At 33.7% G+C, this 65,097-nt stretch overlaps 3 pseudogenes; 1 reads left to right on the forward strand and 2 right to left on the reverse strand.

Annotated features, from left to right (window-relative positions):
• Positions 1-10,540: 10,540 nt before the first annotated feature.
• LOC145640531 (heat shock 70 kDa protein 18-like) lies at positions 10,541-18,840 on the reverse strand (annotated as a pseudogene).
• Positions 18,841-20,331: 1,491 nt separating this feature from the next.
• LOC145640532 (uncharacterized) lies at positions 20,332-28,102 on the forward strand (annotated as a pseudogene).
• A 9,268-nt stretch (positions 28,103-37,370) lies between these two features.
• On the reverse strand, positions 37,371-43,353 carry LOC145639223 (heat shock cognate 70 kDa protein pseudogene; annotated as a pseudogene).
• Between the last annotated feature and the right edge of the window lie 21,744 nt (positions 43,354-65,097).

Consider the following 65,097-nt stretch of genomic DNA (forward strand, 5'->3'; position numbering starts at 1 on the left):
AAATTGACTTGAGATCTGAACTTGGCCCGACCATAAGTGACCCGAAATCCTAACTAACCCGAGCCGATTGAAACCCGAATCGACCTGACCTGAAATTACCCGACTCAAAGTGACCCAAATTTTAAAGTGAATAGGGTTAAATACTGAATTACTTATTTTTGGCTTTCTTTCTTTCCTAAGTAATAGGTATTAGGTAGTCATGACCGTTTCATTTTCTTAACGAATTTACTTTATTTTTTCAACTATTTTTTAAAGTGAATTTTTTTGGGTGACCCGACCTAAACTTGACCTGACCCGAACAAACCCAACCTGAATTTACCCGACCCAAATTGACTCGACCCGAAATTGATCCGCCTCGAAAGTGACTGGAAAATTAGTCTTAAAAATTGATTTGACCTGAATTGACTCAAATTGAACTGACCCGACCTAAACTTAACCCGAAATGATGACCCGAAACCTAAATTGACCCGACCCGACCCAGACCCGACCCGAATATTTGCTGACCCAAACCCGACCCAAAAGACTCGTTTTCCAGGGAGTAAAGCATTCAACTACTCCCTAAACTTAGCCAAATGTTGCACTTTACTCACTAAACTCTTAAAAGTTGCAATTTACTCATTACTCAGGTGGCTGGAGGTCATTTTTCAGGTAGTAACCTGATATAGCAGGTTAACTCCCTAAACTTTGCCTAAACTACTATACTAATAGGTAAACTCCCTAAACTTTGATATTTTTTAAAAATATTTTTTTAATTTAACAATCTAATCATACATTTGTAAGCTAATGGGAACTAACTAAATTTTTGACTTGGAAAAAACGAAAATTCTACTATGGTCCCTTTTATTTGGATCACCACTATTCTTAATTATCATTGGTTGATTTTTTATTTATTTTTTTACCTTGGTCAAACCTTAAATTTGGTATTTTCCTTTTTTAATTCATTTTTTTATTTTACAAAATATTTTACAAAATTTAGAAAAATCATTTTATTATATTTTCGAAATTTATTTATTAAAATCAGATTTTAATTAAATCAAAAAATAAGATCAAATAAAAAAATGATTAAATTAAAAAAAATTCAAAATCAAAAAATTGTTCATCATGTTCTTCATAGTTCATCAATGTTCTTCAACTTTTTTCATCCATGGAGAGATTAAACATGAACACATGATCTATGTCCATTATCATTCACTCGCGCATCGAAAGCGATTTACAATATGGCTCGATCTAAAAAGAAAATCCGAAATTTTAATTTACAAAAAAATTGGGATCGTTGCGATTTTGGGCAGCGATTGAAATCCCTAAATAATAGGTTTGGATTGTACAGTATCAGTCAAAGTTTGCCAAAACGATGACTTTATGTAATCGAAATCATAATTTTTAAGTTTTACGGTAATCGGGGTTTATCATGATTATCTGAAAAAAAAAAACCGCATCATTCTTTGGTCGAAACCTTGTTTGATCCAAAAAAAACGCGGAAAACGAATCTAAAATCTTGTTTGTGTAAATGTTTAACCCAAAAAAGGATAGGACATTACATGTTTTTAAAATTGTAATTATTAACAACATATGACATTAGGTTGTTTTGGACATTACCAATTACTGATTTATAATTCACTAACATTTTGTTATGTTCTTTATTGGTACAGAGTAGTAAATATGAATGTGGTCTTCACTGGACAACCACGATATTATGTTAACCAGGTTTGGTACAAATGATAATTAATATATATTTACTATTGTAGTTTACTTTTTTTTTTTTTTTTTTTTTTTGAGAAGCTTGTAGTTTACTTTATGTATGCATATACTTCAATATTAGATTAAACACTACAAAAATAAAAGCTTTTTAGCAACTAAGTTTGGCAACAGATTTTTAAAATGTTGCTAAATAACAACGAATCTAAATTTTTTCATTGCCTATTTAAAAGCGACATTTTATGCTTTAGTTTTTAATAAACAATGGCTACATATTTTTGATTTGTTGCTTTTTAAAACAAATTGTCTTACTAGTTGTTACTAGACGGCATCATATTTTTCTCTTGTTGCCAAATAGTAACAAACTATGACTACAAATATTTTATTTGTATTGATTTAGAAACAAACAAATACAATGAATTTTTGAATTGTTCTAAATTATTGTTGCTAATTGATAACGCATTATTTTGTTTGTTGCCATTGGAAACGAGTTGTGTTACATATTCTTGTTAATTTATATGTAAGCCACTTTTTGCTGTAATGTTTAAAATTATTTGTTGCTAAAATGACATCAAATAGAGACGGATTTCAATTTCGTCTCTAATTTAGAGACGGATTTTTGATTTTGTCCCAAATTTGGAGACAAAATTTTCAATTTCGTCTCTAATATTTTGTTCACTTATTATAAATTATATGCATAAAAGTAAACAAATAGTACTTGGTATAGTTGGTAAGAGATTCACCATCTGACTTTGAGGTCACAAGTTCGACTCCTACCAAATGCGATTCTTGAGACTGAGGATTCAAAGAGTCTTACATGCAAAGTCGAGCCGAGTTGACCTAACCTGAGTGAGATTTCAAATTGGTAAGGGCCGAGATCGGGTTGAACCGAATTGCTAATAGGGATTGAGTTTTTGTCTCGTACGTAGTGATAGCAACCAATATTAATGATTTGTAGCTATTTTTATGAACCAACTTTAATAATTTGTTGCTATTTTTAGGAACCAACATTAATAATTTGTTGCTATTTTAGGAACTGACATTAATAATTCGTTGCTAATTTTAGCAACAACCAATGGTAATCTGTTGCCAAAGTTGGCAACGAATGCACCAAAAACAGCAACAATCATGGAAACTATATTTAAATTGATGCAATATTGCAACAAAATTGCTTTGCAACTGGTTTCCAAAATCCCATGGCAACAAGCCTTTTAGCAACAACAAATTTTAGTTGATGCTAGATTGATTTTTTTTTGTAGTGAAATACTTTTAGAGAGACTAACTAACAATTTTTTATTTTATTTTTTTTATTGTACTCCCTTGTTTGATCCCAAAAAATGTAGATTGAAATTTAAACCTTATTTAACTTACCGTGCATGGCACGAGCCTTAAGCTATTATCTTATTATACTCGTGTATTATTTGGTATATATATTTATAGCTTAACAAATATGATATATACACTCTAATAAAATATATATTCAAAATATATTCTAATCAATAATCTTATGATCATAACATATGAGTAAAAGTGAAAGAATTTACTTTTCGAGTCTTTTCACGGAACTTTGCTGCTGTCTATTATCATAACAAAATACAAGCTATTAGTCAACCAAAGATTTTGCTAATCATACATGAGTGTAACAACTGAATGCTAGGAATTAGTAGATCAGTTACACAAATATTGAAACTTAAAGCTTACAAAAAGGAGCCTAAATATATACTAGCTATAAATACAAAGATACAATATAAAATAGAATATATATTCAAAATATATTATTTAAGGCAAAATATAACATATTCTAACATTAAGTGTATTCATATCAAATCAAAGCAATACAAAGACGAAGATGTGCACGCATAAATTTTTTTTAACATTTGAATATAATCTTTTCAAATTTAAAAATATACTGATTTAAAAATCTTTTATACAATAATAATAAGATAAGAAATTAGGAAACTATCCTTATTATAATTGGTGATTTAAAATGTTTCTTAAATAATATTTAATTTCTAAAGTTAAAAGATATCCTAAAAGATATTGATTATTATATATATATATATATATATATATATATATATATATATATATATATATATATATATATATATATATATATATATATATTTATATATGTATGTATTAGATTCATTTATATCTTTGTACATATTTAGCATAAAATATTTTGCAATGGTTGTACAATGCATTAAAGTAAATGTTCAACATAACGTATGTTCATAAGCATTTAATAATTAAGATGTTTCCAATAGGTAATGTCTTATCCGTATTTTGGTAAATTCCTTAAACACAAACAAGATCTGTATTCAGATTTCTATTCTTTTGGGTCAAACAAGGTTTTGAAGAAACAATGACACAATTTCTTATCAAATCTAATGTTAAAAGATATCTTAAAAGATATTGATTCCATTTTTTTTATACTTAATAATTAAATTAGATTGAATTTAATTTTTGTACATGTTTAACTAAAATTATTTTGTATTGGTTGCACATTAATTTTAATTAATTAGTAATGTCCAGCATTACGTTGGGGGATAACCGTTTAATATTTAAGCCCTATATAATAGGTAATGTCTTATACGTAAGTAGGTAAATTCCTTACTCATAAACACGATTTTTAATTCGGTCTCCAAATTTTTTGGATCAAACAACGTTTCAAAGAAAAACGATATGGTTTCTTAACTGGTTTTCTTGAATAACCTAGATCACCGAAATAAATCAAATTTTTTTTATGTGATTGGGTACATAAATTCGATGTTTTTGCATTCGCTGATTGATACTATACAAGTGAAATATAATTTTCTACAATTAACGCCGATATGAATTGTAGATCTTATTTCGTTTTCTCCATCCACGCACGAATATAGATCTTCCCTATCGGTTTCTTCATCAATGCACGACTGTAGATCTTAATTTATAGAGAAATTCATCGATTGTTGAACAAATTTGAAGGACGTTGAAGATTGTCGATGAACAATGATGAACTTCGAAGAACGTTTATGAACATTTTTTTGATTTTGTTTTTTTAATTTAATCTTATTTTTTGATTTAATTAAAAGCTGATTATAATAAATAAATTTCGAAAATTATAAAATATTTTTTGGAAATACAATAATTAAATTTTGGAAAATATAAAAAAGAATTAAAAAAGGAAAAATACTAAAATTAAGGTTTGACCAAGCTTTAAAAAAAAAATCATCCAATGATAATTAAGTATAGTAGTAGTCCAAATAAAAGGGACCATTGTAATTATTTTTTCATTTTTTCCTTTGCACTAGTTTGGTTCTTTTTTTCGTTTTTTTTTTAAAAAAAAATATATATATTAAATGATCCAATTAACATCAGAGTAGAAAGAATGATTTACCAAATCAAACAATTAGGAATCATTGTTCTTCGAACAAGATAAGCATATTCATTGTGTGCCATTATATATCACATATTAATTAGTTTGGTTGTTTTTTCTTCAAAAAAAAAATTTGTTTGAATGTTTCATTTATTATACACATTAAAATCAACAAAATTTATAATTAGTAGACTCTAGTAGAGACCTAGTACTAAAAATCCCTTATCGTCTCCTTATAAAAAAAAACTCTCATTGTCGTATGAATTTGCAGTTGCGTGCGTTTATTAAAAAAAAAATACTTAAAGTTCCAAATTTTTTGAAACGAACATGATCTAGAAAAAAAAGTTTAGAATTTTTTTGTGATGTTGAAATTAAGATTGCTTAATAGCGCGCGGTTGTTTACTTATATTAGTACATGGCTATAAAATATTCTAACTAAAACAACAAAAAAAAAATAATTAAAAAACCAAAAATATATATATAAAAAAAAACCAAAAATATTGAACTATAGTTGTTGGATTATATATATAGCTGTTGTTAGAATTTTATTACATAATAATCGTTTTTTAATAATAATAATAATAATAATAATAATAATAATAATAATAATAATAATAATAATAATAATAATAATAATAATAATATATTATTATTATTATTATTATTATTATTATTATTATTATTATTATTATTATTATTATTATTATTATTATAATTATTATTACTATTATTACTATTATTATTGTTTTTGTAATGACTAGCTAATTAAAAATCATGTGAGGAAGTTTAGGGAGTTGTCAGAAAGTTTAGGGAGTTCTTGCATTTTACCTGTTATTGAAGGTCAAAACTCAAGTGAGTGAGTGATTTGCAACTTTTGAAAGTTAAGTGAGTGATCTGCAACTTTGTGCAAAGTTTAGGGAGTAGTTGTGTAGTTTACTCGTTTTCCAGGTAGATGTGACATGAAATACCTACGTGTGTGATGGAGAATTTAAATGTGGACTACGTGCTGAGGATTATGAAATTAAAGGAAGGTGGAGACTGAGGAAGATGAAATTTAAGAAAGAAGTTGGCCATGATGGTAAATCAGTAGATGTGTGGAGGTGTTTGGGAAAATTTGGTATTGATTGGTTAACAAACCTCTTTAATAAGATATGGAGGGATATAAGGATCGAGCAATATTGGAGGAAGAGCAAGATTGTTCTAAATATCGAGGAATCAAGCTTAAGAGACACACTATGAAGTTATATGGGAAAGAGTGATTGAACATAGGTTAAGGGTATGCACAATCATTTCAAATAACTAATTTGATTTATGCCCGTCTAAAGAGTTATGGAAGCAATCCATTTGATAAGACAAATGATGGAGTCTTATAGGGTAAGAAGAAAGATCTCCATATGGTTTCTATTGATTTATAGAAAGTATATGACAAGGTGCCAAGAGAGGTACCTTGGTGGACAATGTTGAATAAAGGTATTCTACAAAGGTGCATGGACCTAATTAAGGATATATATTGGGATGTGTTTACAAATGTGAGGATACGTGGAGGGTCGACAAAATATTTTTCGATTACAATTGGATTGCATCAAGGGTTTTCTTTAAGACTTTTTCTTTTTGTAATGGTTCCAGATGAAGTAACCAGACCAATTCAAGATGAGGTCCCATGGTGTATATTGTTTGCAAATGATATCGTTTTGGTGGATACAACTAAATATGGGGTTAATGTCAAATTTGAACAATATAATAGAGGCAAAGGTTGGTATAATCTAGAGGGTTAAAGCTAAGTCGGAGTAATATTGAATATTTGGTATGCCACTTTGGTACACATAGGGGACAAGTGATGATAATATAATGAGTTTGGACAGAAAGGATATGACCATGAGTGAGTGTTTTATATAATTTGGGTAGATCATCCAGAAGAATGGTGACCTTAATGAAGACGTGCCCACAAGATTAAGTAGAGTGGCTTTAATGGAGAGTGGCTATGAGAGTTTTATGTGACCGAAACATTCCTTCACGGTATTAATTGAAGGGGAAATTCTATAGGACTTCCATAAGACCAGTGTAATTACTCTATGGTATAGAATTTTGTGCTTCTAAGAAGAAGTAAATTAAAAAGATGGAAGTCAATGTTACTGAAATGTGCATGTTAAGATGGATGTGCAAGAACCCTTTAAGAGATGGAATCAACAATACTCCCTCTATCCCTTGTCTACAAGCCTATTTCCCATTTTCACGGGAATTTAGAGATTCCTGTAAAATCCATGATTGGAAAGTATAAGTATGCATGTGGGGTTAGAGAGAGATAGACAGAAAGAAAAGGTAGTTGGTAATTATTAAAGAGATGGAGAAAGTGTTGAAAAATGATGTCCAAAGTACAAAAAATAAATAAATAAAGAAATATGATGACAATTCATCAAAATGAAGGAATATTGTCAAAAAGTACATTATTTAAATAGAAACAGACAAGTAATTTTGGTTTCCCTAAAATGAAATACAGTTTGTTGCAAGAAAGTGTGTAGGTGTCATAGGGCATTATAGACAAACTAAAGGAAAATCGTCAAGATGGAGACCCTAAAGGGACTAGTACTGAGAGTGAAAGAGAGGGATCATGGGGAGATTAAACGAGGTAGAAGGAGACCGAAAGTGATTTGATTGGAAGGAGTGAAGAAGGATACGAAGCATATGAATTTGAATGAGAATGAAGTATTTGATCGTAAGGGAATGACGAAGAAGATTTTTATGGATGATTATATGGAATAATTACTTTTAATTAATGAAGTTAGTTGACCCCACTTATGGAATCAAGACTTTGATTGATTGAATATAGTCACGTGGAATATTGTTTGATTCACCTCAACAAGTTTTTTAATTATTCAATCTTTATAATTTTTATATGTATGCAATGAAATTATTGGGGTATCTAGCTCAGGGAAAGCTGATGCTCAGCATAACAAAATTAGTTATGAGTTTGTTACAGCATTATTACAACTGGCTTTTCTATTAAAAAGTTTGTTATACCTTAATTCTGCTTTCATATAAATATGTTAGAAGCTTCTTTGTAATTCTCTAATTCAATTCTTACAAAAATAAAATCCTCCCAATTTCTCTCTATTCTCTTCTTTTTTCTCTCTCTAAAATTCATCAGTTCATAATTTCTATGATTTTCTACAGAAATATATTATTGGTCAAACAAGTATATTGGTAAATTTACAAATCAACACGTAAATAATATAAAGAAATAGAAGAAATAATAAAAAAGAAAAAACCTTACCACAATGGGTGAATAACTTTGTCAACTATCCACAAGGCCACAATGTGCATTTACCTAACATAAAAATTTAAATTTAAAGTAAATTCTAGGCATGGGGTGGGCCAAGGCCCAATCGTGCCCCTTGGGTCAACCCATGGAGGTATGACCCATGACTCACATGAGTATACATGAAAAAAAAACCTATAATTGAAAATATAAATACGCGTACAATAACATGAGAGTTATAACACCACATGTATATTTTAACTTTATATGAGTATAGGAAGTAAAACTATAAAAGTCATACTTTGTTTTTTTTAGTCATAAAGTTTTTTTTTTTTATTTTTATTTTTTAAAAGAGAACCTATTTCATTGTACAATAAATTAGAGAAGAAATCTCATCCAAAACTTAAAATAAAATGAATTTTCATCTTGCAATGTATGAATTTCCATATTGAATTGCAATATATGAATTACTCATTAATTTCGCGTTAAAAGTGGGTTTAACTTGATAAGTAAGCATACTGCTTAATTGCTTATAACCTTGTGCTGAAATGATCAATTGCGTATTTGACAACTAGTATCATGGCCTCATGGGTGCTTAATGACTTTCTTACCCTGTTTTTCAACTGTTAGGAAATAAGGATGTAACTGTGTTTGATTAATGCGGAAGTGCGGAACAAATCAATGAAAAATAAAAACGAGAAAAGCAATAAAGAAGATAAACAAAGAACACAAGAATTTACGTGGTTCAGTCAAATTAGACCTACATCCACGGGTGGGTGATTCGAGAGCTTCTTCACTATAATGGAGAAAGAACGAGAGAATAATAAAAGGAGTCCTAAATCTAATGGCTCAAAAGGTATGATCTAATTGATTAACTAAAGAGTCCTTTTAGAACACAAGGAAACCTAATAAAAACCCTAAATTGTTGCCCAAATATACTCAAATAGCCGTCATAGAAAAGATATAATTTTAGGAAATATTCCATAAATTATCCTAGAAAAACCGAACTATTGAGCTATAGCTCGACAGCTAGCTCATGCCTGCCGCAAGTCCTCAATCCTCATAGGGTCGAGCTATAGCTCACTCGAACCAAGCTATCACCTCAAAATCACTTGTAGTTTGAGAGATATCTGCATTTAAATTCAGCCCTACTAGATTTCGAGTCACAATTTAAGATCAACTTTCAAATACTAAACACACTCGAAATAAAAATTGTAGAAAAAGTAAGATGGTTGATCCAAGCAAAATTGACACACTAAATTTAACTTTTTATCATTGTTACAAGTCTTTTAATCTTATACTAGGGCAGCTAACGCGCGCATAATAGCTAGCCATATCCAAAATCTCTTTCGATTTAACCTTACATTACAAATTTAGTTCTTGACAACTTTTTAATGAGAAAAATACATAAAAATATATATTAGGGGGTATAAATTCCATGCATTATTCTTAATATTTTTTTTTTTTTAACAAGTAATCATTATTAATGACAGTGAATAAATAGTTTAGATGGTATAATTGTCCAAACACTATTCATTACAAAAACTTATACATATTAATTATTACTGAGGGTATATATGTGAATAATACATATTAATTGTTAATGAGGGTATATATGTAAATACATATTTTGAAGGATATAATTGGCATAACACTATTTATAAGAGTAATTTTGTACTTAAGGTAGGGATAGGGATACATTAATGCATCAATATAGCACAAAACACTGTAGAAGCACAAAAAGTATGCGCCAGTTAGTGGAAACATTTTTGTCAAAAATTGAGTAAAGCAAAGTGTTAATAACTTTCAAAACCTATCTAAGACGAAATATAAAAAATGTTAGGAAAGGGAGGTAGTACTAGGCTACAAGGCCTACAACAATACAAGTCTTAAAACTGGTATTGTAAACCATATCGATTTGTCTGAGAACTATAACAAGGCTCTAATTGGCCAAGAAGACGATTAGACGAACAAGTAACATGTAAAATACGGAAGCTATTCACAAGTATAGCAAATTAAATTAAGTTCTGTAGTATAAACAAAACAGATCAAATGATCAATATCCTTTCTCACCATACCATCAAAACCCAATTCCTGACTAAAATAAATTCAAAACCCCAAAGCATCCTTCAGAATTCAAGCACAATAAAACTAACTAACATCCTTCTGTAGCCATGTCGTACAGATTATTGGGGGTCGACGACAGTATCTCTGGTAGCAGACCTTCGTCAAGGCATTTCTGCAATGATAGGGTCAAGAATACTCTTCAACTCGTTTAACTTTTCCTCATACTCAGAAACTTGAGTGAGATTGAAATTCCAATCGAGCCACTGAGTAGTCTTTTCAATTGCATCATTCATCTTGTTAGCCTCCTCCTCCCGAAACTTCTTCCAGCAAACTCCTACCATGTCCCACATACTTTCAGCATAGTTCTGCAATGCAAGCTTGGCTTTTATAGCTTTTTTGTACTCCTCATCCTCTGCCTTGTACTTCTTAGCCTCCTCTACCATTCGATCAATCTCCTCTTTGGATAACCTACCACTGTGATTTGTAATAGTGATTTGCTTCTTGTTGCCAGTCCCTATATGCTGCGATGACACCGTTAAGATGCCATCATTATCGATTTCAAAGCAGACATCAAATTTTTCATGGCCTTTCAGTGCTGGAGGGATATTGTGCAGAGTAAATCTACCTAAGAAGTTGTTGTCTACGGCAATGGGTCTTTCACCCTCATATACACGAAATTCAGCGCTTGTCTGATTATCAAATACAGTGTAGGCATTACCCGACTTTTTCACTGGGATGGTAGTATTTCTTGGGACAAAAAATTTCATCTCACCACTATGAAGCTTAACTCCAAGGGACAAAGGAGTGACATCTACTAGTGTAAAGTCTTTATTGTTGTGTACACCGCTCAAGATTGCAGCTTGAATTGCAGCACCATATGCAACAGCCTCATCTGGGTTAATGCTTTGGCAGAGCTCCTTCCCATTAAAGAATTTTTTCAACGTAACAGTTGTTGTACCTTTGGAATCCTAGTTGACCCACCAACAAGAACAACAACATCAACATCATCTTTTTTCATCTTGGCATCTTCCAAACATTTCTCAACAGGAACCATACAATTTGTAAACAAATCCATGTTCAACTTTTCGAACTTGGCACGGGAGATAGTTGAATTGAAATCAATACCCTCATAGAGACAGTCTACATCAATACTAGTCTCGGTAGCTGATGAGAGCATCCTTTTCGCCCTCTCACAAGCGGATCTTAACCTCCCAATAGCCTTGCGACTTTCACTGATGTCCTTGTTATGTTTTCTCTTAAATTCAGCCACAAAGTAATCAACCATTCTACTGTCAAAATCCCCACCACCTAAATGGGTGTCTCCACTAACTGCTTTCACTTCATAAGTCTGTTTACCAATTCTAACCAAAAATACATCAAATGTTCCACCGCCAAGATCAAATACTAACACATTCTTACCCACCTCTTTCTTATTTGTGGTAAGTTTGTCAAGGCCATGTATTCTAAGAGTGTTGACTAAAGTCTTTGATTGCAAGTAACCAATTAATCGTCAAATTCGTCAATAGTTGCAATGAAAACAATTTATAGTCATATTAACCATCCAATTAAAGAAGATAGGATTTTTTTTTATACTTTTTTTTTAAACAAGGATTTTATAAGGATAAAAAAGTTATTTATAAGTTTTAGTATAGGATAAACTAGATATAAGCCCGTGCGATGCACGGTTCTAGTAAATATTTTTATTAATTTAAGATTTTTTTTTTATATGAACATCATTCATTAGATATTTGGATAAAATTCCTAATATCATAAAATAATTTTACGTGGCGCTTGAATTTAAAATTCCAAACCTTATTCTTTAATTTTGCTTAGGTGACAATTTAATTTTTAATAAAAAATAAATGACAAATCATTTTATTTATTCGTTAAAATAACTCCTTTGCAAATGCGTTTTTTTTTATATAATCGTTCTCTTTCAAAATGTTTTCTCATCTAGAATATTTTAACTATTAAAAAAATTAGGGAAATCTTCTAATTAAATTTCTCTCTATATATAAGGAAAAACATAGTGATATGAGATTTAGTTTTATTCGTTTCGATGAGTACATTATTAATATCTAATCATCAATCAATCAATAACTATATACTAAAAGACACACCAGCAATGACACTTGTCATCTCCTGGTGTATCCTTAGATTTTTTTTATTATTTTTAAAAAAAAAAAAAACTATTTAAGAAAAAAATCTTTTTAAATATATAAAGTATTATATTAATTTTCTACAAAGTGTAAGAAAAGATTTTGATGAATCTTTCCAAAATAAAACAGATTGAGAATCATAAACTTAAACAAAAAAAAATTAAGTATAAATTCTTAAGTCTTAACATACTTTGTTATGGACTATTTTTGGTAGGAAAGACATATTAGGTACTTTGTACGTTTATTAGAACAAGATTATATATTTTGTTGATTTTGTTTTAAATTATGTAATAGAACGAAGTTACAAGCTGAAATAACGAAATGCGAATATCAAATCATCAAATGATGCTTTATTTATTTATTTATTTTTATTTCCTTGAATGATTTATGATTAGAATTTAATCTATTAGTACTGTATAGATACTTCAATAATACATGCCAAGAACAACACATATTGATTATTCTTAGTGTAATCTTTCCTGTCTTTTTTTTTTTTTTTTTTGGGTAGATTTTCAATATTCAATTGATATGAATATAACATATGGAAGTTAAAAAATATAATACAGTGTTAATTTTAAAAATAGTTATTGAAAATTACCGTGCATGACACGGGACCTAACCTAGTTTTTATAATATTTGATAAGGAGAGATTAAAGATATTTATGATCAACGATTTACATCCATATATGTAAAAAAGATAATTATTAATTTTTTAAACAATTTAAATTTTAATTGTTCATTATTCGTTATTTTTACCTAGCAAAATTCTTAAATCTTATTCGTCACTTTTTCTATCTATACTTTGCTTATTTATTTTTGTTTAATTTTGAAATTGGATGAATTTGGTAATTGTTGTTTATATATTGATGGAATTAGAATTTTTATTTGGATGATATGATTGGATATTAGAGAAGTTGTTTATGAAGATGAATTTGCATTTGAAGCTGAAAGGTTAAAACTTGATCATTCATTTGAACTCGAGTTTTTATAAGAGGTAAGCCCGTGCGATGCACGATTTTTAAATATTTTATTTTGTATATTTTTTTGTAATTTCTTAATATTTTTCTGTTTTTATTTTCTATTCTATTATTTTAACATTAATTTAAGGTAAAATATTTTGTTAAGTTTTAAATTATTCTTATTCAAATTTAACTTATATAGAAATTGAATTTATAAATTGAAATAAATATTATCTCATTCATCGGATAGTTAGATAAAATCATTAAATCAAAATATATTTTTTAATTTCTAATTATTTGTTAAAATAATATAAATCCTAATGTAAAAGATAATATAAAAGATAATTTTTATTTTTTTTAATAATTTAAATCTTAAATTACTATTTTTTGTTTTCAATTCTCAAATTTCATTTGTTAATTTTTTCTTAAATGACAACTGAAAATTAAAATTCTAAATTAATATATAAATATAATTTTGTATGAAAGTATCATATCATCAGATATTTACCTAAAATCATTAACATCAAATGATAATTTATATTTTTTAAATATCAAATTATAATGTTTAGTTGTTTCAAAAAAAAAAAAAAAAATTTAGTTTTTTAAATAATATAAATCCTAATATCTAAAGATAATTTTTAGTTTTGTAAAAAATAAAAATGATAAAATTTAGTGTTCTTAAATAATTAAAATCTTAATAAATTACTATTCGTCGTTTTTACCTATGTGGCAAAAATTTAAAATTTCATTCGTCACTTTTGTTTAGGTGGCGAGTGATTTTTTTTAATTCTAAAATAATATAGAAATCTAATTTTTAATTGGTCGAAAATATACCTTTTCTTATGTGGCGCTCTCAATGCTCTCCGAAAATGCCTACTTTATTTATATATATATATATATATATATATATTAGATTTATAAGGATAAAAAAAATTGCATTTACAAAAGATAACTAAACGACACTTACAAATAATTCATTAGATTTAGTTACATTGCAGACATCTATGATCTATCGCCTTAATAAAATATTCCATCCGAAGCAATACAATATGTGAGTTAGTACTATTAAATTGGTTATATGAGTGAATATACTCATATGATCTTCTAAATACTTCCAAAGATTATGAAACCATAAATTTTTAATCTTCAGCAACGAACCCTAAATTTTAGTTTGATAACAACATACAATTGACCAATGTTATGGTAGTAATAAGACTTATAACAATGTATTCTTTCAATTGTATTTTCTACTCACTTTTCATTTTAGGTAGGTTTTTTTTTTTTTTTTTTTTTTTTTTTTTTTTTTTTTTTTTTTTTTTTTTTTAATTTTCAACTCACTTTGTTTATTGTTTAACTCACTTTGCTTTATTTTTTAATTGCATACATAATCCCCGTCAAAAAAAAAATGAAATTATTTTTACTGAAATGAACTTATTTTTACTGAACTGAACTTAATTTTACTGAACTGAAATTACTTTTACTGAACTTAAATTATTATTACTGAACTTAAATTATTTTTATTGATTTTCTTTTATAATTCTTCTTTAAGAAAACTGAATTTTACTGAACTGAACTTATTTTTACTGAACTGAAATTAATTTTACTGAACTGAAATTATTTTTACTTAATATTATTTTTTTAAAGGTGAAAAGAACAGGGCTTTACTCTTTCAATTCAACCCCATAATTACACATTTTCATGCTCTCTCTTTTACTTTTTTCACCATTTCTGACACAAACCCACCTTTTTATACTCTCGCTTACTAAATTTTACACCCACTCACATCATAAAAAAAAAATTTCTTAATTTGTGTAATTATAGCAAGTGAGTAAATATCTAGCATTATTTATTAAGTTATCAGCATAGTTCTCCCTAGATATCCAAAGCAGATAACTTTAGAATACATGGAAGACAACAATCTTAACAATCTTTGTATTTATCAGCCTCATTATAATTGAAAGTATCAAGTAAAATAGCTTCCTCCTATATGAGCTTCTGATGTCTCTTTGCAAATTTGTTTCTCCGCCTTTTCACTGTCAAGGTCCAAAATACAAGTAGCATAGTTCAACAAAGCTTGCTAAATGGAGTCGGATTTCTAGATAAAAGGATCTAAAAGAGGCTTATAACAGTACTAAAATCAGAAGGATTAAAAAGTAGTCAGGTTCCCATTATCAAAACCCCTTACAAATAAAGCATCAACATAGACTATTGACAAAGTAATTCAAACTATTTGTCTATTAACACCACAAACTAATTTTAGACCAAAGATAGTATATTCACAACTCACACCAAAGCTCTGTCAATCGAGCTCCACAACTTCAATCTTGGTTCGAGAATAGCTAGCTTCACTAACATCTTTCAGCTGTTGACGCAGCTTTGCAATGATATGAGCACAACTGCCCTCAAGTTCTTTAATTTTTTCCTCAAACATAGAAGCTTCGGCATGTATGGTATTCCATTTTATCCATTGTGCAGTCTGATCAATGGCATCCCCAAGCTTCCTCTTGTCTTTTGCACCGATCTTCTCTCCACTACCTCTTAAGGCATCCTCCATCTCATGTATATAATTCTCCAAAGTGTTCTTGGCATTCGCGGCCTTCTTTTGCTCCTTATCCTTAGCAATGTACGTCTTGGCCTCATTCGACATCCTATCAATTTCCACCTTTGATAACCTCCCTTTGTGATTTGTTATAGTAATTTGGTTCTTCTTACCAGACTTTTCTTCTGATGATGTCACAGTCAAGATACCATTGGCATCAATGCTGAAACAATCAATTACCCTGATTTTTCCTTTTGGTGCCGGAGGAATGCCAGTAAGAAGAAAGTCACCTAAGAAGTTGTTCTGCTCAGCAATAGGACTCTCGCCTTCATACACACTAGTCCTCATCCTAGTTTGGTGGTTAGAGACAGTGACCGAGTTCTTCTTTACCTTGGTAGGGATCGGTGTGTTCCTTGGAATCACAACTCTGAAAGCGCCACTACTTAGCCCAACACCGAGAGATAAAGGAGTGACATCAACAAGCGAAAATTGCTCATCTTGTCGTACATCACTCAAGATTGCAGCATAAATGGCTGCTCCATAAGCAACAGCCTCATCCGGGTTCAGGCTTTTGGATATCTCCTTTCCATTAAAATAGTCCTGCAACATTTGCTGAATTTTCGGGATCCTTGTCGAACCACCCACAAAAACAACATCATCAACATCACTCTTTCCCATTTTGGCATCCTTCAAACACTTCTCAACAACATCCATACAATCCCTGAACAAATCCATATTCATCTTCTCAAATCGAGCACGACTAATGGTAAATGAAAAATCTATTCCATCAAACAGACAATCAATCTCGATATTAGTCTCAGTAGTCCACGAAAGTTGTCTCTTAGCCTTTTCACAAGCAGCTCTCAACCTCCCAAGAGCTCTAGGATTGGCACTAATGTCTTTATTGTGCTCTCTTTTAAATTCCGCAACAAAATGACTCACCATTCTACTGTCAAAATCAACTCCACCAAGGTGGGTGTTACCACCTACAGCATTCACTTCCACAACGTTTCTTTTAATAGTGACAAAAGAAACGTCGAAAGTCCCTCCTCCAAGATCAAACACCAACACATTCTTAGGGGTGACTTCGTTGCTCTTAAACTTGTCAAAATTATAGGCAATCGCGGCTGCTGTTGGCTCATTAATTATTCGTATGATATTCAGTCCAGCAATGAGTCCTGCATCTTTAGTTGCCTGACGTTGAGCATCACTGAAATAGGCCGGAACAGTAACAACAGCATTTTTTACTTCTGAGTCAAGATAGGCCTCTGCAGTTTCTTTCATCTTCGCGAGCACCATTGAGGATATCTCTTCAGGAGCAAGTTTCTTCTCTTCACCCTTGTGGGTGACCATGATCATGGGCTTCTTTCCATCGTTACCATCAGGACAAGCAACTACTTTAAAAGGCCAGAGCTTCATGTCCTTTTGAAGCTTGTCGTCGTTGAATCTTCTACCTATGAGCCTTTTGGCGTCTGTTCATACTCATTAACAAGAAGTTAGAAACCTATGACACATTGACACTGTAGTCGTACAAAATCAGTCATTTTCAACCTCAAGTTAAGATTTAAGAGAGACATACATCAATTCATTTGCCCACTAGGAAAACAAGTTATTTGCACCTAATAACTTAGTGCATTATTAGTGCTTATAATAACATGTTCATCTCATAAATTTAATTTAATGTAACTACATATTGTATAGTTTAGGCTTAATGTTAAACATATTTTGAGATCACCACTATAATTCAAAGTCAAAACCCTTATCTATATATATAGGTTCAAGATGTATTTCACATTTTGTGGAATCTAATTAATCATCAAATCAAATTCATTAATAGTCTTATGAACATTTATACAGAAAATCTAAATTAACAAACCAAATCATGAACATAAAAACTGTAGTTCTTTGGTCAACGGTGAAATTCAATTGAAATCTTAACACAGAACAAATACTACAACATTAATTTTCAACTTTTCAAGCAACTATTTAATCACATGCTTAGAATAGGAAGCAAATCATCAACCAAAAAAAAGAAAAAAAAGTTAATAACAAACCATAAATAGTGTTTGAAGGGTTCTTTCCCGCTTGGTTCCTTGCCGCCTCGCCGACAAGGCGATTGTTAGGGGTGAAGGCCACCCAAGACGGTGTCGTACGGCTTCCCAAGTCATTAGTAATGATCTCTACACGGTTTTGTTGTGCCTGCCACACTCCTACACATGAGTATGTTGTCCCTAAATCAATGCCTATCACCGGCCATTTTGCCATTTTCCAAACAAAAAGCTTTGTAATATAGCAAAGTTCTTTATCAAAAAATAATTTCTCAATACAATTAACCCCAATACTTCAATTAGGGTTTAATAAGTGAGAAAAGTACTGAGAAGTTAAGATTTAAAAGGGGGGAAGGGGAAAATAAAAGTGGGAAAACAGGGGAAAAAAAAAGAAAAAAAAACTTGGTCATGTGACTTTTTTAGGCGAAAATAAAATCAACAAACAAAATGGTAAAAGGACTCTAGTCAATTAGTCATAAGACTCATAACCCAACCTTTTTTTTAAAAATAAAATGACATTTCAAGTAAAAAAGGTCTACATAAAAGGACTTTTCTCACAAATTTTTCTACTTTTTTATTTACAATTTCAATGCATAATAATTTCCATTAAGCAGAGTTGTAGAAATTATATTGTAAATTGTTGTTTTCTAAAAAAATTTATCATCGAGGATCAAATAACTATACTAGTAAAATAATAAAACATAGAAAATGCAAAGTATATAAGTAGGAATAATGAAAATTTTAAGTTATTTTATCTAAAAGGGTATTTTTCATGGCTGCACTATGTGCCCGGCATCTCGGTTAGAGGTTACTCGAATGAGCCTCAAGTAACCCCTGACCGAGTAACCCCTCAAGCAAACCCATGAGGCCTTGACTAAGTAATCCTCAAATAATCTCTGAACGAACCCCTCAATAAACCTCTAACCAAGTAACTCGAAAGAGTTACTACCCTAATCGAGTAAACTACTGTCTTTACTAAGGGCCTGTTCATATTTACTTATTTTCAGTTCAGTTCAGCTCCAATCAGTTCAGTTTAGTTCAGTTCAGCTCAAATCAGTTCAGTTTAGTTCAGTTCAGCTCTTAATTTCCTTCTCTCATGAAATATTAATTTCAGCTTAGTTCAGTTCAGTTCAGCTCCAATCAGTTCAGTTCAGTTCAATTCAGTTCAGTTCAGCTCCAATCAATTCAGTTCAGTTCAGTTCAGCTCAGTTCAGTAAATATGAACAGGCCCTAACTTACCCCAAAGTCTACCAAAATAACCGGAAAAAATAAAGGAAAAAGAAAAAAAAGAAAAAGATAGGAAAGAGGAGAATAGAGTTCTTTCAAAAAATTAATTTTTTTTTTAATAAAAAAAAAAGAAAGAAATGTAAGAGGAGAATAGAGATTAGAGAAAGAGGGGAGACCATCCTTTATAAACTGCAGCTCAATTTTCTCTCTCTTCTACAAATATTAAAATGATAACCAGGGGTGAACATGGTCTGGTTTGGTGTGGTTTGAGTCTAAACCAAACCAAACCGTAAAATACGGTTTGGTCAATTTTTCAAACCAAACCAAACCAAACCGTAATAATGCGGTTTGGTGCGGTTTGGTTTGCGGTTTATGATGAGATGGCATTTTTTCCTAAAAATTGTCAAATATTAATAAATTTATAATAAAGTTCAAATAATTCGCCAAAGGGATTAAATTCTACTACAAATTTTTAATAAAAATAACAACCAACTAATCAAGTGCTAAGTGCTAACACAATAACACATAATAAAAATAATACATAACAAATTAACAGTGGAAAAAAACATAATACATTTGTCCAAAAAAATAATTCATACTATATTATAGTTATATGACCTATTAAATTTTAAGTATTGATATTTGAGATTGAGTATAGAGTATAGTAGTATACTGACCGTATAGTCTTCTAATGATTTTTCATGTTTTTTTTATTTTTTATTTTATTTTTTTATAATATATAATAACTATTTAAATTTATTTAAAAATTATTTAAATATTAAAATGCGGTTTACTGGTTTACGGTTTGGTTTGGTTTATAATTTTTGAAAAACCAAACCAAACCGCAAACCGTATTTCCCAAAAAAATCGAAACCAAGCCGTATTTTTCCAAACTGCAAACCAAACCAAACCGCAAAAATGCGGTTTGGTCTGGTTTGGTTACGGTTCAGACCAAACTGTGTACAGCCTTAATGATAACAATATCATCAAACTTTTTTTGGTAGTTCTAATTTACCAAAAATGGAAGCTACAGCTAAAACTCCGTCGCCGGCGATAGGAATCGATCTCGGGACGACTTATTCATGAGTTGCAGTTTGTCAAAATGGAAGGGTCGAAATAATTCCCAACGATCATGGTAATAGAACAACGCCGTCTTGTGTTGCCTTTACACCGACTGGACGCCTTATTGGAGAAGCTGCCAAGTATCAAGCTCATATTAATCCTTCCAATACTATTTTTGGTAACTTTATTGCTCTTTTATTTAAACATCATATTCAGTAGATTTTGCTATTAATTGTTTTCAATTGTTATCTTGAATATTGAGTAACATTGTTTATAAATAGGTGTTTTTGATGTTGTTGAGTTTTGGGTTTATTACTTTAATTATTTAATCTTCTATCTTGATTATTGAATAACAGTTTTTGATAATTTTGTCGAGTTCTGGGTTTGATTTTTTTTTTTTAATTTACCAAATTATGGGATTTCTTGATAATTAATTCTTAGAGAGCTAAAATATTTGGTTTGATTATTTAGGATACTAGACATCAAACTTGTAAGAAAAAATCAAAGTAAAATGAAGAATTTAATTGAAATATTCTTTTTTGGAAGATTATGAAAAATTTAATTGTCCTTACTGAAAAAATGGAAGAAGCAATTTTCTTGATAGAGGGAAGTAACGATTGTCAATTTAGGTGGAAGTGCATTATATAATTTGTAAAGAATATATGAAATCACTGGATAAAATGTGTGTGCAAATTACAGAAATTAACATAAATGGATATAAATTACACAACTATGAGAAGCAAATAATTCATGTATTAAATTTTTGGTAGACTTCGAAAAATATTTCTAGTGAGGCAAGTTTTTTTGGGTGTCATGACTCATGATGTTGATCTTGATGTTCTAACAATCGAATTATGTCGTACTAGCTAGTATTCATTCACTGAATTAGTTTGGCTATATGCTCTTCTGTTGTTGCAAATTGTATGGCCGTTTGGACTAGCTATTGTAAAGGATATGATGACTCCATTTGAACAATAATGTTTCTGTTCCTGCTGGATTCTGCTTCCGTTAATGTCTGAGGGCTGGTAATGGTTTACCGTCCAATTGCTCACCTACACAGCAAATACAGATTAGCTAGCCCGGGGGGTTATCCGGGAATAACCACTCCGATGCTAAAGTCAGTACCTTTGTGAGAAGAAAGTGAAGAAAGTGAAAGAAGAGAGAGAAAGCGTTTTAGAGAGAGAGATTCTACCTTTGAAATGAGAAGTTGCTTGGGTATTTATAGGAACACAACCAAGCAGGTGCCACCTATACAGATAGGTGGCACACCGACCTTGTAAATAGCAGGTGCCTACGCGGCAGTAAGCAACTCTCCACGTATCAGTGGGACACGCCACGTTCCGAGAAGCAGCTCTCCACGTGGTAGAGACTAATGCCGGTAAGGACATGAATTATTCAATGATTAACGAGGGCTTTAAGCTGCACGACACTCTTTTACCGGCATATTATGATACTACCGGTATATCCCGTACAACTAGCCCCCCAAGTGAGGGCGTCAGTAAAACTGACGTGCTCACTTGTAATGGAACACGGTGGTGGTATGTACAATACATCATACAAGAATGCTTAGAAAACGAAAAGAAAATCTACGATTTGCCCCCCAAGTGAGCAAATTGACGATAGTAATTTGCTCAATAAAGCACATGAAAAAATCTACGATTTGCCCCCCAAGTGAGCAAATTGACGATAGTAATTTGCTCAATAAAACACATGAAAAAATCTACGATTTGCCCCCCAAGTGAGCAAATTGACGATAGTAATTTGCTCAATAAAACACATGAAAAAATCTACGATTTTCCCCCCAAGTGTGCAAATTGACGATAGTAATTTGCTCAATAAAACACATGAAAAAATCTACGATTTGCCCCCCAAGTGAGCAAATTGACGATAGTAAGTTGCTCAATAACCGAGCATAATGCCGACATGGTTTGGGTGAATTAAATATGAAACCGAAAATAGGAGGTAAAACGATTTTACACATTTAAAAATTTATCCCCCAGGATTTGGCGGGAAAATGTAATAAAGTAATGGGGCACGTGTCAGTCATCGAAGTAGGTTAGTTTTGAAAAGGCGTTTTATTACAGCCGTTGGATTGCATGCAGTAAATGTCACATCAACCGCTTCATTTGGACAGTATAAATATCGAGTTTCGTACTTTTGACCCTTCATTTCCTTTGCGAAAAAATTTCGAAAAATTTCTACTTCACTTCGCTCGTATTGCGCTTATATTTCTGCGATTCAAGGCTCAATTTGTCAAGGGTTTGTTCAGTTGTGTTGTGACCGGTGTTTGTAAACGGAGGACACTTAATTCCCGAGTTACGCTTCAAGAGTTGAGTTCAAAAAGAGGTAAAAAACCCTAACTTTCTTTTCGATTTCTCACTGGTTTGTGGTTAAGTAGATTTTGCGTTTATTTCATTATTTGTGAATGTCTGGTTCTGGAATGCATGCAAATACGGGTAAAGCCATTGAGGCTGGACTCTGTACACCCTTAACTTCTGTAGAAGAAAGAGAAGCTTATTACCGTCATAAGTTTCTGGCTGACGCCGAGAAGGCTTTGCGTCCTACCAACCCCGATATTTCAGAGGACATAGAGATTGCCGATGTTGAGCCTATTAGCGTTCAATATCATTTAAGGTCAAATTTGGATTTATTTAATCAATACGGCACTAATATTGACAGGATGCCGAGAACGAAACATACAAGTTACCAACGTGAGGTTGGTGAAAGAAGTAGACCCTCTGTTGATGAAGAAATGGTTAACCCTGGGCTTGAAGCTTCGGATATCCGAGAAGAGGATATCCGGTCAGTCGAAGATAGCCTAGAACAGCAAGGAAGCGGGGGTGAAAGCATCGGTAACGAAGACGATGCAGGTGGGTCAGAAGAGGGTGGTCAGGGAGAAGGTGATGAGGAAGAAAACGACGAGACCGGCGAGGAAATTGCTACAGATTTCAACCTTGCTGCTCAGATTGCAGAAGAGGAACGTCTCGACGAGGAATACGACTCAGATCAAGATGATCCGAAGTATCTAGAACCTCAAGAAATTCCCAGCGGCTATGAAATAACTGAGGTAGTTGTGGATCCGGTATGGTTGCAGACAGCCACCGAAAAAGATTATTGCCAACATGGCAAACGCTTCTACCGTTTCCCAGATGGTTACGAACTAAGACTACCAAATAACGGTCAAACGGCTTTTCACAATTGAATCATCCACATACACCTCTACATTTCTTCCTTTCTGGTTCGCAAATACCTTGTCGACCAGCTTCTGGTACGTAGCCCCTGCATTTCTCAATCCAAACGGCATAGCCCTGTAGCAGAAAACTCCGCAGTCGGTAATGAATGCCGCCTTGGTTCGATCCGGCTCATATAAGCTGACCTGATGATATCCGGAGAAAGCGTCCATGAAGCTCAATAGCGCGTGACCGGAAGTTGAATCTACCAATCTATCTATCCTCGACAAGGGATAGCAATCTTTCGGGCAGGCTCTGTTCAAGTCCGTAAAGTCCACGCACATTCTCCATTTCCCTGACGGCTTCCTCACCATAACCACATTTGCTAACCATTCGGGGTATGTGCAAGGTTCGATAAACCCTGCCGCTAGAAACTTATTCACCTCTGACCGAATAGCCTCCATTTTCTCTGTTGAGAAATTCCTCTTCTTCTGTCGAACAGGTCTTGCCCTCCTGTCGACATTTAGCTTATGTACTATGACGTCGGGATGTATCCCTGGCATCTCGTCTGCCGAGAAAGCGAACACGTCAGCACTTTCTCGCAACAATTCTACCAAATGGCAGCGCGTGTCGACATCCATATCGGATCCGACACGCACTACCCTACCGGGAACTCTAGGCTGCAATTCGATCTCTACAGTTTCGCCTCCTGGGGAAGGACGTGGCGCAGTTACCGGCCGAGTATCAAAATTTTACATAGCCAAGTCATGTGTAGAGGGAATTCGTTCTCGCTTGGCTGGTGTCTGTTCACAAGTTGGCTGTCGGCCTGGCTGCTTCAGTGCTGATACATAACACTCTTTTGCCATAGTTTGACTACCCCGTACGCGTTCTGTCATTCCCGCGTTGGATACAAACACCATCGTCAAGTGGTACGTTGAGACCACAGCTTGCATGTCATGAATTAGAGGCCTGCCGACAATGGCGTTGTAAGCGGATGGCACATCAATCACCAAAAACTCCGCCATAACGTCTCTTACTGCCGAACCCTCTCCCATTCGAACTATACTACCTTCAGGTCGCACCGTTGATCCGTTGAAACCTATCACAGGATAAGACATTGGCGTCAAGTATTTTCAGCCAATCCTCATGGCATCAAAAGCCTTAGCAAACAGGATATTTGCGGAACTTCCGCCGTGAATGAGTGCCCGTTTGATATCTGCTCCGTTTACCGTCAATATCAGCACCAACGGATCATCATGAGGGTAAATTATTCCCTTAGCATCCTCCTCCGAAAAAGATATCGAAAGCATGGAAGAAGGCCGAGGTCGTTCCTCTACGCTCAAACTCTTCTTGGCCCCGCTTACAGAACCTCCATATACTGGCCCTCCCGTAATAACGTCGATTGTTATTTTGCGCCCTGTCGGATTACCTCCCTGTCTGGATGTTTCCGCATGATTCTGCTTGTAAGTATCATCTTGCATTGATGGATCTCCCTGCTTTCGGTACTCGGTTTGCCTAGGCTGTGAATTTTGCTGTCGGCTGGGACATGCCTGAGTACGATACTGGGATAATCGCCCCTTCCTTATGAGATCTTCAATGTTCTCTTTTAACTGAACACATTCTTCAGTGTAATGACCAACATCTCTATGAAACATGCAATATTTCTTCACGTCCGGGCCCTTCGTTATCATCGGTGCCGGTCGACTCCAATCTTCTCTATTCTGGTTTATTGAATATATTGCCGCTCTCGGGGTGTTTAACTGCGTATAACTACTATAACGACCCAATCCCCTTGTCGACCTTCCGGATCTCTGCTGGCCTTGCGGCAGCGCCCTGCTTACCCCACCCATCTGGGAATTCGAGCTATTATCACTTTGCCTTCTGGAGGGCTCTGCCGACGATATCTGACGACTCGTTTTCAGCAGCTCCTCATTTTTTATGTATTCATGAGCTTTGGCAAATGCTACCCCTAAGTTTGGGAAAGACTTCCGCGACATATATTTTTTGAAGTCGTTATCCCCTAGCCCATTCATCAATGCCATCACGGCAATTTCTTGCTGCAATTTTGGTATAGTGTTAGCCTCGTTGTTGAAGCGTCTAACGAAGTCTCTGAGTGACTCATCCTTTCGTTGCTGAATAGCCATGAGCTCGCCAGATGTCCTTTGTCTCGCACTATTACTTATGTACTGACCTGTGAACAACTCCACCAGGGTCTCAAAGCAGTCAATTGATCCCGGCTCTATATTGGAGAACCAATCCGAAGCGGCGCCGGTAAGAGTCGTAGGGAAAACTTTACACCACACAGCATCGGTGTCGGTATATAGCAACATGTGACTCTCAAACGCAGCCACATACCGCTTTGGGTCCCCCTTACCGTCATACGTACAGGACGACATCTTTATTTTCTCCATTTGTTGGTCAAGTATCTCTTGTGTGAACGGAGATATTCTGGGCCTGATGATCGCCCTGACTACCCGCCTTTCCAAGCCACTAGAAACCTCATGCCGATAAGAACCTGAATCCCCCACCTGGGCGCCTTGTGTGAGTTGGCGCTCAGCCGGTGTGGTCTCTTGGCCCCGGCTTCTTGACGGTTGTTGCTGTCCTGCCTGATTGAACTGACTTTCCAAGTTCACTATCAGCGGCTTTGTTGGTACCTCATCCCGCATTCCCCCTGTCGTTAACTCGGCTTCCTTTCTTTTCTTAGACATAGCCCGCATGACCTTGGCCGTTATCTCCAGCTCCTCCGGGGTAAACCCTTCCAAGGGATCTGGGGTCACTGCTCTGCTACGGTCAGGTGTTATGGGCCTGTTCATTGTGTTACCGTGAAGGAGATGAGTTTCATCTTCGACCATGATTTCTGGTAGTACGGTTTTATTCGTGTTAGCATTAAGGACATTGTTATCGTATTGTCGGTTATCAACTTCTGGCACCGGTACTGAAGTTTCCTTACTTCCTTCCATGACTGTGAGAGGTCCTGTTGGACGATAGAAGTTATTACTACCCCCTCCTTCTAGCGCCAATTGTTCCTGCTGGATTCTGCTTCCGTTAATGTATGAGGGCTGGTAATGGTTTACCGTCCAATTGCTCACCTACACAGCCAATACAGATTAGCTAACCCGGGGGGTTATCCGGGAATAACCACTCCGATGCTAAAGTCAGTACCTTTGTGAGAAGAAAGTGAAAGAAGAGAGAGAAAGCGTTTTAGAGAGAGAGAGAGAGATTCTACCTTTGAAATGAGAAGTTGCTTGGGTATTTATAGGAACACAACCAAGCAGGTGCCACCTATACAGATAGGTGGCACACCGACCTTGTAAATAGCAGGTGCCTACGCGGCAGTAAGCAACTCTCCACGTATCAGTGGGACACGCCACGTTCCGAGAAGCAGCTCTCCACGTGGTAGAGACTAATGCCGGTAAGGACATGAATTATTCAATGATTAACGAGGGCTTTAAGTTGCACGACACTCTTTTACCGGCATATTATGATACTACCGGTATATCCCGTACAGTTTCTGAACTTATTATTCAATAGAAAAGAAAATGAACTATTTTGTGAGTAATCTAATAATTTTCTTATGTGATTGATTTGGAGATTTTGAACATATAGATCCCTTAATGTGACATTGTATTACATAGTTCAATTTGCTGTATGCTGTCAGAGTTCATTGATGTTCATATATATCTGATTTTGGATCAGAGATTTAGAGTTTATTTCACTGATGTTAAACTACTGCATGTCTACATCAAATTGTAAGTTCATAAGTATTCATTGAATAGCAGTTTATATGTAGTATGGGTTACAGGGCTTTATTATCTTCATACTCGATAGAAATAAATTACTTTAATTTGGTTATGCAATCATCCTCTGTGTCTTCTTGAATAGCAGATGTAAAGAGGCTAACAGGCAGGAAATCGAATGACGAAGCTCTACTGAAAGACATGAAGCGCTGGCCATTTAAAGTCAATGCTGAAGAAATAAAACCCAAGATTGTGGTGACATACAAGGGTGAAGAGAAGTCATTTGTAGCAGAAGAGATTTCTGCTATGATCCTCTGCAGAATGAAAGAATTTGCAGAGGCCTATCTTGGCACTTCTGTGAAGGATGTTGTTGTTACTGTTCCAGCTTACTTCAATAATCTACAGCGTCAGGCAACTAAGGATGCTGGAACAATTGCTGGGCTGAATGTGATGCGCATTATCAATGAACCAACGGCTGCTGCCATTGCTTACGGCCTTCACAGGATGACAAATGATAGAAAGAATGTGTTGGTATTTGATCTTGGCGGAGGTACTTTTGACGTCTCATTGGTCATTATTGAGAATGCAAAATTTGAAGTCAAATCAGTAAGTGGAGACACCAACTTGGGAGGAAGAGACTTTGACAACAGAATAATTGAACGCTATGTGACTGAGATTCAGAGGAAGTATGGAAAGAACATTAGAGAGAACTATAGGGCAATTGAGAAGCTAAGAGCTGCTTGTGAAAGGGCAAAAAGAATCCTGTCTACAGCAAGGGACTGGCCGGGCAGTAAGGGACTGGCCGGGCAGCTTCATTTGTAGCTCCTCTGCAATGTCTGTAGGCGGACGCAAAGAGTTAAATGTAAGTAAAAAATTAAAAAAAAAATAAAAAAAAAGAGAGATTCAAAGTCATTGGAACTGACCATCAGAGAAGCTTGGAGGAGTTGGGAGGTTGAAAGTGAATGACGGGGGCGGCACAGGCTCATTATTCTCTTCCCCCGTCCGGCCAGGCTGATCGCCAGCCGACTGATTGGCATCAAGCCAATCAGATTCATTGACTCTTTGGACGGGCGGAGTCACTTCTGGCCCGGTCGGTTTTGCCTGGGTCGACTTACCCCTATCGTCCGATTTCTTGGACCTAACATGACCCGGCATGGCGGCCGAATCTATGGACTTGGAGGCCCCGCTATCGCTCAGCCGGGGTTGTTCTCCTTTGGATTGTTTTGATACAGTCCGCGACGTCGTCTTGGCCGCAGAAGTGGAAGTGGTCTTGGATGCAACCGTCTTCCGTTGCTTGGACGACTTGCCGTCCTGATCCGTCTTTGACGCAGGAGACGGCTGCTTCCGTTTGGATCTGGGGGTTGGAGTGGCCAGCTGTAGAGACAAAAGTTAGAAGAAGAAAACAAGATGATATAATAGGTCGAGCCTAGTTAGGAAGAAGATCTCTTCCGAAATGCATACACGGACATAAGAAAGAGAGCTAGTTTGTTTTACTTACTCCTTTTGATTGCTCGTACAGCCTCTGGCGAGTCTTGTACCGAGCCAAGTCAATCTCGGACATGTTGACCTCCCCTTTTTGCTCCTTGTCCAGCATCTTGTACGCCTCAGCTGAAAGAGGAAGAAAAAGAGTTAGAAAGTTTTTCAAGTTCAAATAATATGTGTAAGTGTAAGAATATGTGTCCGTGCGTCCACCTTGGGGCAGGTTCCTGTATAGGCCATAGGCGGACATGAAGGTGGGATCCCGCAGCAGCTGGATAAAGGGACCCAGTTACTTGGAACGCGCTCAGTCTTGTCGTTCCTTTTCACCCGCTTGACTTTGAAATATTCAAGCTGGTGCTCCTGGCTGGGGTGGACGGGTGGCTTATTGGGCTTGAGATCCCCGCGTCCAAGTTGAATTGGCTCAGCATTGAACCGATTCATTCGCAAGTTAAATTCGACGTCCTTAGTTTTGACGCGGTAGAATCAGTGCTTCCAGTCACGCCACTTGGAGACGCGGTCCATCACCACCATGTAATCTCTAGTGGTGCTTAAGATGAGCCAGCCGTCCGTGTCCGCGTCCAGCCTAGTCAGTGAGTGCATCTCACAGAAAACTGCAAAGTCTGGCTCAAAGCCCTTGCAGATGCACGTCACCAAGTACCCAAAGATGTTCAACCAGCTGTTTGGCATCAGCTGGAAGAGAGCAACATCATACTCGTCCAAGATTGTGCGGACGAAAGGATGGAGGGGGAAGCGTAGTCCAACGTCTAAGGCCGCCCTGTAGACGCTGAAGGATCTTTGGCGCGGCCTCTCTTCTTCCCAGGCGGCCAAGGCGCGGGACTTTCTTGGGGGCTGGATCTCGAATCCTTCCCCGAGGTGAAGGAATGCCTTGTAATCCTCAAATTTGTAGTTCAGGTAGCCCAAGGTTGTGCTACCCACCGTGCAGGCGTACGGATCCTTGAAGTTGTCAACATTGGCAACATCCTCCTCGTCCGCCTCTTCACCCTCTGCGGCCGCCGCTCCACCCTCGGCCGCATTTTCAGCTTCGCCCTCCTCTTGTCGAGGAGCGCTCCCAAACTCGGAGGACAGCACTCTATCAAGGTGAGCTGCCTCCGCCGAGCTGCGGCTCCTAGAACTATGGCCGCCCCGGGGGGAGATTGCGTCTTCAAGAGGCCGCTTGCCCTTATCTTTGGCACCGGCCGCCTGACTCCCGGTAGGAGGGGCTCTGCGAGGGGGCAGGTCGGACGGTTCGTTGAGAGAGATCCCCGTTCTTGGTCTGTCCGACCCGCCATATCGGAGAAAGAGTTCAGAAGGAGTGGGGGCGGACGCATCAGCGTCCGCTCGAGAAGAGGAGAGAGGCCCCTCACAGAGTAGCAACTCGGCCCCATCCATGACCGAGCTAGCATATTGGGGGAACCTCAACCCCGGAGTTTGCCCGGACGTTCCCCCCATTATAAGAGCGCCCTGAGTTCTCTAACGCTCCTCAAATGAGGAAGTCACCTCCACGGCCGAGCAGTGAGTGCCCGTGGAAGCGGTCGTAGGAGTGGTAGAAGGGGTCTCAGCATTAACCCTGTTTGGGTCATAAGGCGGCCGAGGGTTTACCAGACTTCCGTCTGGATTTCTGGCCGCGTGACGGTCGTGCGTTTGCATCGTCCGTGCCATGTTCGACTGCAGGGACAGAGAAGAATGGGTGGATGTGAGTTGGTACACACTAGAAATGGACCCACTCCATGAAGGAGACAACTCATCTCCGTCCACTCTAGACTCCTCAGTCCCAGGCGAACGGCCGGCCTCATGAGGAGAAACGGACGAAGCCGAGTGTTGAGCCAGCTTTTAAATAAACAAAGAAATAAAAAGACAAGGAAAGGAAAAACAGGCGGCCTACCTCTGTACGTGTTGAAAACTTGGAGAAACTTGAAGATTGATCGGAAAACTCAACCAATGTCACCGGAAAACTCAAATGCGCGGTGGAGCTCTTGAAGATTCAAAGGAAAAACACTTTCTCTCTCTAGAAGCTCTGACTTCTCTCTAGAAAATGTAAAGTTCCAAAGTGCCAAAATGAAGTCAAACCCCTTGTATATATAGGAAAAATCTATGGGGGTAAGATAGTAAATTCAACTTTCCCGCCCAACTTAGCTAAACGGTTACAATTTGAAAAAAGTGACCTAGAATTTGGAAGGACAAGGAGTAATTCCGTCAAAATAGACGGAAGGGACGACCTAATAAACGGCTCGTCCAAGGGAAAGCTGGCAGAACTAAGGCTCTTTCCGAAATGGCAAGACGACCGCAAAAATCGACAGCCCAGCTTCGTCCGCGCCGCTTGAATAGACAGGCGTTCGCCTTAAAAATGTCAGGCGGACAGAAAGTTGACAAAACTCTAAAACATCTGTACGCGCCAAGGCTATTAAAGGTCAGAGGAGTCGGCTTATAAGCGTACGAGCCATCCCCTCTGAGGGGCAAATGTTGAGGGTAAATATACCACGTATACGTGGACCAATCCCACAGTGACACGTGGCCCAATTATGGGGTGACACGTGTCACCACGGGAAGATGCCACGCAATCCAGAGTTCTTAAGGTCTCAGGCCAATCCCATGGTGACACGTGGCCCAACCATAGGGTGACACGTGTCACCACGGGAAGATTCTTCTAAAAATCAGCACGCCAAAAAGCCCTAACAACGTCAGGGCCCAAATCCCGAGAGATGACACTGAAAGCCGCAAAACGGCGCCCCCAGAAGGGCACGTGGCGATCGCTGATTGCGCAGCCAATCACGTCACGCAAATCTAGGGTATAAACCCTAGAGAGGGGCACGAATCCCACCCCTATAAATACCCCAATCATTTATGATGAGAGGGGGATTTAGACAATTGAAAACACAGAGCATTAAATAGCTCCAACTTCTCTCTACTTTCTCTCTCTAGCCCTTTTTCCGTTCTGATCACTGACTTGATCGTCGGAGGCGAATATTCCGTTGATCGGAATATTCGTTGTTTTGCAGGTAGGACCGACTCATTACCAGCAGAGCGTGACCAGTATCCCAGGAAATCCAAAAAATACCCGAAACAACACGTAACCTAACCTAGTTTTTTTTTATTTTTTTTTATTTTTTTTTTAGGAAATTGGTAATTTGTGCATGTGTAATTTATTCAAATTTATTTTTCATCAAACAAGTGGAAATAAGGCGAACAAACTAACCAAAGGCTTAGGGTCTGTTCTCTTATGTTGAAATTAAGTTCAGTTCAGTTCAGCTCAGCTCAGTTCAGTTTAGTTCAGTTCAGTTCAGCTCCTAATTTCCTTCTCTTATAAAATATTCATTTCACTTCAGTTCAGCTCAGTTCAATTCAGCTGATTTCAGTCAATGTGAACAGGCCCTTAATGTTTACCCATATTTTTAAATAAATCGAGTGTACAACAAATATTTTTAATGATTCATTATATGGGCATCCTTAATTTATCTATAAAATAATCATGTAACTTGTAACGCACATTACTAACCTAGTTAATTACTTAATCATAAGGTAAAATAAAGGGATAAATGGTTTATATTGTGGAGTAAGCATGTTGTAGGAGAAATAAGATAAAAAAAAAAAAAAAAAAAAAAAGGCATGAGTGGGACAATGAGAGGAGAGATAATAATAACATTAGAATGTATATTTTTGTCATATTATAGGAAAATTTGCAAATTGCAGCCATTTAAAGTTTGTATTTTGCAAATTGCAGCCATTTAATTTTTTTTTTTTTGCAAATTGCAGCCCAAAAGTTCGTATAAATTGTAAATTGCAACCCGATTCAATTTTATCATCGGTTTACATGTTGAAAAATCTTCGATTAAGGTTTTAGGGGTCATTTTAGCCCTCAGGGGCCCGTATTGAGCTCGAAATTAGCAAAAAAAATAACGTAAGTGTCTCATATTTACAGTTTCCCACAAATCGATACATTTTTGTTACGCAAAACGAGATACTTGCGTTATTTTTTTGCTAATTCCGAGCTCAATTTGGATCCCTAAGGGTTAAAATGGCCCCTAAAACCTTATTCGAAGATTTTCAACTTGTAAACCTATGAAAAAGTTGAATCGGGCTGTAATTTACAATTTATATGAACTTTAGGGCCGCAATTTGCAATTTTATTTTTAAATGACTGCAATTTGCAAAATACGAACTTTAAATGGCTGCAATTTGCAAATTTTCCCATATTATACTCTAAAAGTTCATTGACCTAAATACCTATTTACCTTCTTAAAATGAGAGCATACCAAAATGGAAATGTTACTTTTAAATTTTTGAGGAAGTATAACGCAATATATATACTACGGAGTATAAATTTGTTCTAAAGGATAAATTCATTTTAAAAATATATAATTTTACTTGATTAAAAAATGATGATTCATAGTTCAATCAAACGAATAGAATAAAGTATAAAAATTAGTGTGTACTACTCCGTATCATTTATTCAAGATTAAAATGTGTTATGTTTCCTTAAATTTCACTTATTTGAATTTATCTAAATTTTATTATAAAATGATATAGTACTTTGTTTTTGGGTAACCCTTATACACATGATTAATTGTCAAAATGTAGAAACAACAAACATCATCATATCATAAACTTATGTTTCTAAAATACAAAGTACATTTTATATATCATTCGATATCTTCACCAAAAAAAAAAAATATATATATCATTCGATATATAAATTAATAATATCCTAGTAGATTTAAAATATAAAGAAGGAAAAGGAATTATGCCCTTATAAGTTACAGATTATTATTTATATTAACGGACCAAAAGTTCGTTTATCCAAAATTAGATCAATACACTAGTAGAAAAATACAAAAAGGCATCCCCATAAAGGCACCGGTTCAGGCCAAATCGGTGTCATAAACTGGCCTAAAATTGGGCGCAATTTTATACAAATAGAAAAGGCACCGGTTCAGCCCAAACCGGTGCCAAAAATAAAAAGGGCACCGGTTTGAATCAATGCCAATTGAACCGGTGCCATATTTAAAAAAAAAAAAAAAAAAAAAAAAAAAAAAAAAAAAAACGCGCCCTATACTTTCTTTCTTCTTCCTTCTCTCTTTCATTCATTGTTTCATTCATTCGAGCCCTATTCCCTTAGCTTATTGCACTCTCGTTCTCCATTTTCCCACCACCATTATCGCTGCCACCGTCGCCAGCCACCAGCCCCACCCTTCTCTTTCTCCCCTAACCGGGTTTTCCCCCATGTTCCTTCTCTTTCTGTGTTTAATTTCAAGAGGGTTGTGAAGGTGTAGAAGCTAAGCCGCGCCACCACCTGCTCGCCGCACCGCAGTGCTTCTGCTGCCCTGTGGTCGCCGCACCGTGCCCTCCTCCACCACCTGCTTCTGCCCTCCTCCACCACCGAGTTAATTTCCTCACTATTTCAAGGTTTTTCCTTTTTTTTTTTTAATTTTACAATTATTTTCTAATTATGTACTTATATTATTGTGTTTTGCATGCTGAACCATTGTTTGCAAATTAAAATTTAGGTTTGAATATAATTATACTCTAATTTTTCTCAATTTTAGGTTGTTTTATTGGGAATTAATGAAAATATTAGTGATTTTTCTCAATTAGTTGGATTTTATTATGTTTTAATGGTTAATTTAATGTGTTTTGGTGGATAATTTTGAAATAATTATAGAATATATATTAACCTTGGTACTTAAATAGGTGAAATTTGGTATGTTACTTGGTTAATTTGAAGTTGTTTTGATGGATTATTTTGAATAAGTTAGAGATTAGTGAACTTTGTTATTAAATTAGTTGAATTTTGGAATGTTTAAATGGTTAATATTAAGTTGTTTTGATGGGTATATTTGAATAAATTTGAGATTAGTAACCTTGCTTGTTACTAAAGTAGATGAATTTTGGAATGGGTGAATGGTTACTTTTAAGTTGTTTTGATGAGTAATTTTGAAAAAAATTAGAGATTAGTAACCTTGTTAGTTTAGCAATTTTGAATAAATTAGATGAATTAAAGTAGTGAATACATTGTTTAGCAATTGTTAGTTCGATGAATGATGTGTTTTAGCTTATAAATAAATTAGTGAATTGACATGTTATGAGAAAGAAATAGTACATACCTTATATTTAACCTAATTTTTGTTTATTGTTTTTTTTTTTTTTAATAGATTTGTGAATTGAAGCACGAGTTTAGCTTGAGGACTACATATTGAGCTCAAGTGGGTACTTGCTATATTGGTATGACTTTTAAACTTTACTTAGCTATATTTCTTTCTATTTATCCATTTAATAAAAGTTTATTCGATCATGAAATTGCAAATTGTGTATTGTTTAATTGCAAATAAATACAACAATATATAGAATACTTGCATCATCATATGCCTAGATACCTGTTCAAGGCTTTCTCATTAGGAGAAAGTCTTGAATAGTCCCCGGTTTGGACTGTTCTTGAATGTATACTCTCACTTAGGTGGTGAATGTATGTTTTCTTTTCGATTTTAAGGAACATCTTGGCTTATCATTTCCTCACTATGTTATCTGGGTATATATGTGGGTAATTAATTATCTACATCGTGTACTTGGAGAACTAGGGGGAAATGCTCCCGGATTTTCCTTAAAATTGGAAAGTTGACATACATTCACTAGTGAGAGTAGACATTCAAGGATGGGTTAGGTTGGAGTGATAAGGACCCTTTGGAAACATGCATTTTTTCACTATATGAATGGTATATTCACGTTTTGTACTTGAATTTGATTTACATAAAATATGTAGCAATTACACATTATTCATTATATGTTGCTATATATGTTTAGAGACAATTTACTAAATGGAGAAGGATCGTGGTTGGATGTATGGTAAACGCGATACATTGGAATTTTGGAATGGGGTTCAAGAGTTTTGCGAGAGGGCTTTAGCTTATCAACGCAAACTGGGTGGCAAAGGCCTTTATTGTCCTTGTGTTGATTGTAATAATGTGAATGTGGTCTATAGTGTTGAAATCATTAGAGATCATGTATTATGTCGTGGGTTTAGGCATTTATACCATGTGTGGATTTGGCACGGAGAAAGTGGAGAGTACAGTGGGGATCTTGATCGGAATGATGTGCGTGTTAGAAGCAATGAGATTCATGTGGACGAGGAATACGAAAATGATGACTATATTGTTGATAATGGTGAGGATGGAGCCGATGATGATCAGGCGGATGAGATCGAGGATGAACAAGTGAATGAGATGTTGCATGGTGTTGAAGGTGGAGTGTTTGAGTTATTATCGAAGGCTTCCAAAAAGCCTTTGTATCCCGGGTGCAAAAAATTCTCCAAACTATCGGCCGTGCTAACACTTTTCAACATCTGTATTTAACCACTATTAAGTTGTCTGAACCAAATTTACCCCTAAATTAAATAAAAATTATCTCTAAATTCAACAACTAAAAGTAATTTTATTAGTTTCATAAAGCTTATTCCACTATCAATATATATTAAAATTATATTCGATTAAAATTACCCAAAAATAGTTTATTGTTACCTCAAATGAAGTAAAATTACCTTAATATAGTTCGATGTATAACAATATACTTATAAAACGGTGTACGCAAAAAGTTTTTGTTATATTTGTCACCTAATTAAATTTGTTATAGTTCATAATGCAAAATTTGATACTCTAGGGCTTGTTTGGTATAATTTTTGGTTTTTAGTTTCCTGTTTTTTTTAAAACTAAAAACTAAAAACAGGAAACAAGAAAAAGGTGTTTCCCCTTTTTTGTTGTCAGTTTTCAAAATTATTATGATTTTAAATTTTAATAATTTTAAATAATTTTTTATTCATTATGTGACATATATCATATATTTTTATACAAGAAAAAACCAAAAAACAGAAAACCACAACAATGCCAAACGAACCCCTATTCAATCATTTTTCCTATTCCCACTTTGATTTTTGTCTTATGAAATCCAATTGGAATAGTATAAAAATACATGTAAAGTTCTCAAACCAATATGAATATATGATGATTATTATACGACCAAGTAAAGCTGGAATTGGCCTAGTAGTAAGGTTTGTCACCTCAAAATCAATATGTTGTGGGATCAAGCTCCACTAAAGGCAATTTGGTGTGAGGATTACCCCCCCCCCCCCTCCCCCTCCTAAATTGGCTAGTCTGCTAATTCGAGTTGGGTTGACGTGTGAGATGTTCTGGTTTAGTAGGGTCTTTCTCTTTATTGGCTTACCACCTTTATTCTTACCTTTTTAAAAAAAAAATGATTATTAGGTAACACCACTTGATAATCTATATGACAACCTCATTACTTAATTAGTAGTTGTCTACTTGTCTTATATGTTACTCCCTCTGTCCCTAATTGTTTGCTCCACTTTCCTTTTTAGGGTGTCCCCAAAAAATTGCCCCATATCATTTTTGGCATGTTTTCCCACTTGCACTCTCTCTATCTCTCTCCTCGTTGATATTTGTGTCAACCCATGTGCACTATTTTTTGCACAAAGCCTTAATAAAGTGAATTTATGGTTTGGGGCAAACAATTGGGGACGGAGGGAGTAACCGATTATTGACCACATCTAATAAGAATTTGTGAAACGCTAAACAAAAGATATAAAATACACGCAAATTGAACTAGTGCATCATGAAACATACAGCTAATCAATCAAGAAATAAAACACACACATCTGAAACTAAAAAAAAAAAAAAAACAGATTGAAATTTAAGGTACACTGGCTTATTTAATTTGGTGGTACAACGATCTAATATCTTAAACATCCTTGGCATCAATACTCCATCAAGACTTCATTACAGCATAGCAGTAAAAGGATCCACAGTGTGCTTCAACACTTTCAGCCTGACCTCAAATTCGCGAGCATTACAGAGAGTTGAATTCAGATCTAGGCTGTCTAGCCATTGTATGGTGTTGTCAATGGCAGTTTTAGCTTTCACCAACTTCTTTTTGTTCTTGTTGAATTTTCTAAGAGTTTCTTGGTTTTGCTCAGCATATTCTTGCAATGCAAGCTTGGATTTCATAGCTTTTTTGTACTCCATATCCTCTGCCTTGCACTTCTCAGCTTCCTTGATCATTTGCTCAATCTCAGCACTTGATAGCCTACTCCTTACATCCGTGATGATGATTTGGTTTTTTTTGTCACTGGCTTCATGATACGCTGTCACTGTCAAAATCCCGTTACTATCGATTTCAAAACTAACTTTGAGCTTATGTTCACCTTTAGGCGCTGGAGGAATCCCACACAGTTCAAATTTGCCTAAGAAATTGTTTTCCTTAGCAATTTCTTTCTCACCTTCGTATATTGAAAATGTCACAGATTCTTGGTTGTCTTCAGCTGTTACGAGTTTATCATTAAACTTCTTCACAGGGATGGTAGTATTTTTTGGGATAACAACCCTCATTTCCTCAGTATAAAGCTGGATTCCAAGCGACAAAGGAATAACATCTACAAGCGCGAAATCCTTAATGTTACCTGTATCACTCAACTTTGCGGCTTGAATTGCAGCACCATATGCAATTGCTTCATCTGGGTTGATACTTTTGCAAAGATCTTTCCCATTAAAGAAGTCTTTTAACAATTCTTGAATCTTGACGATTCTAGATGATCCGCCAACAAGGACTACGTCATCAACATCATCCTTTTTCATGTTGGCATCCTTTAAACACTCGTTAACAAGATCGATACATTTCTTAAACAAATCCTGGTTTAAATATTCGAATCTGGCACGAGTGATTTTTTCAGAGAAATCAATACGGTCAAAAAGACATTCTAAATAAATATCAGTCTCAATTGCTGCTGAGAGAGTCCTTTTTGCTACCTCACAAGCATTTCTCAACCTCTTAACAGCTCTAGGGGTATTACTTATGTCCTTGTTGTTCTTCACCTTAATTTCGGCCACAAAATACTGAACCATCCGATTGTTAAAATCCTCACCACCGAGGTGGGGGTCACCACTTACTGCTTTCACTTCAAATGAGCGTTTGCCAATTTTAACCAAAGATACATCACAAGTACCTCCACCAAGATCAAAAACCAATACATTCTTCGCAACCTTATTTGTACCTGTGACCATCTGATTGTCAAGACCATAGGCAATTGCTGCAGCTGTTGGTTCATTGATAATGCGAATGACATCAAGCCCTGCAATGGTGCCAGCATCTTTAGTTGCCTGACGTTGGGAATCATTGAAGTAGGCAGGGACTGTGACAACAGCTTTTTTCACTTCTGAGCCAAGGTAGGCTTCTGCAGTTTCTTTCATCTTAGAGAGGATCATTGAGGATATCTGTTCCGCGGAGAATTGCTTCTGTTGATTCCTGTAAGTGACCGCGATCATAGGTTTGTTGTTGTGTACGGGAGATTCAATAACCTTAAATGGCCAGAAATTTTTGTCACTTTCTATGGATTTGTCATCAAATCTCCTCCCAATTAACCTCTTTGCATCTGTGATCATTTAACATGAATAGCCGGACAATACAAGTAGATAATTAAATAAGAAATCAAAAGAAGGTGGTAAATAATGATCAAAGGAATAATAATAATATATAAGCATTTCACATTATTATAGGAGTATAAACTTGTATGACCATAATAACACATCATGACATCAAATAAATAGAAATCCATTTATCTTCCAACTATTCATTTGTTTTTCTTATTTAATACTGGTACTCTACTTAGTATATATTCGTAGTATTCCCTTTTTACTCTTTTCATTTTTTAATACTTCTTCCGTTTTTTTAATATTGCACCACTTTCCTTTTAAGAAAGTTTCACATTTATTGTACCATATCCATTTTAGGAAAGGAAATTTATGTGTTCACACTATAAATACCTAATACACCCTTGCTTTTCAACCCTTACTTTTATTTTGTGCATACAATCACATGGGCAACTTGGTATTTCTACCTTTTTCTCTCATCCTTTTTTCCACACCAAAAAATTTGTGTCAAACCCTTATGGTGCAATAATAAAAGAACGGAGGAAGTATTTCATTACTCCAAGGGCGGAGTTTTAGGAGAAATTGGAGAAAATAATAAAATATGGAGGTAGTGGGATTGGTGGAAGAATAAAAAATCATTAAAAACAAAAGGAGTTGAGAGAATTGGAGGAGAGAGGATATGAAATTATAAAATATGATCTATGTTGGGTTCACTGGGTAAGAGACTTGAATTAAATATTATAAAAGTTTTCCAAATAAGGAATTGAGTAAATGTTTAAAAATGGCCGAAAAAATAAAGTAGACCAAGTATTTAAAAACGGAAGGAGTAACATGTACAGGTATTTTTTTTCCCTTAAAAATGTCGTGTTTATTTATATTTTTATTTCATACACACTCTCTTACCTTTACATCTCGTTTCTTTTTACCTTTTTCAATTCTCACTAATAGATTATAAAACATATTCATGGGCCTCAACGATCAAGGAATATGTTTTATACTCTAACACTCCCCCTCACATGAAAGGTCATTTGGACTTGAAATGTGGATGCAATACAGTCCTCACCCATACCTAGCGCAAATTAATTCCACTTTAAAGGAGGGGTGGATGATATTCGAACCCGTAATCTCTATGATACCATCATAGCCATCTAAAGATCTAGACGAAAATAGCCGCAAAACCTCACATGATCATTAATGATTAGAATACATTTTCCATAGAATCTCAATCTCAATCTTCTCCTCCCTTTTACATGAGTTTATACTAGGGGTGAGCGTAGCAGGGTACCCTGTAAAAATATTAGAATCCGGAACCGGAACCTGTTGCAACAGGTTCCTAAAAATAGGAACCGGAACCGGAACCTGAACCTGAACCTGTTGCAACAGGTTCCTAAGAATTGAGAACCGGAACCGGAACCTGCAGGTTCCGGTTCCTAACCAGGGTACCCTGTCTGTCAAAGTAAGTTTAATAGTTACTTGATAAATTGTGACAAATTTATTTTTTTTTAAATAGATGATCACAATAAAAGCTTACAACTTTAGTATAGTACTTCAAATATAACAAACCAACACTAATTGTCTAGAATTTTTAATACCATATAGGTTCCGGTTTCATGTACCCTATAGGGAACCTGTACTAACAAGGTACCCTACAGGTTCTAGATCCAAAATTTTATTACCCGGAACCGGAACCTGTTGCAACAGGTTCCTAATTTTATTACCCGGAACCGGAACCTGATCAACAGGTTTGGGACATGCGGTTCCGAACAAGTTCCGGTTCCATATCAGGGTACCCTGAATTTTTGCTCACCCCTAGTTTATACTACTCTATATGATTCTTTCTAAATATACTTATAATTTTACTAGAGGTGATCAACATTGGCCCGGTCTGCTAGCCCAGCCCGATCCGGCTTGAAAATAGGGCGGGTTTGGGCAAGCATAAAAACGCATTTTTAGTTAAAAAGCTCGAACCCGGCCTGAAAAAGCCCGTTTTAGCCCGACAAGCCCGGTACTTTTTACGGGTTTGAGCACGAGAAATTGTGTTAAGGCCCCAGTCCAGCCCGATTTTTATTACCTCTAAATTTTACACTTTTCAGTTTCCATGCATGTTTATTACAACACTTATACAAACACTTTCATTTGGTTTTGCATATTTAAAAGAAAATTTTGGTTTTAATAATCCCAACTTTTAATCATTTTGATCATTTTTAAATAATCCCAACCACTTTCGTAATTTCCTTCATTTAATTATTTCTAAACTTTTAATCAATTTTGATCGGTTTTTTTTTTTTTTTAATCCCAACTTTTATTTAAAACTAAATAATCCCAACCACTTTCATAACTTCCTTTTAATTATTTGTAAACTTTCGATCAATTTTAATTTTTTTTTTTTTTTTAATAATTCTAACTTTTAATCATTTTTAAATAATCCCAACCACTTTCATAACTTACTTCTTTTAATCATGGGTAATATTATATGTAGCCCTAAAAGCTATATATAAGCATTAAATATACTCTTGGAAATTGTATAAATAGAAATTCATGACAAAAACACGCGTAAATCAGTTCTATTAGTGTTTATATTTCGATGATTTCTTAACTTTTTATGATTTTCAAGTGTAAATTTAATGCTTATATGTAGCCCTAAGGGCTATGTATAACATTTTCCTTTAATCATTTCTAACCTTTTAATCAATTTTAATCGATTTTCTTTAAATAATCCCAATTTTTAATCATTTCTAAATGATAAAGTATAAAGCATATTCCTGTTGAGCTGGTCCTCTAACACTAAATGATTCCAACCACTTTCATAACTCCCCTCCTTGAAATCGGCCACCTACTCCCCCGTCACGATCGTGAATCGGCCACCTTAACTTCCCACCCTTCACTGGCCCATCCACCTCCTATCCTCCCTTGAAATTTTTAAAACCCCAACCATGAAACCCTTCCCCCCAACCCCCAAATTGGGGCGGGTTTTGTAATACCCATTACAAAATCATTTAGTATATACAAGTAATTATTTTGATTTTTGTTTAAATTCTTAATCTTGTATTGCAAAATTATTAACCTAGTACGTATTACAATAATAATAATTGTAGGTTGTATGACTTTTGTTTTTGAGATGATAATAATAATAATAATAATAATAATAATAATAATAATAATAATAATAATAATAATAATAATAATAATAATAATAATAATAATAATAATTAACTAGAAAGAAACTTATAGATTAGACTAAGAAAGTGCTTAAACTTATAGCGGGACAAGTATGGGGCGCGTTGCAGGGCTATTGGCTATGGTTTTCTTCCTTTCTCCTTTTCTTCGTTGGGGGAATTAGAGAAGGATGCTATTGCGTTGCTGAAGCGGGTTCAGGCGTTCGCTAAGACTCAGGATATTGGTGCTCGTGCAGCTGCTCACATCTTCAGCAGGATCGGGTTCGCTATAGCTAGAGGGGTGGGGGCCCAGATTGTATCTCGGCTCCCTACCAATTTCTTGTAAATTGTTTGACTCTGTACGTTTTGTTTTTTTATAATAATAATAATAATAATAATAATAATAATAATAATAATAATAATAATAATAATAATAATAATAATAATAATTAACTAGAAAGAAACTTATAGATTAGACTAAGAAAGTGCTTACCAAAAATGGTGTTGGTAGGATCTTGTATAGCCTGGTTAGCAGCAGCCTCCCCAACAAGGACTTGGTTTTTAGTGAAGGCAACACAAGACGGTGTCGTTCTATTCCCCTGATCATTAGTTATGATCTCAACACGACCATGCTTCCATATTCCCACACAAGAGTATGTAGTTCCGAGATCGATTCCTATTGCCGGACATTTTTCTTTTCCTTAATCCCCTCCATTTTCTTATTTCAGATCACCTTTTTTTTTTTTTTTTTTTTTTTTTTTTTTTTTTTTTATTGGTCTTAAGCTCTTGATTATTACAAGCAATAACAAATGCAAGTGAAATACAAATAGCTAATTAAAGAGATACAAGTTGAAAAAGTTTTGTATTGGAAAATGCTATTTATATTGCTTAAGCCTATAGTAATATGGAGTACTTCGTATAATATAACTCTGACATCCGACAACTGCGGATCTAATAAAATTATTTAACAAGGTTAAAATACATTTCATAAATTTTAATGGGTCAAGTTGGTAATTCTATGGGTAAAAACTCAATTTTATAACAAAAATAATTTATTTTATAGGAAAATAATTTTTTTTTTTTGTTGTTCAAGTAGGTCACCTGACCCCACTTGCTTGTACATACATCCGCCACTGACGACCGACTAACATAGCAGGACCACAAGAAACTCAGAAGAAGCAAAATAACTATGAAAAAATATTCCCTTCACCCCCATCGTATTGTCACTTTTGCCATTTGGGTGCCCCTAAATGTTTGTCATATTTCACATTTTCATAATTATTAAGATACATAAGAAGACCCTTATATTCTCATTTTTTTTGTTCTTATTAAGTCCTCTCTCTGTTTTACCCTAACATTTGCCATAAAAATTGTGTCAACTTTTGACTAATTTAATGTTTTATACTCTTGAATCTATCGACTTATCTTTCCCATGTACTTTAATTATCTTTTTTATTGGAAATTTTACTTTCTCATGTAATTTCATTACTTCACATTCTCACCTTAATTCCCATAATTTTTCTTTAAAAGTGACAAACTGAAGGGACAGAGGGAATATAAAAACAAATTTCACCATATCGATCTTACCTTGATTCCGGTCAAGTTTTCGGCTATAAGGCTCTTAGACCATCTCCAATGGTGAGACTTTAGTTTGAGTATTGAAATACAAAATGGGTTTTTTTAACCTCCAATGGTGATACCATATCCATTTCTCAATTTAGCAACTCTTGTGAGATCTAATTTCTTAACGGTGAGACTCTCTAAGGTATACAAATGTCACTTTCAATTTATGCTCCACCAAATCCATTTATTTTTTAATATCAAATATTGTAAGATTAAAAAACAAAAATAAAAAGGTAAACGGTAAAGCTTAAATAAATTACTAAATATATTAGAATATTGACAAGGGCCCACATTTTTTGTCAAATGAGACTCAAAGTTGAGTATCTAAACTTAGCAACTTTCTTTTAGAGTTGCTAAGTTTGATACCAACTTATTGGTATACATTGTAAAAAATATTCTTTCTCTCTCTTAAAAATACTTACTTGAGTCTCACTCTCACCATTAGAGATGGCTTTATAAAGGTTATGTTGACTATTCAAAGGCTTATATCCTCATTTGGTATTCAATGAAAATATTCCCCTTGGTTTATACTTGTATACTTTAGTGGTATTCTTCCTCTGTTTTTAAATACTTACTCCATTTTTTCATGAACGAAATTTTAGAAAAAATTGAAAAAACTAATAAAATACGAAGGTAGTGGGATAGGTAAAAGAATAAAAGTAGTTGAGAGAATGTAAGGAGAAAGAATATAAAATTAATAAAATATGATTTATGTTGGTTCCATTAGTTGAAGGAAATGAATTGTTGAGAGAAATGAGTTAAATATTATAAAAATGTTCCAAAATTAGGAAATGGAACAAATATTTAAAAATAATCGAAAATAAAAAGTGGAACAAGTATTTAAAAACGAAAGGAGTTATACAACTCCATAATGCATAAAAAAAAATCAAAAAAAATAAAACTCCTTATTTTAATTTAATTAAAGAAGACGACCATGAAACGAAGACGACCATGACGACCCCATAAGACTAATTAAAGTAGTACGGAGTAAAATACAGTCGTTGGCTCACTTTGTTATTAAATGTTGTTGACAGATAAGAAACAGTAAGAAAATAATAGGCAGAAAGTGGATAACAACGCCAATAGGATTATAGGAACATGGGAGAATCTAATTAGAAAAAAAAGCCGGTTTGTCTATTAAGATAGAAGTCGACAACTCGACAGACACCTTAATTGACCTTTTAAATTGAAGCAAATCCATATCCATACACGTACGATTATTGTATGTATTCCCTACATACAACACCATTAGAAATTTGACACATCACCAAAAAAAGGAAGAAAACTAGAAGTCAAATATAAATTGAATTCAAATGGAATTTGGACCCATAATTCTAGCCAATAAAAACATGACAAATTAAGGTTGTATGTAGGGACTATATACAACGATTGTATGTGTAGCCTTTACTTCCATATCCGCGTTAATTTTATCATTGTTTTTCGTATGTTTTCGTAATTTAGAAATTCAAAATGTTATTTCTATTTCTGTTTTTATTTTTGGATAATATATCAAGTCTATTATACCCTCATCTTTTTAACTTTATTCATTATATTTCTTAATTTACCCTTGAATCTTGCACATGTTTTGTGCCTTTTTCCACTTTCTCTCTCTAACTTTTGTTTATATTGTACTTTTCACTTTTATTAATGTAGTTCATCAACTTTCTTAACTGCCGTAAAAAAAATACAAATAAGAACTATATAATTATTAGCATGAACATAGCCAGAACATTGTCAAAGTACAAAAAGTATGAAAGAGAGAGTCAGTGAATACGTGTTTTCAAAAATACTCGTAGAATTAAAACAAATTTGTAAATAACTTTCGAAAAAAAAAATTAAATAAAATACTCCTTCCGTTTCTTATTTCTTGCAATATTTGTTATTTTGGGGTAGTTCACATTTCTTGCAACAAGTTTTTTATTTTCTTTTTTTAATAAGTTTTTTAAGGCAAAATTGTCATTTTGCCCTCTTTTTTTTTTTTTTTTTTTTTATTAAAGGGTACATTTACTCAAACCTAAAATTAACTACTCTACTAATTTTGCATCAACGATTAATCCTTCTCGTAAAAAATCATCAAACCCTAACTTTCCCCTCTGTATTTATTTATTCATCACATTGTCATCTTCTCAACTACTGCATTCATTGTCATCTCTCCACCTACCTACATTACATCCATGGCTACTCCTCTATCTCATCTTCCTTTAAAATTGAATCTCCACCTTTGTCTCTCATTTGGAACCCTAATTCTTCTTCAGTTCGCTCATTTCTCATACCCTCCCATTCTACTTCTCTTTTCGTTTTCGAAATTTCCAAATCTTCGCTAAATTCATCACCAAAATGAGTTCCTCTAAGTCAGACAACTCATCCCTCTTTTGCTATGAGAATCTGCCTAAAGAAGAACCTATTGATGTTCTTCCTCATAATCCTAATATATAAACTATTTCTCATTCCAATTTGGACAATGGCAGATCTAAGAATTTTATCTTATAGGTTCAAAGTTTCAAACTCGGGATAATTTAATATATATTAAGATATATAATAAAATCAAATACCTTTGCCGAAATCCCTACTACAACAAATAATTTGGGATTGTAATTTATGCAATTATCAAAAAAATTATGTAAATTACTAAGGTAATTTAGAACGTATTACTTCTAATTGAATTTGTGAATTAAAGAAACAAGAAGAAAATGTTGGACAAAGAAATTGAACCCTTGACCATAGAGAATACTTATGAGCTAATGCGTATGGTGCACCATGTGCATGGTGTACCCGGAAAGAACATTACGTATATTTAAAAGAACATGGGTGAGAAAAAAAATTATACACATTTATGAAGAACGCGAAAATAATATTTTTTTTGAGTTTGATTATTATTTTTTGAGTTTGAAATATATGTTCTTTACATTATAAAATATGTTCTTTAATATATGTATATAAAAAAAAATGTTAAATTCAACCATTTGTGTAACCGTGAAAAAGAACATGTTCTTTAATGTATTATCATATTCTTTTGTAAAGACTTTATAGACCCCGATCATGCTTAGCCCGGCTCGTAGACCTGTCTCGACCCGATTTTGGGCAGATTTTTTTGGCCCAATTTTTTTTTTTTGGACAGGTTTGGGAATGTGTTTTTATGCCTTTTTAGTCGAATTTTTTGACTCGGCTCGAAAATGGCCCATAAAGCTTGCACGACCCGGCCATATTGGGTGAGTTTGGGCACAAAATTCTGGCCCGAGTCTTGGCATGGCCTAAAAAATGGGCTAATTTTTTTTTATCTCAACCCGACTCGAACTCGGCTCGGCCCGCCCAATGATCACATCTGAGGCTTTATGTTTTTTTATAACGTCATGTTCTTTATCAATTATAAACATGTTCTTTTGTCAAACATAGAGTAACCATGAAAAAAAATATGTCCTTTTTGTAAAGACTTTATATTCTTTGTTTTGTCATGTTCTTTGTCAAACACAAACATGTTCTTTTATCAAATACAAATATATTCTTTTTCAAACACTAGTATGTTTTTATTTTCACCTATATTCTTTAAAATATGCCTAATATTTTTTCCGGACATACACATAATACACTCGGGTGCACTACACAACAAGAAAAGGGCCGTTTTGCGACGGAAATAATTCGTCGCAAACTGGCAAAATTCCGTCGCAAAGTGACTTTGCGACGGATTTCCGTCACAGGCATGGCGTCGCTCGAACTTTCGTAGCAAACAGTCCTTTTGTGACGGAATATCCGTCGCAAAACGAATTGCGACGGATTTTGCGACGGAAAGGTAGTTGTAGCTGAAAACAACATTTGCGACGAAAATTCCGTAGCAAGAGGAATCATTTTGCGACGGAATATTCCGTCACAAATTTTGCGACGGAATGTATTTCCGTCGCAAAATGGATTCTTTTGCGACGGAATAGTCCGTCACAAATTTTGCGACGGAATGTAATTCCGTCGCAAAATGAAGTTTTTTGCGACGGATTATTTTCCGTCGCATGTGTGCGACGGAAAATAATCCGTCGCAAAATACTCCATTTTGCGACGGAATTACATTCCGTCGCAAAGTTATTGTAATTTTAATTTTTTTTTTTTTTGTATTTTGTTTTTTTTCCTGGAACCTGTATTCCTGCAATCCTGTTTAATTTTTTTGTATTTTGTTTTGTTTTCCTGGAACCTGTATTCATGCAATCCTGTTTAATAAAATACGTGCATTTAAAATAATTTCAGTCAAAAAGTCCACGCCCTAACATAATTCAAATATATACAACACGTAGCCGTAACTACCAAGTACGGTACATGATATAATTTTTTAAACTACAATGTCATCCATATACAAAAATCGAAAAATGACACCTAACTAAACACAAGCTGGCTGTCCTTGGCCTGCACCACCACCACCACCACCACCCGGGTCGTTCCTGGGGTCTCGAATCTGAGGCTGAATCGTAGAACAAGTGAAAGGAGTGGTCAATCCTGTAAATCTACTGGCTAACTCCTCTAAGAACTCCTTGTTCTTCCTCTCGATTTCAGCCATCCGTTCTGCCACTCGAGCCTCCACTCGAGCATCGAGCTGTTCCGCCACACGGCTATCGATCTGGCTCTCAATTGCTTCCACCCTCTCATTCAACTCCTTGTGGAAGTTTTCCTGCATTTGAGTTATGACCGACGGTACGTATTGGCTGGAAGAACCCGATCCTCGTCCCCTAGATGTGCCGTAGTACAAGTCAGCACCAACACCAAGACCTCTAACACGACCCTTCTTATTACGACCACCAGCCGCCTCAAAGAAAATTTCATTTTCAGACAGTTGGGAACCCTGGGTTCTTGATTCCTCCTGTCTGTGTTGGTACGCCTCCTGTAACAAACAAAGGATATACAATGCAGAAATAAAAATAAAGAATGAGAACCAATAGTTTGAGGCTTGATATAGTTCATAAGTGGCAATATAGGTTCACTAGGTCCTAAAACTAGGAAAATTGGGTGAAAATGGGGCGTTTTTGGTTCTAACTTGTCTATTTCTCACATTTGTTATCTAATGAACCTATTTTTGACCTTAATACACCTAACTAACATAGTTACTTGAGTTTGAGGCTTGAAATTGTTTATAAGTGGCAATATAGGTTCACTAGGTCCTAAAACTAGAAAAAATGGGCGAAAATGGGGCGTTTTTGGTTCTAACTTGCCTATTTCTCACATTTGTTATCAAATGAGCTTATTTTTGACCATAATACACCTAAATAACATAGTTACTTGAGTTCGAGGCTTGAAATAGTTCATAAGTGGCAATATAGGTTCACTAGGTCCTAAAACTAGGAAAATTGGGTGAAAATGGGGCGTTTTTGGTTCTAACTTGCCTATTTCTCACATTTGTTATCTAATGAACCTATTTTTGACCTTAATACACCTAACTAACATAGTTACTTGAGTTTGAGGCTTGAAATTGTTTATAAGTGGCAATATAGGTTCACTAGGTCCTAAGATAGAATTTGAACATCATCCGAAGATAGAATTTTCTTATTCTTGCATTTCACACAAGGACACCTAATCTCCTCGGGGTCACTACTCTCAGGATGATCTTTGCAATACTGAATGAATTCCTTAACCCCTTTCACGAATCTAGGATCAATAGAATTCCGCCCACACAACCTCTCATACATCCAGCTACGCTCTGTTCGTTTCATTGTCACAACTTCTACACAACTCACGCATATAATCATATCAGTCACAAACAATAGTAGCAAAGTATCAAGCTAAGTTCTTTTCTTCATAAAATCAAACCTACATGAGGTTTTAGATGACATATATCCAGGGGTCCTTACCACTCCAACCTAACCCATCCTTGGACATCTTATCTCACTAGTGAATGTATGCCTAGTTTTCAATTCTATAGAAAATCCGACAGCATATCCCTACAGTTCTCCAAGTACACGATGTAGGTAATTAAACACACCAACATATGTACCCAGAAAACATTGTAGAGAAATGAGACGCCAAGATATTCCATAGAATCAAAAACATTGCATACATTCACCACCTAAAGTGAGATTAAACGTCAAAGGACAGTCCCAACCGGGGACTATTCAAGACATACTCCTAATGTGTATGTCTTAAACGGGTATCTAGGAATAAGAAGATGCAAATGCTTTCAAATCTTAGTGAACATATATAATTAACATACATACCATAATTGTTTAATTTAAACAAGTTTAAAGCAAGTGATGAAACACATATAATTAACACACAATTACCCACATTCAAATAAACATACATACACTAACATGTATTTTTAAATTAACATATATTTTAAACTAATCTAACATATATTTTAAACTAATCTAACATATATTTTAAACTAAACTAACATACATTATAAACTAACTAACATATATTTTAAACTAAAATAACATACATTATAAACTAATCTAACATATATTTTAAACTAAACTAACATACATTAAACTAATTCTAACATTGCAATATATCTTAAAAATTAAACTAATTCTAACATTGCAATATAAATTAAACTACACTACACTAAACACAAGTAATTAAATAATAAAATTTAGTTACAAATTAAATTAAAAAACATAATTAGAAAAAGTTAGGGTTTACATTAAAATTAAATTGAAAACAAAAACAAAGGGGGATAGTGGAATACTCACCGGGATTTGAGGGTGTTGTGGCGGAAATCCGGCTGCCGGAAGGAGGGTGGTGTGGTGGCTGCACACCGCCGGCGAACGGAGGGGCGTGAGTGGGCTTGAACGGAGGGGGTGGCGTGGGTGGGCGTGAGTGCGCGTGAGTGGGAGTGAACGGAGGGGGTGGGCGTTAGTAGGTGTGAGTGGCCGGATTCCGGTCGTTCCGGTGGCGACAGCGGCGGTGAAGTGGCCGGATTTTCTTTCTCTCTCTACGCTTTCCTCTATCTCTCTCTACGCTTTCCTCTTTCTGTTCTTCGTTTTCTTTTTCTCTCTCCTTCAGCGAAACTTCAGTTTTTTTTAAAAAAATTTAAAAACTTTTTGCGACGGAATTTCCGTCGCAGAATCCGTCGCAAAATGTTTTTTTTTATTTTTTTTTAATATTGTTTTGCGACGATTATTTCCGTCGCAAACAAACTTTTGCGAGGGAATAAATTCCGTCGCAAACTTTGCGACGGAATTTCCGTCGCAAAAGTTTGTTTCCGTCGCAAAGTTGCGACGGAATTTATTCCCTCGCAAATTAACCCTTTTTGCGACGGAATTGTAGTCCGTTGCAAGGTTTCCGTCGCAAAATGACCTATTTCTTGTCAAACATAGAGTAACCATGAAAAAAAATATGTCCTTTTTGTAAAGACTTTATATTCTTTGTTTTGTCATGTTCTTTGTCAAACACAAACATGTTCTTTTATCAAATACAAATATATTCTTTTTCAAACACTAGTATGTTTTTATTTTCACCTATATTCTTTAAAATATGCCTAATATTTTTTCCGGACATACACATAATACACTCGGGTGCACTATACTATTTTCACTTTGTAGGCCCTTAAACCATTGATTATTTGATTACCTTGATTCCAGTCAAATTTCTAGCTGCGAGGCTTTTATGTCGGTTTTTTGTTTGATTATTCAAGTCTTCACTTCACGTTTGGTTTTCAATACATCTATTCCCCATGGTTTATATACTTAAGTGGTATAAGTGTATAACCTTATAAGTTACTTCCTCCGTTTTTTTTTACTTGACCCGCTTTGACTTTTACACTATTCACCAACCCACCTTTGACCGTCTTTTGTGAATTATAGGTAAAGAAAAACATATTCATGTAGGATCTTGTTAGAATCGTTTAAATAAGTACTATCACAATATATAAATTTTATATTTTTTTACTTATAGAGTATTAAAGTTATTGATGGTTAAACTTGTGCATCGACAAACATGATAAAAGAAACAAGTCAAGTAAAAAAGAACAGAGGAAGTATAACAACTACATGCATGGTACGCAAAAAATAATATTATAGTTCTAATTACCTTTATTGACGTAAAATTAGCCTACTGCCCTCGTATTTGTTTTGAAAACAAATACTCTCTTCGTTTTTAAATACTTGTTCAATTTCACTTCTCTTTTTCGACCGTTTTTAAATACTTGTTTCATTTCCTTATTTAGAAAACTCTTATAATATTTAATTCATTTCTCTCACCTAGTGGACCCAACATAAATCATATTTTATTAATTTCATATTCTCTCTCCTTCAATTCTCTCAACAACTTTTGTTTTACACAATTTTTTATTCTTCTCCAACCCCACTATCTCTATATTTTATTACTTTTTCCAATTTCTCCTAAAACTCTGTACAAGGAGAAATGGAGCAAGTATATAAAAATAGAAGGAGTAGGGTCTATGCAATATGCACTTGAGTCCAGTCTACATTTATAAAGATATATGCAGCACATGGATATGATCATATGAACAACTTCTTGAAAATTACTACCGCGTATTAATGTCATTTTGAAAATTATTACAACAAAGTAAAAAAACTTGTGAATTACTATCGTAAAAAATTTAGAAAATTTGATTTTATTACTACCAGACTCCACTTTAAACCATTTATGACGTCATTTTCCCCTTAATCCACGTTTAACCCTTTGTTCACCATTTAAACAAACAAAAAAAAAATAAAAATCACCCCTAATCCATGGTTACCTTATCTAATTAACTTAACCAAACTCCCATTTTCTTTCTTTCTCTCTTATCGATCTTCCTCCTTCACCATTGCTAAAAACCCTCCAAGCTTCTTACTCCGAATCCACACTAATTCTTCATGTCCCCTCCAATTGCTCCAAATAAACATATAATTAGTTTGATTCTCTTAAAGTAATTTTTTTTTTAATGTTTTCAAATTCTAGGGTTTTCAAATATTAGGGATTTTTCATTAAGGGTTTATGGATGGATTACGATTTTGGTTGATTAACATAGGGCTTTTGTATTTTTCTTTAAATTGAGCTATCAATTAAGCATAATTTGTGATTTTGTTTGATAATTTTAATTAAATGTTACATTATGACAATACCTCTAAGGGGGCGTTTAGTTCGCAAACTGGTATGGGGTTGGAATCAGGAATGAAACCATAGTGGTATGGGTTTGGAATTTGATTCTTAATACCATATGTTTGGTATGCTTAATGCAATTTTTTTCTCTTATTTAATTTGATACCTAAAAGTATGGGAATGAGCCAAACCTACCTCCCCCCCCCCCACCAAAGGTTTCTAAACCCCATACCTTGAGGGTTTGAGGTATGGGTTTGAAACTCTTAAAATCATAAAACAAACATAAGGTATGAGTTTAAACCATTCTAAACCCATACCTTATACCTTAATTATGTGAACCAAACGCCCCCTAATTAGCATAATATGTGATTTGATTTGGTATTTTTAATCAATGGTCCATCCTGTTTCCTTCATTGCTCAAAAACCTGGTCAATTTAGCTTTGTCAAAGATTCGTTGCATATTAGAGCACAAGGTCAATCATTTTTGTAGGTTGTTTTTTAATGGAGTTTCAAGGTCAAAGGGTCAAATTTATGAAGTAGGAGAGAAATTTGGGTTGAGTTAAGTTGGGGTAACCATGGGTTAGGGGTAATTTATTTATTTATTTATTTATTTTAAGGTCTTGTAAATGGTTAATCAAGGGTTAAAGGTTAAATATGATGCCATAAATGGTTTAAAGTGCTAGCTTGTAGTAAAATCAAAATTTTTAAAATTTTTACGGTAATAATTCAGAAGTTTTTTAATTGGTGGTAATAATTTTCAAAATGACATAAATATATTACGCGGTAGTAATTGACAAATTTTCCTAAAAACAATGCTTAGCCAGTTCTTTTACCAGCACTCTATACTATGGTCCCATTAACGTAACTTCATCCGAAAAAAGTCCTTAACTTTAAAACAACGACCATAAAAGTAAACGAAGACCTCATAAGACTAAAGTATGTAGTACACTAGTACGGAGTAAAATGCAGTTGTTGGCTCACACTGTTATTATATGTTATTGACAGATAAGAAACAATCAAATACATGCAAAGTAGGTAGAAAAGTAGACACTTATGATGAGTGCGACTCAGGTCTGTTTATTAAAAAGTAGATAATAATGACAAATTCTACTTATTACGTAATTAGAATCATGGGAGCATCTAATTAAGATAAGGGTAATGTTATACATAGCCCTTAGGGCTATACTTAAGTATTAAATTTACTCTTGAAAATGTATAAAGTTAGGAATTCATGACAAAAACACGCGCAAATCGGTGTAATTAGTGTGTTTTTGTCATGAATTTCTAAATTTTTAACAATATTCTAGAGTAAATTAAATACTTAAATTAGGAATGTATGACAAAATCACGCATCGTTCGGTGTAATTAATGTTAATTTTACTCTAAAATTTCCACTTTTAATTTTCTTATCTAACGCCCGGGGGCGCTCATTAGCTTTTGCCCTTTAAAATTAAGTAAATCTATAGGACTATAGCCATGACATATACTAAGGAGTAGTAGCTTCAATGATATACATAGTATATTAAAATCAATTAAAGCTGTTGTTAAAATTTTTAAATCAACACTTTTTTTTTATTGTTAGTTAATATACACTAGATTTTAGATGGATTTGTAGTGTATTATTGCATGATCTACTAGTTCCAAGATAAGTTTCATTTTCAGCCTATCTGGAACAAAAATATAGTGGGAGGTGGGGCCGTGGGGTGGGGATGAGATTTTTATTTAGAATCATTTCATTATTTTTGGATTGTTTGGTTGGATTGTCATAAAAAAAAAATGAGAATTATAACAAATAAACAAATAGAAGTTTGAAGAGTTTTTTTTTTTTTTTTTTTTTTTTAGAGAGCCACGAGAGCGGGGTGAGAATCGATCCCAAGATCTTTTGTAACCGGAAGGGAAGCTCTAACCACTTGAACTAACCCTCACTCTCTTGAAGAGTTGTTTGATTAACCTGATCAAAGAATATAGACAAAGATTCCAAGGTCGTAATTATAAAGCCTTTCAAATAGTTACGAAAATGAAATAATATTTCAACTACTTATTTTTATTTTGATTTTTGATATTATTTATCAAATGATAAGAGAATTACCTCTAGAATTATTCCTTTTTTTTTTTAAGAACTTTGATTTATTTCTAATATATGTCATAATAATCTTTGTGGTGGAATAATGAAGAGGCGATAAGTAGTAAATAAGCAAAAAGGGAATGCTATCAAGCTTTGGAAAATCTAGGAACAACAAAACCTTTGTAGTGTATAAGGAGGATAAGAGTAAGGCAAGAAAGTTGTTCGTCAAGGGAAAGAAAAGACTTATAATTTTATAAAGAGGTTTATCATGAAAAGCTTAACTCTAAGGGCAGAGAAAAGATAACTTATAAGATGGCAAAAAGAAGACAAGGCGAGAAAGGATATTGGCAGTTTGGCACGTTCAATTGTGTCAAAGATAAGAACCAAATTGTTTTGGTACAAGATGACGGCATCAAGGACTGATGAAAGGCGTACTTTGATGAATTTTTTAAAGGAAGTCAAGGAGTTTTATGTGACATTAGACCTGAAAATCCTGACCAGATCCGTGACTTGAAAGTTGACCTCAAACCATTGACCCGGAAATGACTCGAATCCGAGCCAACCCAATTCGAAATGGAGTTGACCCGATGCCCGAAATGACCCAACCCAAAATTGACTTGAGATCTGAACTTGGCCCGACCATAAGTGACCCGAAATCCTAACTAACCCGAGCCGATTGAAACCCGAATCGACCTGACCTGAAATTACCCGACTCAAAGTGACCCAAATTTTAAAGTGAATAGGGTTAAATACTGAATTACTTATTTTTGGCTTTCTTTCTTTCCTAAGTAATAGGTATTAGGTAGTCATGACCGTTTCATTTTCTTAACGAATTTACTTTATTTTTTCAACTATTTTTTAAAGTGAATTTTTTTGGGTGACCCGACCTAAACTTGACCTGACCCGAACAAACCCAACCTGAATTTACCCGACCCAAATTGACTCGACCCGAAATTGATCCGCCTCGAAAGTGACTGGAAAATTAGTCTTAAAAATTGATTTGACCTGAATTGACTCAAATTGAACTGACCCGACCTAAACTTAACCCGAAATGATGACCCGAAACCTAAATTGACCCGACCCGACCCAGACCCGACCCGAATATTTGCTGACCCAAACCCGACCCAAAAGACTCGTTTTCCAGGGAGTAAAGCATTCAACTACTCCCTAAACTTAGCCAAATGTTGCACTTTACTCACTAAACTCTTAAAAGTTGCAATTTACTCATTACTCAGGTGGCTGGAGGTCATTTTTCAGGTAGTAACCTGATATAGCAGGTTAACTCCCTAAACTTTGCCTAAACTACTATACTAATAGGTAAACTCCCTAAACTTTGATATTTTTTAAAAATATTTTTTTAATTTAACAATCTAATCATACATTTGTAAGCTAATGGGAACTAACTAAATTTTTGACTTGGAAAAAACGAAAATTCTACTATGGTCCCTTTTATTTGGATCACCACTATTCTTAATTATCATTGGTTGATTTTTTATTTATTTTTTTACCTTGGTCAAACCTTAAATTTGGTATTTTCCTTTTTTAATTCATTTTTTTATTTTACAAAATATTTTACAAAATTTAGAAAAATCATTTTATTATATTTTCGAAATTTATTTATTAAAATCAGATTTTAATTAAATCAAAAAATAAGATCAAATAAAAAAATGATTAAATTAAAAAAAATTCAAAATCAAAAAATTGTTCATCATGTTCTTCATAGTTCATCAATGTTCTTCAACTTTTTTCATCCATGGAGAGATTAAACATGAACACATGATCTATGTCCATTATCATTCACTCGCGCATCGAAAGCGATTTACAATATGGCTCGATCTAAAAAGAAAATCCGAAATTTTAATTTACAAAAAAATTGGGATCGTTGCGATTTTGGGCAGCGATTGAAATCCCTAAATAATAGGTTTGGATTGTACAGTATCAGTCAAAGTTTGCCAAAACGATGACTTTATGTAATCGAAATCATAATTTTTAAGTTTTACGGTAATCGGGGTTTATCATGATTATCTGAAAAAAAAAAAAAACCGCATCATTCTTTGGTCGAAACCTTGTTTGATCCAAAAAAAACGCGGAAAACGAATTTAAAATCTTGTTTGTGTAAATGTTTAACCCAAAAAAGGATAGGACATTACATGTTTTTAAAATTGTAATTATTAACAACATATGACATTAGGTTGTTTTGGACATTACCAATTACTGATTTATAATTCACTAACATTTTGTTATGTTCTTTATTGGTACAGAGTAGTAAATATGAATGTGGTCTTCACTGGACAACCACGATATTATGTTAACCAGGTTTGGTACAAATGATAATTAATATATATTTACTATTGTAGTTTATTTTTTTTTTTTTTTTTTTTTTTTGAGAAGCTTGTAGTTTACTTTATGTATGCATATACTTCAATATTAGATTAAACACTACAAAAATAAAAGCTTTTTAGCAACTAAGTTTGGCAACAGATTTTTAAAATGTTGCTAAATAACAACGAATCTAAATTTTTTCATTGCCTATTTAAAAGCGACATTTTATGCTTTAGTTTTTAATAAACAATGGCTACATATTTTTGATTTGTTGCTTTTTAAAACAAATTGTCTTACTAGTTGTTACTAGACGGCATCATATTTTTCTCTTGTTGCCAAATAGTAACAAACTATGACTACAAATATTTTATTTGTATTGATTTAGAAACAAACAAATACAATGAATTTTTGAATTGTTCTAAATTATTGTTGCTAATTGATAACGCATTATTTTGTTTGTTGCCATTGGAAACGAGTTGTGTTACATATTCTTGTTAATTTATATGTAAGCCACTTTTTGCTGTAATGTTTAAAATTATTTGTTGCTAAAATGACATCAAATAGAGACGGATTTCAATTTCGTCTCTAATTTAGAGACGGATTTTTGATTTTGTCCCAAATTTGGAGACAAAATTTTCAATTTCGTCTCTAATATTTTGTTCACTTATTATAAATTATATGCATAAAAGTAAACAAATAGTACTTGGTATAGTTGGTAAGAGATTCACCATCTGACTTTGAGGTCACAAGTTCGACTCCTACCAAATGCGATTCTTGAGACTGAGGATTCAAAGAGTCTTACATGCAAAGTCGAGCCGAGTTGACCTAACCTGAGTGAGATTTCAAATTGGTAAGGGCCGAGATCGGGTTGAACCGAATTGCTAATAGGGATTGAGTTTTTGTCTCGTACGTAGTGATAGCAACCAATATTAATGATTTGTAGCTATTTTTATGAACCAACTTTAATAATTTGTTGCTATTTTTAGGAACCAACATTAATAATTTGTTGCTATTTTAGGAACTGACATTAATAATTCGTTGCTAATTTTAGCAACAACCAATGGTAATCTGTTGCCAAAGTTGGCAACGAATGCACCAAAAACAGCAACAATCATGGAAACTATATTTAAATTGATGCAATATTGCAACAAAATTGCTTTGCAACTGGTTTCCAAAATCCCATGGCAACAAGCCTTTTAGCAACAACAAATTTTAGTTGATGCTAGATTGATTTTTTTTTGTAGTGAAATACTTTTAGAGAGACTAACTAACAATTTTTTATTTTATTTTTTTTATTGTACTCCCTTGTTTGATCCCAAAAAATGTAGATTGAAATTTAAACCTTATTTAACTTACCGTGCATGGCACGAGCCTTAAGCTATTATCTTATTATACTCGTGTATTATTTGGTATATATATTTATAGCTTAACAAATATGATATATACACTCTAATAAAATATATATTCAAAATATATTCTAATCAATAATCTTATGATCATAACATATGAGTAAAAGTGAAAGAATTTACTTTTCGAGTCTTTTCACGGAACTTTGCTGCTGTCTATTATCATAACAAAATACAAGCTATTAGTCAACCAAAGATTTTGCTAATCATACATGAGTGTAACAACTGAATGCTAGGAATTAGTAGATCAGTTACACAAATATTGAAACTTAAAGCTTACAAAAAGGAGCCTAAATATATACTAGCTATAAATACAAAGATACAATATAAAATAGAATATATATTCAAAATATATTATTTAAGGCAAAATATAACATATTCTAACATTAAGTGTATTCATATCAAATCAAAGCAATACAAAGACGAAGATGTGCACGCATAAATTTTTTTTAACATTTGAATATAATCTTTTCAAATTTAAAAATATACTGATTTAAAAATCTTTTATACAATAATAATAAGATAAGAAATTAGGAAACTATCCTTATTATAATTGGTGATTTAAAATGTTTCTTAAATAATATTTAATTTCTAAAGTTAAAAGATATCCTAAAAGATATTGATTATTATATATATATATATATATATATATATATATATATATATATATATATATATATATATATATATATATATATATATATATATATATATATATATATATATATATATATATATATATATATATATTTATATATGTATGTATTAGATTCATTTATATCTTTGTACATATTTAGCATAAAATATTTTGCAATGGTTGTACAATGCATTAAAGTAAATGTTCAACATAACGTATGTTCATAAGCATTTAATAATTAAGATGTTTCCAATAGGTAATGTCTTATCCGTATTTTGGTAAATTCCTTAAACACAAACAAGATCTGTATTCAGATTTCTATTCTTTTGGGTCAAACAAGGTTTTGAAGAAACAATGACACAATTTCTTATCAAATCTAATGTTAAAAGATATCTTAAAAGATATTGATTCCATTTTTTTTATACTTAATAATTAAATTAGATTGAATTTAATTTTTGTACATGTTTAACTAAAATTATTTTGTATTGGTTGCACATTAATTTTAATTAATTAGTAATGTCCAGCATTACGTTGGGGGATAACCGTTTAATATTTAAGCCCTATATAATAGGTAATGTCTTATACGTAAGTAGGTAAATTCCTTACTCATAAACACGATTTTTAATTCGGTCTCCAAATTTTTTGGATCAAACAACGTTTCAAAGAAAAACGATATGGTTTCTTAACTGGTTTTCTTGAATAACCTAGATCACCGAAATAAATCAAATTTTTTTTATGTGATTGGGTACATAAATTCGATGTTTTTGCATTCGCTGATTGATACTATACAAGTGAAATATAATTTTCTACAATTAACGCCGATATGAATTGTAGATCTTATTTCGTTTTCTCCATCCACGCACGAATATAGATCTTCCCTATCGGTTTCTTCATCAATGCACGACTGTAGATCTTAATTTATAGAGAAATTCATCGATTGTTGAACAAATTTGAAGGACGTTGAAGATTGTCGATGAACAATGATGAACTTCGAAGAACGTTTATGAACATTTTTTTGATTTTGTTTTTTTAATTTAATCTTATTTTTTGATTTAATTAAAAGCTGATTATAATAAATAAATTTCGAAAATTATAAAATATTTTTTGGAAAAACAAATAATTAAATTTTGGAAAATATAAAAAAGAATTAAAAAAGGAAAAATACTAAAATTAAGGTTTGACCAAGCTTTAAAAAAAAAATCATCCAATGATAATTAAGTATAGTAGTAGTCCAAATAAAAGGGACCATTGTAATTATTTTTTCATTTTTTCCTTTGCACTAGTTTGGTTCTTTTTTTCGTTTTTTTTTTAAAAAAAAATATATATATTAAATGATCCAATTAACATCAGAGTAGAAAGAATGATTTACCAAATCAAACAATTAGGAATCATTGTTCTTCGAACAAGATAAGCATATTCATTGTGTGCCATTATATATCACATATTAATTAGTTTGGTTGTTTTTTCTTCAAAAAAAAAATTTGTTTGAATGTTTCATTTATTATACACATTAAAATCAACAAAATTTATAATTAGTAGACTCTAGTAGAGACCTAGTACTAAAAATCCCTTATCGTCTCCTTATAAAAAAAAACTCTCATTGTCGTATGAATTTGCAGTTGCGTGCGTTTATTAAAAAAAAAATACTTAAAGTTCCAAATTTTTTGAAACGAACATGATCTAGAAAAAAAAGTTTAGAATTTTTTTGTGATGTTGAAATTAAGATTGCTTAATAGCGCGCGGTTGTTTACTTATATTAGTACATGGCTATAAAATATTCTAACTAAAACAACAAAAAAAAAATAATTAAAAAACCAAAAATATATATATATAAAAAAACCAAAAATATTGAACTATAGTTGTTGGATTATATATATAGCTGTTGTTAGAATTTTATTACATAATAATCGTTTTTTAATAATAATAATAATAATAATAATAATAATAATAATAATAATAATAATAATAATAATAATAATAATAATTAATTATTATTATTATTATTATTATTATTATTATTATTATTATTATTATTATAATTATTATTACTATTATTACTATTATTATTGTTTTTGTAATGACTAGCTAATTAAAAATCATGTGAGGAAGTTTAGGGAGTTGTCAGAAAGTTTAGGGAGTTCTTGCATTTTACCTGTTATTGAAGGTCAAAACTCAAGTGAGTGAGTGATTTGCAACTTTTGAAAGTTAAGTGAGTGATCTGCAACTTTGTGCAAAGTTTAGGGAGTAGTTGTGTAGTTTACTCGTTTTCCAGGTAGATGTGACATGAAATACCTACGTGTGTGATGGAGAATTTAAATGTGGACTACGTGCTGAGGATTATGAAATTAAAGGAAGGTGGAGACTGAGGAAGATGAAATTTAAGAAAGAAGTTGGCCATGATGGTAAATCAGTAGATGTGTGGAGGTGTTTGGGAAAATTTGGTATTGATTGGTTAACAAACCTCTTTAATAAGATATGGAGGGATATAAGGATCGAGCAAGATTGGAGGAAGAGCAAGATTGTTCTAAATATCGAGGAATCAAGCTTAAGAGACACACTATGAAGTTATATGGGAAAGAGTGATTGAACATAGGTTAAGGGTATGCACAATCATTTCAAATAACTAATTTGATTTATGCCCGTCTAAAGAGTTATGGAAGCAATCCATTTGATAAGACAAATGATGGAGTCTTATAGGGTAAGAAGAAAGATCTCCATATGGTTTCTATTGATTTATAGAAAGTATATGACAAGGTGCCAAGAGAGGTACCTTGGTGGACAATGTTGAATAAAGGTATTCTACAAAGGTGCATGGACCTAATTAAGGATATATATTGGGATGTGTTTACAAATGTGAGGATACGTGGAGGGTCGACAAAATATTTTTCGATTACAATTGGATTGCATCAAGGGTTTTCTTTAAGACTTTTTCTTTTTGTAATGGTTCCAGATGAAGTAACCAGACCAATTCAAGATGAGGTCCCATGGTGTATATTGTTTGCAAATGATATCGTTTTGGTGGATACAACTAAATATGGGGTTAATGTCAAATTTGAACAATATAATAGAGGCAAAGGTTGGTATAATCTAGAGGGTTAAAGCTAAGTCGGAGTAATATTGAATATTTGGTATGCCACTTTGGTACACATAGGGGACAAGTGATGATAATATAATGAGTTTGGACAGAAAGGATATGACCATGAGTGAGTGTTTTATATAATTTGGGTAGATCATCCAGAAGAATGGTGACCTTAATGAAGACGTGCCCACAAGATTAAGTAGAGTGGCTTTAATGGAGAGTGGCTATGAGAGTTTTATGTGACCGAAACATTCCTTCACGGTATTAATTGAAGGGGAAATTCTATAGGACTTCCATAAGACCAGTGTAATTACTCTATGGTATAGAATTTTGTGCTTCTAAGAAGAAGTAAATTAAAAAGATGGAAGTCAATGTTACTGAAATGTGCATGTTAAGATGGATGTGCAAGAACCCTTTAAGAGATGGAATCAACAATACTCCCTCTATCCCTTGTCTACAAGCCTATTTCCCATTTTCACGGGAATTTAGAGATTCCTGTAAAATCCATGATTGGAAAGTATAAGTATGCATGTGGGGTTAGAGAGAGATAGACAGAAAGAAAAGGTAGTTGGTAATTATTAAAGAGATGGAGAAAGTGTTGAAAAATGATGTCCAAAGTACAAAAAATAAATAAATAAAGAAATATGATGACAATTCATCAAAATGAAGGAATATTGTCAAAAAGTACATTATTTAAATAGAAACAGACAAGTAATTTTGGTTTCCCTAAAATGAAATACAGTTTGTTGCAAGAAAGTGTGTAGGTGTCATAGGGCATTATAGACAAACTAAAGGAAAATCGTCAAGATGGAGACCCTAAAGGGACTAGTACTGAGAGTGAAAGAGAGGGATCATGGGGAGATTAAACGAGGTAGAAGGAGACCGAAAGTGATTTGATTGGAAGGAGTGAAGAAGGATACGAAGCATATGAATTTGAATGAGAATGAAGTATTTGATCGTAAGGGAATGACGAAGAAGATTTTTATGGATGATTATATGGAATAATTACTTTTAATTAATGAAGTTAGTTGACCCCACTTATGGAATCAAGACTTTGATTGATTGAATATAGTCACGTGGAATATTGTTTGATTCACCTCAACAAGTTTTTTAATTATTCAATCTTTATAATTTTTATATGTATGCAATGAAATTATTGGGGTATCTAGCTCAGGGCAAGCTGATGCTCAGCATAACAAAATTAGTTATGAGTTTGTTACAGCATTATTACAACTGGCTTTTCTATTAAAAAGTTTGTTATACCTTAATTCTGCTTTCATATAAATATGTTAGAAGCTTCTTTGTAATTCTCTAATTCAATTCTTACAAAAATAAAATCCTCCCAATTTCTCTCTATTCTCTTCTTTTTTCTCTCTCTAAAATTCATCAGTTCATAATTTCTATGATTTTCTACAGAAATATATTATTGGTCAAACAAGTATATTGGTAAATTTACAAATCAACACGTAAATAATATAAAGAAATAGAAGAAATAATAAAAAAGAAAAAACCTTACCACAATGGGTGAATAACTTTGTCAACTATCCACAAGGCCACAATGTGCATTTACCTAACATAAAAATTTAAATTTAAAGTAAATTCTAGGCATGGGGTGGGCCAAGGCCCAATCGTGCCCCTTGGGTCAACCCATGGAGGTATGACCCATGACTCACATGAGTATACATGAAAAAAAAACCTATAATTGAAAATATAAATACGCGTACAATAACATGAGAGTTATAACACCACATGTATATTTTAACTTTATATGAGTATAGGAAGTAAAACTATAAAAGTCATACTTTGTTTTTTTTAGTCATAAAGTTTTTTTTTTTTATTTTTATTTTTTAAAAGAGAACCTATTTCGTTGTACAATAAATTAGAGAAGAAATCTCATCCAAAACTTAAAATAAAATGAATTTTCATCTTGCAATGTATGAATTTCCATATTGAATTGCAATATATGAATTACTCATTAATTTCGCGTTAAAAGTGGGTTTAACTTGATAAGTAAGCATACTGCTTAATTGCTTATAACCTTGTGCTGAAATGATCAATTGCGTATTTGACAACTAGTATCATGGCCTCATGGGTGCTTAATGACTTTCTTACCCTGTTTTTCAACTGTTAGGAAATAAGGATGTAACTGTGTTTGATTAATGCGGAAGTGCGGAACAAATCAATGAAAAATAAAAACGAGAAAAGCAATAAAGAAGATAAACAAAGAACACAAGAATTTACGTGGTTCAGTCAAATTAGACCTACATCCACGGGTGGGTGATTCGAGAGCTTCTTCACTATAATGGAGAAAGAACGAGAGAATAATAAAAGGAGTCCTAAATCTAATGGCTCAAAAGGTATGATCTAATTGATTAACTAAAGAGTCCTTTTAGAACACAAGGAAACCTAATAAAAACCCTAAATTGTTGCCCAAATATACTCAAATAGCCGTCATAGAAAAGATATAATTTTAGGAAATATTCCATAAATTATCCTAGAAAAACCGAACTATTGAGCTATAGCTCGACAGCTAGCTCATGCCTGCCGCAAGTCCTCAATCCTCATAGGGTCGAGCTATAGCTCACTCGAACCAAGCTATCACCTCA

The sequence above is a fragment of the Chenopodium album genome, chromosome 7, assembly GCF_948465745.1.
Source record: "Chenopodium album chromosome 7, dcCheAlbu1.1, whole genome shotgun sequence".
NCBI classification, from domain to species: domain Eukaryota; kingdom Viridiplantae; phylum Streptophyta; class Magnoliopsida; order Caryophyllales; family Amaranthaceae; genus Chenopodium; species Chenopodium album.